Source organism: Amyelois transitella, chromosome 26 (assembly GCF_032362555.1).
Source record: "Amyelois transitella isolate CPQ chromosome 26, ilAmyTran1.1, whole genome shotgun sequence".
Classification (NCBI taxonomy): Eukaryota; Metazoa; Arthropoda; class Insecta; order Lepidoptera; family Pyralidae; genus Amyelois; species Amyelois transitella.
Genome location: NC_083529.1, coordinates 2058722 through 2125763, shown reverse-complemented (window position 1 = coordinate 2125763; position 67042 = coordinate 2058722). Strand labels below are relative to the sequence as shown.

General features: G+C 35.7%; 2 protein-coding genes across 2 annotated transcripts in view; both read right to left on the bottom strand.

Moving 5' to 3' along the window:
* The window catches only part of LOC106138470 (trichohyalin-like), an 11322-nt gene extending 1059 nt beyond the window's left edge, over window positions 1-10263 (bottom strand). Inside the window, exons 1-8 of the mRNA XM_060951719.1 lie at window positions 10255-10263; window positions 6334-6414; window positions 4928-5115; window positions 4050-4200; window positions 3110-3293; window positions 2585-2763; window positions 1198-1374; window positions 1-213 (exon numbers count right to left, since the gene is read on the bottom strand). Of these exons, the coding sequence (XP_060807702.1) occupies window positions 1-213; window positions 1198-1374; window positions 2585-2763; window positions 3110-3293; window positions 4050-4200; window positions 4928-5115; window positions 6334-6414; window positions 10255-10263 (1182 nt within the window). The remainder of the gene's footprint in view (window positions 214-1197; window positions 1375-2584; window positions 2764-3109; window positions 3294-4049; window positions 4201-4927; window positions 5116-6333; window positions 6415-10254) is intronic.
* A 46959-nt stretch (window positions 10264-57222) lies between these two features.
* On the bottom strand, window positions 57223-65575 carry LOC106138484 (alpha-N-acetylgalactosaminidase). Its single transcript, XM_013339642.2, has 9 exons — window positions 65243-65575; window positions 64924-65098; window positions 64182-64359; window positions 63643-63740; window positions 62716-62877; window positions 61374-61568; window positions 60058-60222; window positions 59262-59334; window positions 57223-57911 (listed from the first exon to the last, which is right to left on the bottom strand). Exons 1-9 carry the CDS (start codon window positions 65407-65409, stop codon window positions 57880-57882), a joined length of 1245 nt encoding a protein of 414 aa, XP_013195096.2. The 5' UTR covers window positions 65410-65575; the 3' UTR covers window positions 57223-57879.
* Between the last annotated feature and the right edge of the window lie 1467 nt (window positions 65576-67042).

Below are 67042 nucleotides of genomic sequence, written 5' to 3'. Positions count from 1 at the left end.
CATAAACCTCTGATTCTCCATAATTTGACTTTTCAGCACATTTCTGAACTCAATCTGTTTTCTTATCGCTTCGTTCGCGTTTTCCAATTTCCTCTGCAGCTCTGTAAACGCTTGTCTTCTCACGATGTCCATCTTCTCTTTTCGTTCTTGTCTCTCTCGCTCTATTTTGTTATTCCTCTCTTCTATAAGTTGCCTGTATTCTTTATTTGCAATCTAAAATAGAAAAAGGTTGTGCAGGTTTTTGCTATTAGATTTTGAAAAAGAAATAACTTTAACTTTGTCAAGAAATAGGTCAATCAGATGAAAACAAAATTGAGTGCATGTTATGATATGAACACACATTAATTAAGCACTTTTGAAATCGAATTAAGTCTATTATTCCACATTCTATTATTTATACGGAGGTGCAGAGTACTTATTGAATCAGTTACTCGGTGTTTCCAAAGCGTTGTCTCAACGAGCCTTTACTAAAGGTATATTTCCAGTGTTATAGGTACTTCTAGGCTGTCTTGGTAGCAAAACTTATTTTTTGTGCCACCTTTTTTCTTCTCGTGCAGATTGTAAAAGTCATTGAGATTATTATTTTAGGCGATGGGCTAATAATTGTCACTATATGAATCTTAATTCTATCAATAAACCAAACAACAGCTGAACGTGGCCTATCTCATGTCCCAGTCTTTTCAAGACTGTTGGTTAGTAAGGGATATAGACGTGTATAGCGGGCAACATTGTAGGCCCTTCCGGGGAGACATCGCGTCACCCTGCGCCCCCCTCGTCCATACCACGCCGTTCCCAGCGCCCGCGTCGAGGACCGCCCGTGCGCCTCATTGAACAAGGCAGTCTTTAAACAACGCGCGGACCGGTGCGGTATGCACTTCTTATTAGCGAGCGAGTTTTGTTATTTCTTTTTATAAGTTACCGAAGTAAAGTTGTTATCCCGTAGTTGGCTTTTACTTCTCGATCTCGCCCCGCTATACGTGATTATTGTATGTATGTTGTACAAGTCAATCAAAGGACAGGCTACACACTGTTTTATAGATGATAGGCTAGCAACATGTCATTATTTAAATCTTAATTCCATCATTAAACTATACAGGTGAACGTGGCCTTGCAGTCTTGTCAAGACTGTTGGCTCTGTCTACCCCGTAAGGGATGAAGACGTGATCATATGTATATGTACTTTCCTTTGGTACCTACCTCTTTAGTCATCCTCCTATCTCTCTCCATATTTCTCATCCTCTCGTCCACTCTTTCTTCTTCCATCCGTTGCCATTCTTCTGATATTTTTTCAGCTGCTAAGTCCAGTTCGTTCAGTTGTTCTCTCTCAATGTTGACATTTTCCGTGAAAATTCGCTTTTCTATTTGTAAATTTCTCTGAAAAAGATATTTGAGTAAGATAATAATAATGTACTCGTGTAGGTAGGCGGGTAATGTATTTTGTAAAGGTCGGATACATTACTAAATCGGTAATAAAAATAAAGCTTAATTCAGTTTTTTAACAACTTTAGAAGATTTACAAATTCTGGACAACCACCAACATGCAATAATTGATCAATTAAGTATAAGTAGGTTTTTAGCTACATTTTACTCTCATATGCCGTGTGGTTCCCGGCACCAATACAAAAAAGAATGGGACCACTCCATCTCTTTCCCATGGATCTCGAAAAAGGCGACTAAGGGATAGGCTTACAACCGTGGGATTCTTTTTTAGGCGATGGGCTAGCAACCTGTCACTATTTGAATCTCAATTCTATCATTAAGCCAAATAGCTGAATGTGGCCATTCAGTCTTTTCATGACTGTTGGCTCTGTCTACCCCGGAAGGGATATAGACGTAGTATAGACTTAGACGGCCTCTTTGGCTCAGCGGCAGTACGCTAGTCTGTGACACCGGAGGTCCCGGGTTCGAATCCCGGTCAGGGCATGATGAAAAAAGAACTTTTTCTGATTGGCCTGGGTCTTGGATGTTTATCTATATAAGTATTTATTATAAAATATAGTATCGTTGAGTTAGTATCTCGTAACACAAGTTTCGAACTTACTTCGAGGCTAACTCAATCAGTGTAATTTGTCCCGTATATATTTATATTTAGACGTGACCATATGTATGTATGTATGTTTACTCTCATATCACAGTGCATTTCAAATTGCTGTAGTTTTGGGAATTTTGTATGGTGTAGGTTTTAATGGTTCCTAGGCATTTTAGTCCTCTTATATATCATTCAGAGGAACTACCAAAGTGACCGGCCTGTAGAAGAAAAGTACTTAAGTTACAACATTTTTTTTTCAAAAAAAAAATGTTTTTTTTTTTTCTACGCCAAAATTTTAGTTTAATTAGACGATTCTTTCATAGTTTAAAGTCGTTTGAAGCTGATGAGTCATAATACATATATAATAAAAAATTAAGTATTGTTATTCAGGGTTTTCATATTTACAAAATATTTTGGTTTGATCAATTCGATATTTTTATACTCTGCAGCTGCGTGTGAGTGTACGGAGGGAATGTCAGCCTCGTCAGCCCTAGACGTGGTTATTATTTTTCAAATAGGTAAACCATACATTGATAGGTATTAATGCATTTTTACCATTTCCATAATCTTCTTCTGTTTCTCCGTCCTCAACTCTTCCATAGCGTTTTGAATCGTGTTGTTGTCTATCTCCCTCTCTCTTTGTTTCTGCTGTCTCAGTCTAGTCAATTTCTCTTCGTGACCTTCTATGAAGTTCTTCTTGTTTAACATCTGCTGCTCTTTTTTCCGTTTTATTGCTAAATTAAATTTGAAATTTACTTTACCACTCATTTCATACATAGAGAAATCACGCCTCTCTGATAATGGTGCAGAGAATTTTAAAATAAAAACTTTATTATTAAAATTAATCTTAATAATAAAAGGTCATTTATGTTTGATAGTAGTTGTATTTAATCTAAGGAGAATGTAATAAATTTTGAACTTGAATCACAAGTTAAAATAAATTTTGAACTTGAATCACAAGTTAAAATAAATTTTGAACTTGAAACTTACTTACCAATGCTACTTTTAGGTAAATATCCTATTCAATCTTATTTTTTAACTACTAAACAATAAGTATATAAAAAAATCTTATGTCGTAACCATTATAATGATCCTGCTCCATCTTCTTCTTCATCATCTCCAATCTCCTGTTCTCCTTCTCTCTCTCCTCCAGCAGTATCTCCTGTCTCTTTCTATTAGCGATGGCTATCTGTTCGTCGTATGCGTGACGGCGTTCCATCATCTCCTTTTGTCTTCTTTCCGCTTCCCTTTTCTCTAGTCGCTCCTGTAAATGTTATTTTTATGTTTAGCTAACTAAATGCGCGAATTTAGTGTCCTTACAAAATAATACAGGTTTTTTGCAAATTCTACAGGATAGTTTTTACCCGGATAAAAAGTACCCTATGTCCTTCTGCAGATTCTCAATGTTCTTTTGGATTGGTTACGTAGATAACGCGTGAAGAGACAATTACAAACAAACTTGCTTTTATATTTATAATAATACAATGGAAAGTTTGTTTCAAAGGTTCGTCTGCCAGAGAATACCGTAGGAGATCAGTTCACTTGGTTTTAATTTCTTTTTAGACAATAAAGTTTGAATATGTGCTTAGGTACCTACCTAAAAAATAAAATCATTGAGTGCGTCGATGATAGAATCGTTAACTAGTACCTGATGGAGACACATGTTCAAATCGCGTCTTGGTCATTAAAATAAAAATGTCTCTTATTTGATTTATGCCCATCAGTTGGGGTGCTAATCGATGCTATATTTGTGAGCTAAAACATCATGAAGGAACCTGCCCATTTAGGCAACTGCAACCATAATCCAAATATAAGATTTGGGTTCCCCTGAGGTTGCAGAATTTAGAAGGAAGTTGCTTCCTGTAAAAATCTGACTTACCCAGTCCAGGATCTTAGTCAAAATACGCACCCCGGGTTCCGACACAGGTGAAGATGTAACCGGGATTAGCTTACGACAGAAGTAAGAAGAAGGAGAACAAAATCTGGGCCCAAATGCAAAGAAATTGAAATTGCTAACTACCTTCTTCCGTACATCGTCCAACAACACACGGTGCCACATCACTTCCAGGTCTTGTTCTTCCTGCTCCATGTATCTCTTCTCCAGCATCTGCATCTTCTGGACTTCTCTCAGGTGACGCTCGTCTTCTTTAGTGCAACGCATGCCTTTTGCTCTGGAAAGTATTTTATTGTCAAAATCAGATTTCAAAATATATGTATATATGTAGAAAAGGGAATGCTTAGATGGATTGGTCATGTGGCGCGGATTGATAAAAGATGAGAATAAGAATGCGAATAGGAACAATGGAGTAGAAGGGCCTAGATTAATACATACATACATACATATAGTCACGTCCACATCCCTTGAGGGGTAGACAGAGCAAACCGTCCTGAAAAGACTGAATGGCTCAAATAGTGACAGGTTGCTAGCCCATCGCCTAAAAAAGAATCCCAAGTTTGTCTTACTATCCCTTAGTCGCCTTTTACGACATCCATGGGAAGAGATGGAGTGATCCTATTATTTTTTGTATTGGTGCCGGGAAACCATACGGCCTAGATTACCTACCTACCTAGATACCTTTATACTCGTAAAATTATAAAACTTCGGGGGTTTTCAAGGCAAGAGTGAATAGGCACTATTTTAGCCTGCGTGCATCACCCTGAAGATTGACGTCAAGCGCACTCAAAACTATTACAAATGAAAAAAAAGTGCTTGCCATAGGTCGGATCAAGAGTACCCGAAACTGCTGCTGCTATCATATAGAGGAGAATGTGGATGAAGTGAAAGAAGAATGTAGGGTTCATGACATTTGTAAAAATGTAGTCTCGTCTTTGGCTTTGTTTACCCAGCACGGGATATGGACGTTTTTACAAACTTATGTATGTACCTTACTTACTTACATTTTCTCCCTTTCCAAGGCCTTCTGACATTCAACAACCTTCTGCTTTTCAATTTCCTCTTCCATCTTCTGCGCTTTTTCTTCTCTTAGTTTGTTACAAATGGAATCTTCTAAAGCCTGTTTAGTAGCAATTTCCTGAATAAATTCTTCTTCTTCTTGTTCCAGCAATGCTTTGAGCCTGTTTCTTCGCTGTCAGAGATCTAATTCTTCTTGCTTGAATATTTGACGTAACTTCTCTTCAGTTCTGTTTATTATTAATCTGTTGAAAAGAAAAAAAAAATTAATTAAGGAGAATGGGAAGGCCTAGACGAATGTACCCTGATCACATCACAGATGTCCTGGCCTGTCAGGTCTAGGGTACCTGAAACCATCGAGATTGCATGAAGAGAGTCATGAATGTGGATGAAGCGAAAGAAGTATGCAGGGATACTGACCAGTAAAAAGATGTCCTCTCTGCCTACCCCTCCCGAAAAGAGGCGTGTTTATGCAATGTAACAAACTTAGTACTAAATAATTTCAATGCACCATTCAAACGAATGCAAAGTTCTCACAAATTAAACCGGTCATAACATTTGCGTACAAAGCGAAGACATATTTTACTTTTATGTTTAATTAAAATGAGTTAGTTAAAGTTGCAAACTGCAGAGTTAACTCTCTACGGATGCATCCATATCACAGAGGTAGTATTAAAAATCCTTTATTTTAACAAGAGCGTGCATTGAAGCAACAACCAGACATTTTTACCGATAAAAGTTAAACAGATAAAAGCAATTTGTAGCATTATATTAGTTTTTGTCTGATTACTAGAATTGCTCACAGAAACTTCTAGAAATCGTTTCTCATTAGACGATGTCAACTCATTAGGTAGGTATTAAATACATGTGTCACCTTTTATATGTAGATGTTAGTGTTGTTTAGTCACTTTAGACCTATGTATTTAGATATGTAAATAAAGAAACTCCCGTTTTTATCTAGTTAATAGACAATCGGCCAATCGTTAAAGCATGCCAGAGCTTTAAACAGCAATAAAATATCATTTCCAAAAACGTATTTTTAGAAAATCCAAATTATTGAAGCTGACAGCTAAGAAGAGATCACTGGACTTCATTACTAAATGCTCATGCTTAAAGACGTAGAACCCAATGCGCACTCTATGTCAAATATAATTAACTCTGCGATGCGCTGTGGTGATCCATATATCTATTCGCTGAATGCATTAGTGGAACAAGATCTAATGAAATGGAAAGTGAAGAATGTATTTGTAGAGCTTTGAACCTAAACACATATTATGTTCCATATAATTAAACAACAGGTACGTAATTAACTACATAAGCCATTTTAACGTGGGGTGCACTTGGAGAGTAGACGAGGGGCTTAGAACAAGACATTTTACTTATGCAAATGAACTGCGTCGTAGTCCACAACGTCTGCAAGTTTCTGCATCTCTGCCACGTCCACCACAGCCTCCATTTCTTTCCTTTGGCGTTCCTGGAATAAAAAAAAAACAAAAATTAAATTTCAGAAACTATGTAGTAGTTTGCTTTCATATTTATTTCATAAATCATTAAGACTTTTTTTATTGGCATAAAGAATCTATGAAATTTCATATAATATATATTATGGTGACGTTTCGTTTTACGCGGACTTCCTCGAGTATTGTGTAAATGTGTAACTGGTAACATTTTAAAAATAGTTTTTCGATGTCCCTTTAAGTTTAGGATGTCCCCGATATGATTAATGTACGTACGTATAGGTCTTCCCATTCCAACGGTCACATTCACACTCTTCTTGTAAGTTAAAAAAATAAAACAAAATACTTACTTTCCAAAACTGGACTGGATGTCCAAAATAAACGCCTTTTTTAAGTTTTAATTTGCTTATTCCCATGTTTTCTACCCTGATGTCGAGTTTGCACTGTTACCATGAAGGAACTGAGTGTAATTTGAAACGCAATCGATCAAACAGCTTGTCGGAAATATTGTTTGCACATGAGTGAATATACGAGTAAAAGTAGAATGTACTATAAAGAATATTTTTTTAAAATTATTCTTGAAATAATCATACTTTTCAATCGGTTACGAATTAAGTAAGTAGTTTAACTTATAATTTAGTTTATTTTTAATTTTAACCATTCATACACGTGAACTTAGTCATTGGCATTACTTAATAAAATTATAATTTTAATAAGCTACTCTATCGCATTGGGTAACACTGTAATGATAGGGTTGGTTATTGTTAATAAATAAATAACTAGTCAAAAATAATATCTTTAATCTTGCACGTCATAGCATCCATTGCATAAACTTAATTTAAGAAACTACACCTCTAATAATTGCTATTCCAAATACCCAATATTATTATGGCTTCAGTTTTATTTGCAATTCCACCTACTTAATTAAATTAAAAACCAAAGGGAGCGTACGAGTCATAAAGGCTTGTTCACACGTAATCACATGAGGTCACTCACCCTCGTTCTGAAAGTGCATTGACAGATTTATAGGGCAGTATTAGTGGTTAATTTACTAAATAGGCGTGGCGGAGAGTTATAAGGGCAGGGCTAATAAACTTGGGACTATACTTGTAGGCGATGAGCTAGCAACCTGTCACTATTTGAGTCTATTTGAGTCTAGCACATCGCCCAAAAAAGAAACCCAAGTTTGTAAGCCTTTCCCTTAAGCGCATTTTACGACATCCATGGGAAAGAGATGGAGTGGTGCTATTCTTTTTTGTATTGGTGCCGGGAACCACACGGCACCAATTTTGACTTGTACAATCTAGGGAAGAAAAGCTGCTAACGCTCCAGATTTCAGATATTTGTATTGATCCGCGATATCTGAAAGCTCTTGTAAATAGCTTAAAATGAATAAGAATAATTTCTTCGTCTGAAGTTGTTCAGAATTATTGTTTTTCCCCATCAAGGGGCCGCCCTTCCGCCCACAGCATTTCCGAGTGGCAATGTTTCCAACATAGTTATTTGTTTCAGTGTCCCCTAAATGCTGCAAAGATGATTGATTGTCTGTGGGGTACTTTATTACCGAAAGAATGGACACTCAAATCCTTCCATTGGATTTCGATGCTTCATCGTTCTTTTGCTGATTAGAATTCTTATATACAAATACATACGTAAGCGTTTGACAATATTTTAGTTTTAAGTCATCAAAATCAGAAAATAATAATATTTAAGGTTGAATGTACAATAGAGAATGTATATATTTTTGTAATCAATATCCCGAGGTCCCTCGGAGTGCTTTTATCTATTTAAATTATCTGGAAACCTAAGCAAGCATTAATGTTTAAAATAAATAAATATCTCGTAACACGTATATATGTATTTATTTATCAAGGGAAAGGCTAGTAGGCGGTGAGCTAACTATGTATGACATCATGCGACTTAAAACACCTACCATGCAATTTCAATACAAATAATGCAATAAATAATAGAATTTTCATATAGAATGTATGGTGATGCCAGGGCCGGACCAAATTCCGTAAGGGCGGTCTGCGGGCCGTATCGGCTTGGCAGATATTGAAATATCCATGGTCCCAGAGGAATTCGTCCAGGCATCACTTAGTTGCCGCACCCATTCTTCTGGAGGCTTCATACTTATAATCACGCCTGTAATCCTTGCGGGAAAAACGGAGTCAATAGTCTTGAAGCAATATGGCTTATTTATGTAATTAGATTCAAATAGTGATAGGTTGCTAGCCCATCGCCTAAAAGAAGAATCCCAAGTATATAAGCCTATCCCTAAGTCGCCTTTTGCGACATCCACGGGAACGAGATGGAGTGGTCCTATCCAGTTTTTTAATTGGTGCCGGGAACTACAAGGCAGTAAGTTACCTATTGCGTATTTTCGTTTTCCATTTTCGCCTCAATTTTACTTAGGAATTGTGCAACAAGTAAATGCTCGTCGAAGTAATGTCCATATCATAATCTTTCAGTCTTTTCAAGACTGTTGGCTCTGTCTCCTTCGCAAGGGATATAGACGGGACCATATGACAATGTATGTATGTATGTATGTATGTATAATCTTATTTTTAGTTGACTGGGTGCGGGTTTGCTTATGGCGCCCGAAGGAACTATTTCAGCGATTGTAGCAAAGTGGCCAATTCCCAGTGGGACCCGATAGTTATTTGACTATTGAAACGTAGCAGATATACATTCTATTACTTTTAAACAAGCTCAGTCATAATACAATGGGGGTATGTTATAATTCTACTAAATTATGTATTTGAAACCAATATGGGAAAGTGATATCAATTAGTTGTTCTTCGCTTTGCTTACATCATTCTTTAAATATTATAAGTGTATACTTATAATCTCATGTCTTTATCCCTTTAGACAGAGCCAACAGTCTCATAAAGACTGAAAGGCAGGCGGTTTTGCTTAAAGATGGAATTGAGATTTAAATAGTGCTCGCTCGTAAAAAGTTTAACAAAAAATATACTTCAGACTTTGAGTATTTAATTTTTTTTCTGACTTCAATGTCCGCTTATTAATAGGTATGTATAATACATCCAATCTTTGTCATTCATCATATTTCTAGCATCAGTCCCGGATGTATACTCTCTTATCGGCAGAGGAGCCCGGGGTCTGCCTTCGACCACCAGTAATTAGTAAAACAATAGTTAATTATAAACGGGCATCCGCCTGAATATGACCATCTACGTACTGCTTATAAGCCTTGAACAATCGCAGGTATACCTTATACCTGTACTTGGTAATCATCTATGCCCAGTGCAAAGAGGTTTAATCTGACCACCTAGCAAATTACAAACACTATAATGAGCCTTAAATCAGAGGATTAAAGTTCAAAATAAGATAAAAATATGAGGCAGGGACGTGCTAGGGCGATCATAAGGCTGTATGTATAAGAAAACGATTTTTATTAAGAATTTTTCCACGTAGGGCAACGATTTATGATTAAGCGTTGTGATGTTGAGATTATTATTAAAATTCTATCATGGTATTTAATTTTAGTGAAGATTAATAATGTAAAAATGAATTTTCCTTAAAAATGGAAATAACGACTAAAGCTATAATAAACATATAAAATATGAATATGAATAGAATTACCATAATCATACATAATCTTATAAATACATAATATGGCAAATAAAACATGACAGAAAAGTTCATTTTCAAAATATTCTGAGGTTACTAAACTATTTGTTCTTTTGCCTCGTTTTTTTTCAAAAAGCAACGTAAAATAACTGTTTTCTAATGTCATAACTACCTTAATTTTAAAATACCTATATCCAGAATGGCCAGTTCTGTAAAGTTGCGGAGGTTAGACGGGAGTCGTTTATTGAAAAAGCCTGTCTTACCCAATCCATGATCATGGGCTTAGGCGCATTCCGGGCTCCTCAACACAGAGCAAAAGCAACCGGAACTCACGTCAGAAGGATGATAATGAGAATGGACAATTTTTATCAACAAAAAGCCTTTTTAAACAGGGACTACACACCCTTATTTTAGATGAATGATGAAACATTAAATTACGTATTAATAAATTATTTCCCCTCTTTAAGCAGTATTGACACAAAGCCCATTATGAAATCAACTCATAATTCTACTCATAAGGTTTACAATCCGATTTCCCATAATTACATCTGCATCAATCCATTTTGTATAAACCGTTTGAAGGATTTGGCGATTTAAAAGGTTTCTTCACTCCCAATTTGGGTTGATATTCCTACCCTCATAACGGAGGAACAATGGGGAATGACCTTAAGGTTGTTAGGGCGCATGCGTACGGCGCCCCAGCCAAAAGTGTCATGGCCGTTCAGTCCGCGTATTGACGCCGCCGTGTCGCGCGTATCAAATATCTTTCCCTAATTAAATACGACCTTTACATATCTAAATATCTGCCGTGTGTGTGCTTGTGACAGTTTGTGTTGTAACGTGACTGTTTGCCAAGTGTTTGAGCCAGAAAGGAGCGGATCAAACCGGATTTTTCTGCTTCGAACTGGTTCACACCAGCCGTAAGTAGATTTTTTGTTGGAGCGATCATCGGTTGTGATAACGCCTTTATGCGTGTTGATTTCAGGCCTTTACGTGTGTACAGTCATATAGAGTAATGTCTGTTTTGTAATGTTCATCGATTTGGGAATGTTTTCGTGTCAGCCCGTTCGGTATTTTCCCCTTGGGTTTTATTAATTAATTCAAGTGAATCGCATTAATTTTTTCCCGCCCACACTTTGTTTTAAATGGGTCCACTTCGCTAGTGACTTTCCTTACCTGAAAATAATTAATTTTAACGTCTAATGAAAACATAAGCATACGAAAGAGATTAGATGCGTAGTGATGTGGTGCGTGCTTTATAAAATTGAAAGGAAATCATTAAAAGTATAGGGAAAAATTCTCCTCAATCAAGAAAATGCCAAGTAAACTTTGGAAATAATTCGTTGATTTGTAAAGGGAAAATGTAGCGTTACAATTGCATAAGGCAGTGTATTCAATCTGTAACCAAGTTAAAAAAATTCAGTTCACATCATTTTTGTAATAATAAAATATCTTCAGCAATCATACATAACATACAAATATTCACGTCTTTATCCCTGACGGGGTAGATAGAGCCAATAATCTCGTCAAGACTGAAAGGCCACGTTCAGTTGGACTGTATCGCTTAAGATGTATTTGAGATTCAAATAGTGACAGTTTTCTTGCATGATTGCGTACATGTACTTACTTATCATAAAATTTTTTCCTTTATAACAAAACTTACCATATCATTTTTTTCTACAATTATTTAAAGACACTTAACTTTCATTCCAATTGCAAGGGCCAATTATTTCCACCAAAATCAAAAACGATAATTATTCGATACAAAGGTTTCGAATCAAATTTTCCGAATGATATATTATTATATCACGTTTTTTCCCTGTAAGAGTAGATAAAACCAAAATCCCAATACCAAGTTCATGTGAATATAGCTAAATCCATAATTAAATAATTATATGATATAGCCATTGATCTGAGTAGGTTGAATGCTAACAAATTCTCTTAAAGAGAGAAAAAGTACGATTTTGAAACGTGCACATACAGGCAACGGTTTTGCCTTACCGTAAGAGCACTGGTTAACAATCAAACTAATGTACGTAACTCAAAAAGACCGTACGTAAGAGAGTGCATGACCGTATTTCTCACGTTTCAGATACCTTAACCATTCATCCATAGGCCTCAACGAATTCCAATAGAACTGGTACATAAATTCCAACAGGAAATGTAATATAGTGCGATTTGGGGTAGGAGTTAGGGGAACGAAACGTTCCCCTTCTACTTGAAACACTTTACTCGGCTTGTACCGATGCCTGCGCCTTTTCTAACGAAGACATAGATTTTTATCAACCGACAGGTATACCGACGTCAGAAAAGGAGGTTCGTATAAAAAACAATACACAAGATTGTTCATGATTATGTCGAAATATACTAGCTCGATTTGGATGGGAGTTCTGTTATCGAATTAAACATTTCTTAAATACGTAATGATTATGTCTATATCGCTTAAAACAGTCCAAGACTGAGAGGGCAAGTTCAGCTGAATGACTTGTTGATGGAATTGACATTCAAAAAGTGACAGGACCCTTCACCTAAAAGAAGGGTCTTAAATTTGGTTAATTCCACTTTGATAATCCAGGTGATATCACTTGGGTAATCCTTTCCCTCTTCGACTTTTACAATTTGCACGGGAAAAGAAGCAGCTGTCACACATTATGTATTTTCTTTGCTACCAGACCAGCGTGGTCGTTATATAAGTTATCATTTCTTAGAAAAAGACGAGTCTCGTGACTATTATCTTTCGCTCAACCCTTAAGGTATTGATACTTGGTAAATCTGTGTATGTATGTGCATAATAAAAATAGTACAAAGGCTGAATTATCGTAAAAAGGACAACTACGATCTGCTATTTATGTTGGCCAAGAATTAAATAAATTAATATTAGCTTTCGCCTGCGGATTCTCCCGTAAAAAGTACCATAAGTACGTACGTTTCCGTACTCCACCCACACTGTATGTATGTAAAATTTCATAGAGATCGGTCAGTGGTTTTGACGGACAAACAAACACATAACCACACATTATCATTTGTAATATTAAGAATTGATTCAGGGACAGATATGTACACAAATTGAGCCAGCCTTTAAATAAGTACCTACATATCTACACAGCAGGTACGGTTTTGAAAAAAAGCTGTAAATATTTGGGGTCGGAAGGGGGATTTTGTGAAATGCGGTCCCTCGACGCACTATAATCAAACTAAAGGGTACCCTAATATAGAACTTGCTGAGGAAATAGATCCTTATGTAAAATAGTTAGGGTATAAAATTGAATTCTTTCTTTCTTTGTAAATGCATTTCAAGATGTTACCTTTCGTTTTTCTTTATTGATTTTGTTTGAAATTGCATTTTTTTTCTGCAATTTAAGGCTTATAACGAAAAGACAAAGTTTTAATTTGAAATTATTTTAAAAAATCAAAAGAAATATTTTGTGCGTCTGTCTTTTCATAACTTACTATAAAGATAATTATAAATTTCATATTATTTTAGTGGTTTATTTGTGAAATTAATAAATTTCCATGACACCATGGTGACACCAGTCACCTTTGGATCCGGCTAAATCACTCATCATGAAATCAGTAACGGAGAACAATACGGTATAAGCCTAGCCTTGTATTTCAACTGTAATTTATTCATAGCTCGGTCCATTCTGCGGATATTGTGTAGATTGCTTTCATTCATTTGTTTACTGTTGAGTCTTATTGTCGAATATTGGCAAGGTAAATAAATATATACGTAGTAAATTATATAGATGGCCCTATAGTTGAAAACTTACGTTAAGAGATAAACTAACTCAACGTCAATTTTTTACTACTATCAATATCTGGTGCCGTGTGGTTCCCGGCACAAATATAAAAAAGAATATTATCACTCCATCTCTTTCCCATACATATTGTCACGTCTATATCCCTTGCGGGGTAGACAGAGCCAACAGTCTTGAAAAGACTGAATGGCCACGTTCAGCTATTTGGCTTAATGATAGATTTGAGATTCAAATAGTGACAGGTTGCTAGCCCATCGCCTAAAAAAAAGGAATCCCAATTTTGTAAGCCTATCCCTTAGTCGCCTTTTACGACATCCATGGGAAATAGATGGAGTGGTCCTATTCTTTTTTAATTGGTGCCGGGAACCACACGGCACTCGGCATCTCTTTCTCTTCTGTCACCATTTAAATATTTTCAATCTTTATCAACTTATCATTAAGCCAAACAGCTGAACGTGGCCTTTCAGTTTTTCAAGACTGTTGGCTCTGTCTACCCCGCAAGGGATGTAGACGTGACCATATGTTTGTATCTATAAAAACTTTTCCGTAACTGACTGACTGACAAAAAGGCCCTAACTGTTGTGTCAAGAGACTTGAAATTTCGTATGTAGGTACCTTATATAGTAATAAGAATTTCCCGAAATTCTCACAGGAAAGGATATTAGCGGGATTATTCGTTTATTAAAATTAGTGAAAAAAAAACAATCTTAAATGATACCTAATATTTTTACTGTCGCATAATTGGTATTTAGTTTGTGAAAAGCAAATGACACGTGAAAAATATTTAGTCACAAAGAATTAGCAAGGTGAAGCCTAACCTGTTGTGATGTTTAAGAAAGAACTTAGAAAACACACAGCTTTAAGTGCAATGTTAAAGAAACAAAGAATTTCTAAGCGTTTCATCCTATTTCTTCTTCTAGGAAGTATTAAGTGAGACTTGAATACTCGACCATTTTAAAATACTAACCGCATAAGCTCAATTTTCTAAGCTTTCGCCGTTCTAAGCCCAATGCGATTTACCACATTTACCGGAGCTGGTACATCTATTTCAAATCGATTCAAATGCTTTTAGAGGCACAAATGCATTGGATTCCTTGGATCTTACGATAGCCGTGGAAAATTCAGTTGCGACGTTACTCGGATTGACTGTAGTACGATCGGATTTGTTCTCTATAAGTTGAAATCGGATTTGGGAATTTCGACGTTATTTACTTGATAAAAACATACATACACATACATTTAGTCACGTCTGTATCCCTTGTGGGGTAGTCAGAGCCAACAGTCTTGAAAAGACTTATAGGCCACGTTCAGCTTTTTAGCTTGGTGATAGAATTGGGATTCAAATAGTGACAGGTTGCTAGCCTATCGCATAAAAGCAGAATCACAAGTTTATAAGCCTATCCCTTAGTCGCCTTTTACGACATCCATGGGAACGAGATGGAGTTGTCCTATTCTTTTTTTATTGGAGCCGGGAACCACACGGCACAATGAAAACTAGAGATAACACTTAATAAAAACACAAAGAAAAGTTACAAAATATTATAAAATCCACTTATTTCTTGGTTATTGCTATGGCTATGGCTGTTTCGTCCTATATTATATGGTTTGAACTCATATTAAGGAATTTGGACTACACTATGTAATGAGAAAATAATTTTATAGAAAAGTGTACGACAATTCATTTCTTTTTTTGTTAAATAAAAATCAGAATCTTACAATGGCCGTAGAAAATTCAGTTACGACGTTTCTCGGATTGACTGTAGCACGACAGGATTCGGGAAATATGCTCAAATCTGATTTGGGAATTTGGACTTTATTTACAAAACTAGCTGTTGCCTGCGACTTCGTCCGCGTAAAGTTTGAGTTGAATCTTAATCATACAGTCAGATACAGACAGACAGACAAAAAATTAAAAAAAAAATCTCTATCCGTTTCTGTCAAAATATTAAATGTACAGACAAAATATTTTTACCGTTTTATTATAAGTAGTATGTTGATTTTCAGTTTTTTTAAATAAAATACTCAAACAACACAAAAAAATATATACATACATACATATTGTCACGTCTATATCCCCTGCGGGGTAGACAGAGCCAACAGTCTTGAAAAGACTGAATGGCCACGTTCAGCTATTTGGCTTTATGATAGAATTGAGATTCAAATAGTGACAGGTTGCTAGCCCATCGCCTAAAAAAGAATGTCAAGTTTGTAAGCCTATCCCTTAGTCGCCTTTCACTTATATTTATATGTTATAGGTATAATGCTGTCGTAAAATGATAAATGACTTGAATTTTAAATTTCGTAACTTATTTGCAGGCAAACTCATGTCTTGAGTTCATTCAAATGTCGATAACTTTTTTTTTAGTAAACCGATTTTGATGAAACAAACTTTAAATGTTCTTCTGAGTTAAAACAAAGCAAATGGTGAAAGTTTGAGTAGTATAGTAGTTTTGAAGTAAATCGGTTCAGTATTTTCGGAGATAATCGTGATCATACCTACATACAGACAGACAGAGAAGAAATTCAAAAAAATTTTTGCTTTCTATTATTCATTCCAAGTGTCCCTCTATCCATTTCAGTCACTATTTTATTATATGTATGTATAGATAAAGAAAAGAATAGTGAAGTGTAAGAAATATACCTACTAAGTGTTCTAAAGTAACTATTTGCACTCAACATACTACATAGAAGTAGCTATAAGTAACTATTTGCACTTTGATGTGAGAAATTGGACTTAAATCATTTTTTTTTTGAATAATAAGTAGTAAGTTATATTTTTTCTTCTTATACTATTTATACTGCAATAAAGAGTTTACATACATACATACATAAAATCACGCCTCTTTCCCGGAGGGGTAGGCAGAGACTACCTCTTTCCACTTGCCACGATCTCTGCATACTTCCTTCGCTTCATCCACATTGATAACAAAGAGTTTACATTCAAACAAAATGGTATTTCTATTATCATCATTATTTGTTTCCAATTTCTACGTTGGCCCCTTTTTGTCACGACTGTTAACGAACTGCATAATAATAACTTATACCTACCCCATGGCCTCAAGTTAGGCTCGACTTATAAATCCGCGAAGTCTGACTTGCGTGTGAATTACCGAGAACCAGCCGCCGCTGTAACGAACAAGATATAAATTGTAGGAACGTAGGAAATGCTACATACTAGCTGTACGGAATAAATATGAATTGCATTGAATCCCAACTAAAATTATACATACATATAATCACGTCTATATCCCTCGCGTGGTAGACAGAGCCAACAGTCTTGTAAAGACTGATAGGCCACGTTTAGCTATTTGGCTATAAGATATAATTGAGATTCAAATAGTGACGGGTTGCTAACCCAAAACCTAAAAGAAGAATCTCAAATTTATAAGCCTACCCCTTAGTCGCCTTTTACGACATCCATGGGAGAGAGATGGAGTGAATGAAATTTGTTACTATTTTAGATAGTGGTCAACTCTATCGCTGTATCAAGAGATAATTTTTAATGACAAAAAAAGAAACTACGACGCGGAAGAAGTCGCGGGTAAAAGAGTATCCTAAATCGACGATAATTAATGTGGACAAAGCAAAAGAAAGGGATCATGATAAGTAAAAAGAGGTCATCACTGCCTTAACCTCTGGAAAAGAGGCGTAATCATAATCACCAATTATTTATTAATTTACCAAACATAATATTCATATGGAACATATACCTATTTATTGTCAAGAAATTTACATTAAACAATGATACCTTGTCATCATAACCTTTATGTAGATTTTTTTCTCATATTTTTTTATTTAAATAAGACTTTATCATGTAACATTACCTTCTCATAAAGGCATATGATATCATTTTTCCCACATTTTCCTCAATTTTAATACTCGTCAGGAAAACATTTTCTCACCTTTTTTTACATAAGTAATATTGTTTGTGGCAACCCCTTGCCATTAACGTTATCTAATGCCCGTTTATTTATTTTTAACATGGAGTCTTGACGATGAAATATAAAAATAACGGTTAATAAATAAATAAATAAATTTCATTTATTTCAGACAACAAAGATCCATATACAATTTTCAATAAAATCAAATAGATAAAATTAAATCAATATTAAATTAAAAATCGAATCGCAATCATAATTTAAAAATAAAAATCAATCTATACTTAAATTAATTAATTAACCTTAATATAAAAATACAAATAAAATAAGTTAAAATAAAATAATAATAAATTCAAATGTCAGCTTAAAATAAAATAAATAAATAATTAAATGCAAGGATGTCCATTAATATCGCCTCAGCGGCATAGACACCGCGACATGTCTTTCACAGCAACGCTGGGTGTATGGACAATATACTACACACATCACTTCAGGCCTCTTTCCCGGAGGGGTAGGCAAAGACTACTCTTTCTGGTCCTTGCATATAAATTTTCCTTCCTGCATATTTATCAATTTTTCATTTATTAATTTATCAATCATGGTTCAGGGTGATATAAAACGGATAAGTGCAGTGTGGTTCCCGGCACAAATATGAAAAAGAATAGGATCACTCTATTTCCCGTGGATATCGTAAAAAGCGACTAAGGGATAAGCTTATAAACTTGGGATCCTTCATTTAGGCGATGGGCTAACAACACATTTAGTGGTAAAAAAAAGATTGATGAATCCTGAATCAAAAATGTTTTCCACGCCTAGGATCAATATCGATATGATTTCGATTTCGATTTAAGCATACAAGGTAATTTGTATGTTTAATAAGGAACTGACTTTTGAGTATTTTTTTACCTTCAGGAGTAACAAAAGGTACTTTTGTTTTCGGAAAACACGGGAAAAAACTGTAGTCTTAAAGAATGTAAACATATATTTTTAGAGAGATTACTGGAAATATGTAGGCGTTGATAAAAGGCGCGTGTAATTTGACTTCATATCGGACCAATTATTGTAAAAAAAAAATAGGGAAAATGCGTTGTTTTCAGTGTTATGATAATTTTATGCTCGAAAGAATTTCATCTCGTGCTTATGACTTTCACGAAAATATATTGTAGGTAACCGACTAAAATGAAATAGTTTATCTTTGGCAATTCTAATAAAATTTTGTTCATTTTTCTAGTATGAGTTTTAAGTTAGTTTCGAGTTATGATTGTGTATGAAGCGAAGGAAGTATGCAGAGATCATTGGAAGTGGAAAGAGGTAGTCTCTGCCTACCCCTCCGGGAAAGAGGCGTGATTTTATGTATGTATGTATTTTTCTAGTAAAGTTTTTTGAATGTGCATACGTATATGTCTACATATAACCACGTCCTTATCCCTCACGGGGTAGACAGAACCAACAGTCTCGCAAATACTGATAGGTCACGATCTGCTGTACAACTTGATGATGGAATTGAGAACAAATAAGTGACAGGTTGCTAGCCAATCGCCTACAAGAAGAATCCTAAGTTTCATTTGGGTTTACTTTACTAAGAAATCATCGAATACATTGTGCGTCAGACTGGCAGATGTAATGTTGCGATTCAAAATGAAACCAAAATAGTTCGAATCTACCTTGAATACAACGTAGCATGTTCAAACGGATCATTTTCATATATACCCGGATAAAATCACGCCTCTTTTCCAGATGTGTAGGCAGCGATTACATTTTTTCCCACGATCCCTGCATACTTCTTTCTATTCATCTACATTACAGTACACTTGACCTGAATTTTCACCAGGACGTCACCGATTTTATCAAGGTACGATCGGTTTTTATTCTGATCATCTATTTTCGTTCATGATCAAAACATATTTATTTATTTATTTATGTACACAAAATTATATATAGGAGCAGGACATAGGTACGTCTTTAATATAATTTCACAAGCGTCTCACCCGAGCAGGTTCCATCAAAATGGAACAATACCCGGTACGACTCAGTATGGCTGTAGAGAAGACACTGAGACAAGAGAGTCCAAGCTTTATTATTTAGCTCTGTAAAAAGTACCGGTTTGATACGAGTACATTTCATTTAGGGGTCTCCTTAAGTATTACTGCTAGATCGTGGTCAAAATATATTCGTTTCTCGAATTAAAAAAAAATATATTCGTCTTTACTCATTAACCCTTACTATGTGTTTCCTAAATTTCAAGATAAACCGTAAATAGGTAAAAATTCTAACTTTTCCTTTTTAAAAATAGCCATGGATTTTTTTCCCAAGTACCGAAGAAGTACCTGCCAAATTTTATTACAAAAGACATCGGCTTGAGAGTTATCGCGAAGGAAAGATACATACTAGAACACATACAATAATATGTATTTTTTTCTCAACTGGAATTAGTTTAGTCGTTTCGTTACCCTAGTTAATGATGCCTTTTTTATGTCATCACGCCTGTTCCCCATTGGGGTAGGTAGAGATTATAGATTTCCACTTGCAACTATCCTTACAGACAACTTCCGCTTCCTCCACACTCATTACTCTTTTCATGCATATTCAAGGACCTTTTAAGGAACTAATTTCGAATGTGTTCAAAATGGAAATGTTAAGAGTACTCGTAACCCTCTAATATGCCTATTTAACATCACCAGATATAGCTGGATCATGTTAGTTTACGCCACTTAGGACCAATCTATCTCTTTCTGTTGTAAAAGGCGACTAGGGAATTTATATAGTGCCGCTTTTACCATGATCCAAAATGGTAAGGTTCGCCTGCAAAGGCCGCCAACGTCAAACGAGAGTTGCTTCGTTCAAAACCTGACTTACCAAAAATGAATAAAGTTCTTTGTCTCTGCATTCTACTCTGTGTGACGTAGAGACGATGTCCCGAATTACTCATCTCTTACATTACGCCCAGTAACGCAATTTGTGTTAAGTGAAATGACTCGCATAATAATAAGAAGGTGTTATGTGTGATGTTTGAGTATTTTATTATTATTGAGCTAATTGTAAACTATAAATACATAAATAAATATGATCAGGTATTTACCTTTTACGGGGTTGACAAAGCCAACAGTCTCGTAAAGACTAAAAGGCCACGTTGAATCTTAAATTTGTGAGTATGTATATATGGATGTTTGTTACTTTTTCACGCAAATGCTATTGAACCGATTACGATGAATTTCGGTACGTCGGTAGTTGAAGACCTAGAATGACACTAGGCTACTTTTTATCCCAGAGTTCCCGCGGGATTGATTCTAAGCGGACGAAGTCGCGGGCGGCTTCTAGTTTTATTATAATTTTATGTTTATAGGTATAATATATGTATATTTAGGTTTAAGTGTAAATTATTTCCTTAATATGGTATAATTTCATTAAAAATCAATACACCCCTTTGAAACGAAAGCGATAATGCGTTGTATGAAAATTGACACTTTGCTTATTCTTCAGTGCTCTGTTCCCAATTGAGCACAGAGCATCGAGCAAAAGCTTTCCGTTCGGATCCTGGACAATGCCTCAAAAGACATCATTAAATGCGCCGTTTTAAACTGAAGCTGAATAAAATGTATCTCTGAAAATCAATTGTAGTAAAGCAATCTTAAAAATAGATATACCTTGTATATAAATAATGCATACTAGCTGAACTTCATATCTTTCCCATGAATGTCGTAAAAGGCGACTGTGGGATAGATTTATAAATTTATAGACTTCTCTTGTAGACGATGGCCTATATTTGAATCTCAACTCATAATACTAGCAATATGTGGCCATGTGACTATTTGTTCTATCTACCCCCGTTAAGAATAAAGACGTTACGTTTGTATATGGCCGCTCTCCATTTGATATTCATATTCAGTAAATCACTTAGTATCTGCTACGAACTAAGCTACGGCGTAGCTAATACTGCTTTGAGAGCTACGCCGTAGAGGGTGCTACGATGGTAGCTACGCCGTAGCGGGTGCTACGATAATAGTGTAAAGTACAAAAATAAATTTAAAAAAAGTATGCTGGGATCAGTAAAAGATGTAGTCTCTGCCGACCTGTCCAAGAAAGAGACGTTAGGTTTGTTTTTAAGATTTTCCTATTTAGGTCATTTAGGGAAAATATATTATTATCAAATGTATAATTTGAAAATTTAAGCAAAAAGATTTTTTTATTTAAAACTTCTCTGTAGCGAAAATTCCTCTATTTTCTTATGTAGGTTGCGTAAAATCCGCGAGTGAAGGTGGCGCTAAATCGTCGCTTTTTAATAGGTAGTGCTCAATTCGCGTGGGCGAAGCGGCTGGTAAAAGCTAATTCTGTAATATTTTGACTTTATCTGTTGGTATAATCCGATTCACGCTTGACCTCTGAAACTCTGCAAAACATCAGAAGCTTCCTCAACAAATTCCCTGATCATAAATATTGATGTTTACCAGTTTTTATTCGTCTTCCCCGCGGCCTAGTTACGGCTTTTACGTTAACCCTTTCTTATGAAGAATACATATGAGGTTAAGTATATTTGTTTGTATGTATGTCTATACTCATTACATACTGATATTAAAGAGAAAAAAATGATTTTGTATTTTTGTTTGTCACAAATGAACACAAAAACTGCTATACCGATTTTGACGAAATTTGGTACAAAGATAGCAAAGACCATTAGAAAGAAAATAGATGATTTTTGTCTGGAATTTCTGACGGCAACAAGAAAAAGTGAATATAGGTTCAGAGATTAGGGTGGACATACAAACAGACATAAAGACAAACTTTTGTTTCAAATTCTTACTTTAAACTGATTATTTGTCGCCTAGTTTGGTTTTTAAAAGCTTTTATTATGTTAACATATTTAAAAATATATATTTTTTTTTTTCTTTTATTTTTTTTTTAACATTAAGTTCTCTGTCAGAGCCAATGGTTGACTAGTAGATAATGCTTCTAGCATTAAGTCCGCCAATTGTGCTATACGTTTGTATTTTGTGCAATCAAATTTAAATAAATAAATATAGGTACCTATATAATAAATCTTTTTACCAAAAGTTAATATACTAAAAAGCTAGTAAGTATACGAAAATTTTAATCCAACACTTTTGTAATGGTATTCAGATTTCACATTGCGCTTCCAAAGCGCTGGTAAGAATTCATCAAGTAGTCTCAAACTAATACGGTGCACTTTGTAATAGTTTTAACTAGTTAGAAATTGTGAACATATTTCAAACATCAAAGAGTATTAGTGCATGCATGCACAATACATGCTATAATTAATATATAACGCATAGTTGGATACTCGTACCCAATATACCCCAGTACGGAGTGAACGCCGCTGACATAAACGCACATGCCTATGTAAAGCGAACTATGCAATGAAAATAATGGCGTGCTCTTTATATAATATGAAATCTTATAAAATATCTTGTCTACGACAGCGGAGGTCCCGGGTTCGAATCCCGGTCATGATGAGAAACGAACTTTCTCTGATTGGCATGGGTGTTGAATGTTTATCTATATAGTATCGTTGGGTTAGTATCTCGTAACACAAGTTTCGAACTTACATCGAGGCTAACTCAATCTGTGTAATATGTTCCATATATATTTCTATTTATTTTATATATTTATAATTAATTATATACGGTGATTTTTAAGCGTTGGTTTTTACATACTTACATAAAATCACGCCTTTTTCCCGGAGGAGTAGGCAGAGACTAAATTTTTTCACTTACCACGATCTCTGCATAATTTTTTTCGTTTCTTCCACATAATTAAAGTTATACATAGTTATAGTATTCTTTAAAATGAATTGGTGTTTTACCAAAATTTGCTTCATTTATTAATTTTTTTTGTTTGTATCGATAAATTGGGCTAAGGAGAGCCCAATTTATCGACTTTTTTACTTTTTTAAGATAATTTCATTCAAACGGTTCAAATGATCCATTCGCTGTGGAATTTGGCGATTACACGAATTGGTAATTCACCAGCTCTATATTCACGAACCTTGAAAGGCAATATGTCTTATCTTATGTCTCTTTCTGGCACTTCAGTTAACTGCAAAGCTGAAAAGGGAGAGGAAATACATATTGCCTATCAACGTTCGTGTCTAAGTCGATTATTACGACCATTAAATGGTCTTAACAAACGATGCATATATTTCGCAGAGAAGTAATTTTGACAGTACATACATACTCTTAAAAAGACTGAAAAGCCTCGTTCAGCTGTATGGCTTTATGATGGCATTGAGATTCAAATAGTGACAGGTTGGTAGCTCATCGCTTTAAAGAAGAATCCCAATTTTGATAGTAAGAAAGAATTCCAATTGTTGCTCGTTTGCAAGTCTTTTTATTACGAAATGGCAGCGTATACAGTCGTAAGAGGTGACTAAGGACAAGTATTTAACAATAAGTATAAGGATAAGATAAACAAGAACAATTTCAAGCATTCTTTTGTAGAAGGCGCTAAATACGCGTGGGCGCCTAAAAGCTAGTAGGCTTATACATTACAACAAGGCAATATTTCCTCCCGCTGTTATGATTCAGCTTGGCATTCCTCCAAATAACGAAAATTCACAATCTTTTTATCGTCATACAATGGCACATACGAGAAAATGAGCGGACCAAAGTGATTTGAAACAACTGTGGCCTTTGCTGCCAAGGACATTAACCCCGGGGAGATAGTAAGTCTATTTGGAGATACCACAAAGCAAGGCAGATAGTGAACGAACGGACTTTGCTCTGTAGGATACTGTTACATTACTGCTTCGTCGTGATAATTCTTCCAAAGCTTTATTTATGGATTGCCTGAAATTTTACTTTATATACATATAATCACGTCTCTATACCCAACGGGGTTAATAGAGCCAACATTCTCGAAAATAATGAACATGTTCAGTTGCATCGCTATGAAAGGATTGAGATTCAAATAGTGACAGGTTGCAAGGCCATCGCTTACAAAAAGGATTACAACTTTATAAGCTATCCCTTAGTCACTTTTACGACATTAACGGGAAAGATATTCTATACTATATGGCAATTAAAAAGATTTATACATACGTAGGTACATACATATAGTCACGTCTATGGCGAAGCTTCCAGTAAAAAGTATAACAAAATATTATTTCATCCTTTTGCCAGAAAACTAACGAACATAATTGCGGCTGCAACCCTGCCTGTAAAACTATACACACATACAAACATACAATTTCCCCTACGAGGTGTCAAAATACCGTCAGTTTATTGTGACGAGCCCGTTCAGACCGTGTTGTTCATTTTTTTCACGTTGCGGGGGAAACACAAAGGATTTGCATTTTTGCAGACTTTCATAGTGGCGTATTTGTCTGAAGCTTTTTTTATAGGAAGAAGATACCTACCTATAAAAATGCTTTACCTACCTACAATTACATCCTACTAATATTATAAATGCGAAAGTTTGTATGTCAGGATGTCAGTATGGATGTTTGTTACTGTTTCACGCAAAAACTATTGAACCGATTACGATGAAACGTGTGGTTCCCGGCACCAACAAAAAAAAAGAATAGGACCACTCCATCTCGTTCCCATGGATGTTGTAAAAGGCGACTAAGGGATAGGTTTATACACTTGGGATTCTGCTTTTAGGCGACGGGCTAGCAACCTATATGAATCTCAATGCTATCATTAAGCCAAATAGCTCAATGCTCAAAATTTTCACATCAAAAATGTCAACTAGTTTCGTTAATATAATAGCATATGAATTGGAATCTAATACCGCTTCCAAAGCGTAACTGTAAAAAAGTGGCGGAACAAACTACACTGAAGCATTTACATCAAAAATATGAATTGTAATAGACATTTATGGTGACGTCAATTATCATAGATTGGATCTAACTTAACGACCTTCAAATCATGAAGAAAACATATAACTTAACTGGCAGGGCAGTAAATTTGGGTAACTTTAGAACATATTGTCTGTACCAATAATCCTAAACTTGATGATTACGTTACAAATTACTACAACCCTTGAATCGCTTGCAAATTGCTACACATAACTATTACAGAATACGGGGTTTGAAGTCGACATGTAAAGCGGGGTATTCATTAGACAAGAAAATGTAGTTGGTCGGTGTAAAAGCTGATTTTCTTTTGACAATGAATGAATAAACGGCCTCTGTGGCTCAGCGGTAGTACGCTTGTCTGTGACACCGGAGGTCCCGGGTTCGAATCCCGGTCAAGGCATGATGAGAAAAGAACTTTTTCTGATTGTCCTGGGTCTTGGATGTTTATCTATATAAGTATTTATTATAAAATATAGTATCGTTGAGTTAGTATCTCGTAACACAAGTTTCGAACTTACTTCGAGGCAAACTCAATCAGTGTAATTTGTCCCGTATATATTTATTTATATTTATTTATTTAAATAAAGCTTAGGTAAAATTTAAAGCTCCTTTTTTTATATTTTGAACGATAATAAGATTCTCAGTATCACCTTAAATAAGCAACGCAATTTACCAGACACTCTGTATAAATAATACATATTGACACAATAATCTCAATTATATCATTAAGCCAAACCGCTGAACGTGGCCTTTCAGTTTTTCAAGACTGCTGGCTCTGTCTACCCCGCAAGGGATATAGACGTGACTATGTGTATGTATGACACATTAACACGTTATTTTAAATGTATCATGTCATTTTTATGTTTTTATATGACTGTGTAGATTATCATGTGGCTTAGAAGTGCACTAAGAGAAGATTCCCAGAGTTCAATCGTGAACAGAATTTAACGGGATTTTATCTTTAAAAGGGGGGGGGGGGGGGGGGTTGTTGTGCGTAATTTAGTTTCTTAAAATGTAACACGTATATCTCTACAAAATGATAATGATATTCGAAGAGAGAGCAAAGATCCCTATTTGCAAAACAAAAAGAAAATTACGTCACAATAAAATACATACATACATAAAATCTTCTACGTCACAAGATGTTCAAATATAATAAAAAAGATGGCGCCACTATATTCGTTGCGTGGCCTTAATGAATGTCCCGCTTTACATAGGCATGTGGGTTTGGTATGTTCGGCGTTCGCTCCGTAATGAGGTATATTGGGTTTCCTACCTACAAATGCGTTGATATAAAATAGGAAACTGATTGATTGACTGACTGACTAGTATCCCAATGCTTTGCCAACCATTGCGGCTAGTGTTTTAACATTTAGTATGTAAGATCCTAAAGTGATCTTGGGGTCCACTTAGAAAGGATTCCCCAAATTCTCGCGGGTAAGAAAACAAACAGAAATTTTCACTTAATATTCATTGAGCCAAAGGCGTACAAGTTCCAATATTCATTTTTGGATTTTTTTTATTTAATTGGTGCCGTGTGGTTCCCGGCACCAACACAAAGTGCCGTGTGGTTCCCGGCACCAACACTAAAAAGAATAGGACCACTCCATCTCTTTCCCATGGATGTCGTAAAAGGCGACTAAGGGATAGGCTTACAAACTTGGGATTCTTTTTTAGGCGTTGGGTTAGCAACCTGTCACTATTTGAATCTCAATTCTATCATTAAGCCAAATAGCTGAACGTGGCCATTCAGCCTTTTCAAGACTGTTGGCTCTGTCTACCTCGCAAGGGATATAGACGTGACCATGTGTATTTGGCATGTGTTTATTTAATTGTATTAAAAAAAATCGTAAAACAAAACACACACAGACAGACAGGTTACTGGCATCGCCTAAAGTAAGAATCTCAAGTTTACCAGCCTTTCCTTTGACAGAAAAGCAGTTATTCTTTCGCACGCATAATGTTCTTTCTTTGCTACCAGGCTGGCATAAATAATTAACAATGCAAATACGAGAACTTCTACTGTAAACCCAAGAATAATGAGCTTGACTACATTTTGGTCCTATTCCAGCTTGTGTGACCTAAATATCGTTCGTAGTTATTTTGGTATCATGACAGAATAAACACGTATGTACGAGCATGTTATTTTTGGAATAATGCCAATCATAGAATAAAGCTTTATCATTCATGTAATCATGTCTATATCCCTGGCGGGTTAGACAGAGCCAACAGTCTTGGAAAGGCTGAAGGGTCACGTTCATCTTACTTAATTATATAGTTTAGATACAAATTGTGGCAGGTTGCTGGCCCATCGCCTAAAAGAAGAAACCCAAGTGATTTAGCCTGCCGCCTTTGACGACATCCCCGCAAACGAGATGGAGTGGTCTTATTCTTTTTTTATTACTGCCGGGAACCACACGGCACTTATTTATAATTAAGATGACACTTTTATATAACCATCAAAAGATTAAAGATGTAAAACTCAATGTCAAAACTAACTGTGTATGAAAAACGAGCCCCACGAACTCATAGGCAAAAACAATTGATTTATGATTATGACTTATCATTAGCATTGCCTTGCCGCTTCGGACGGCGAAGGAAACTTAATTGAGTCATTAGCACAGAATTATTAATCGCTATTACGCCGCGTCTTAGAATTTGATGTCGGTTTTGTTTAGCCAACGGCAGAGATAGGCTTATAAACTTAGGATTCTTGATTTAGGCGATGGGCTTGCAACCTGTCATAATTTGAATCTCAATTCCATCATATGCAGGTGATCGTGGCCTTGTCTATTTCGGACGTTTGACTCTGTTTACCCCGTAAGGGATAAAGACGTGATTATATGTATGGATGTCTGTAACAGCAGAGAAACATTATATGTTCACACAAATCAAACCTACAGGAGTCAAGTTTTACTTTAGCTAAAGCTAGCTTTTTCTAGCTTCTCCGTTCCCAGTAGTGTTTCGATACGATTTTATTATATGTCCATGTTCATATAAGTACTATAATTTATTTATTTACCAACAAATGTACCCATAAAACATATAGTAATAATGAAAAGAAACCGTTACTACGAGTATACATTGATGCTGATTTTTAAGGTTAAAACGTTATTAAGAAACGCATATTTGGTTGATACTATTCAAATTGGACAGATCATTTGCGCTGTTCCTAAAATAAATTATACATACATACATACATAAAATCACGCCTTCCGGAGGGGTAGGCAGAGACTACATCTTTCCACTTGCCACGATCTCTGCATAATAAAACAAATTAATTTTACTTAATTCTAATTTAAGAAAAATCTATCAAAAATAGTGTCATTTGAATCACAATAGTTACATAACATTTTCATTCGGCTACCGTCAAGCATGATGCAATATTCGCATTCACACGATGTAAGATCGATCGAAAAAGTCGAGAGGACCAATATTGCAGTTTTTCCTCTCCTCGTACGCACCCTCCGAGGCCGAGGGCGACCCTCTTTTGTTTGCTTGAGACTGTATTGTAACGCGGGAAAGTGGTGTGCCATAGTGTTGCCATGATTAAAAAAAAATCTTTTGTATCTGTTGTGAATTTATTTTTCCTCTAGTACCTTTTATTAATTGGTGTATAAGTTTAGGAAAAAACAAATTTGATGGTCATGTTTTATGTTAAAGAAAATTATTTCTTTTAAATTAAATCTCAAAATCAATTATTGAGAAGAAGCTGCTTTTTAGTACTTCCATGTGGAGATTACAGAATATAAAAAGTTTGGAACAAATCAAATTAACGTTTATTTGAAGAAAAAAAAATTGACGATTTATTTTTGGCCTTAAATTGATATTTTCATTATTTGTATGTCCAGTCCAATTGTGCTAAATCCTATTCCGTTTTCAATTTCAACCAAAATCCCTAGTTAATGACAGGATTATAAAGGACACACTCCAATCGTATGTATATATGCATCACTCCAATGTTTTATTTTAACCTACGTTATATAAAACTCACAAATATTATGTATGTGATATTTTGATCATCTAATAAAAAAATTAAGAGTTCTTTTTTTTCTCTATTCGAAGAACTCCAATAGAAATATATGAAAAGACTATTTTCACGCATATAATAAAAAATAGAAAAATTATCACTTCTCAAATACCACGGATAAAATATTGAAATTACTGGGGAATATAAAATAGTTGGTGAAGGAAAACAGCAGCCGTCAGCAAGATATTTAATTTCATACCGCGTCGCTGCGGGCTACCAATATTCCGGTTTAAATTTAAAAAGCGGGAAACGCCATGTTGTTTTTGTTTTATCTGCGGGGCGCGTCATATACTTTTTTAGTGTGGATTTTCTGCAAGGAAAGGCAAAGGGATGTACGCATACAGCCATCGTTTGCAGTTTATTTGGATGAAATGTTTTTTATAAATCAAGCACCGATGTGTGTACTTTACGTATCTTTACAAAATACATATCGTAATTTTTTTTTATATACTTCAGATTTATGTTTATTTTCGGTACCATAAATCCTTGGTATGCTCTGTCAATTTTATTTACGTTGAAGCATAAATATATTAAAACAGCAATATAAAAAAAAATAGTAGCATTGTGTGTGTATTATTTTCACCAACAATGAAAATGATCTTAAATTATGGATCTGATAAGGGATCGTATTCTAAATCCGCAGTTACTTCGCAAAGTAAACTTGGGGTAATGAACGCCCGATGACTGGCTGATTCAGTATTGCCAGTACATTCACTCACGCTTAGTGTTACCATGTATTCGAATTTGTTAGGATTTCTGATCGTTCAATAGAAGTTACTGGCTTAAAAAATATTTCCCATCTGAATCGTCAAAAGATTCTATTAATTGAAGCAAATCATTACATTATAAGTCTGTAATATCACTAAAACATTCTTATTGTAAATATTATTTATTTCAAGATGTAATACCGTTTTCCAATAGCCGTTTATCACTCAATCGCATCGGTTAGCACTAAAAATTTGTCAAAATAGACTACTCCATACTCTCCTGAAATTTTTTCTAGTTATTTTTTCCCGGGCCAATGCTGGATTTTTTAAATCTTCATTATTAAATTAAGCATTGTCACCCTACTAACACTAAAACTAGCAAGTCATAGTATATAAACTGGCTTAGGTTTACTCCATTAGATTTTGACCCGATTTCTGAGTAACGGATATGAAGAGCCTTAATTGGTCGATAAATTGAAATTAAGTTTGCTGCAGAGAATCAACTGAAAAACGGATATAGGTTGGCACATTTTTCCATCAGACAGTATCTTGATCAAATTAGGAACGTCCTGGCAAGGGGTCAGGTCAAGAGTACCCGAAACCGCCGAGCTTGTATGAAAAGAGTTATGAATGGGGATGAAGCGAAGGAAGTATGCAGAGATCGTGGCAAGTGGAAAGATGTAGTCTCTGCCTTCCGAGAAAAAGGCGTGATTTTATGTATGATGCGTGGTTTAGGGTGAATGTCTATCGATCCTAAAACATATTTTTTTTTGTTTTAGTAACTATTACCTTTTTGACTAGGGTATTTTATAGGGTATTGGATATGTTTTCTTCTTCAATTTCAGCAGCTTTTTGTCGATGGAGCTAAGTGGAGCGTTCATTCATCACTTATCACTGGATTTTTTTTTTTTGGTAATAATAAGGGTAGGCTTACAAACTTTGGATTCTTTTTTAGGCGATGGGCTAGCAACCTGTCACTACTTGAATCTCAATTCTATCATTAAGCCAAACAGCTGAACGTGGCCATTCAGTCTTTTTAAGACTGTTGGCTCTGTCTACCCCGCAAGGGATATAGACGTGACCATATGTATGTATGTTGTTGGTAGTTGTTGTATTTATCATCTTAATCGGCCCTATCCCAGCAAATCTCTTTTTCACACATCTTTTTCAATGAGTCCGTAGTTTAAAAAATGTCAGCTCAACGATTTTCCATGAGAGATAATTTGAAAATAGAACATTGTATATAAAACCGAATCTCGAACAGTCAAACTCGAACAGTTTCAACCAATAGAATCACACGTATTTATAGCCAATCAGGGCTTAATCTCAATGGCGCGCAATTAGCTATGTCAACTGCCGGATTACAATTTAGCGGGAAATGTTCTAGTCCCTTTAATCAATACAGGCATTTTACGAGTAGTTCTTACATTTTTAGATTCTAATTGAAAAAAAAATCCTTTTAATAGTTGATGCCTAATTACATGCCATTTTGGGCTATAGTTTTATTAGTCAGTTAATCATTCATTCAGTGCCTATTTTTTAAGTATATTAAGATTTATGTTAATTTCATAAAAACATTTTAGTGCCAATTGAGGAAAATAAGCTTTTTACAATTCATAATAAATCGTATTCCCGATTAGGTAATCACAGTTTTGGATGAGCAGATTGCAGCAATTTAAGATCTATATTGAAATTAAATGTCAGCGATTAGGGGCACGCATTACCTCCCTACGATACTAATATATAGACTATTTGAAGCATTACATACAGCGTAAAAAGAAAAAAAAATATCTGCATTCGTATTTTGAAAGACCAGGTGCATTTACACTACCACCGGTTTCAGTTAGCGAAAACGAAACCAATTCTGTTTTTTCGAAACTCGTGAAAGCATCGACCGTAAACGGCCTGCCGCTATCAAAGTGTCCGATTGAAATTTATCGCACCACCGGGGTCACGATCGATGACTGTACGATGAATCGATAGGACTGTAGTTGGGGTAACCGCTAATAAATAAGAACCTAGTGATGTGACTGTACTTGAGAGTAATTTCACAGGAAAAGTCAGTCAAGGGAATGGCTTATAAAAAAATTGGGATTCTACTTTTAGGCTAGAAACTTGTCATATTACTATCTGTATGTATATATGTTCCGGCTCGGCGGATGTAGTATATAGTTTTAATATTTATAGTTTAGTGCCTTGTCATTCCCGACACCAAAAATAATAGGTCTACTATAATTCTATCATTAGGCCAAAGAGCTGAACGTGGTCTTTCAGTCTTTAGAAGACTGTTGGCTCTGTCTACCCCACAAGGGATATAGACGTGATTATACGTATCATATTTGACAATCCCCTTAAAAACTTTTATAAAACCGTTTGTATGTACATATTTATTAGAAAAAAAGGTCTGTTAAATATATGTATTATTTGTTGTCGTCAAAACACAAGTAATGTCTTGTTATGTCTTAAACGTTAAATCTGGCGTAAAAATAACGTTAAAAAAGGGAAATAAAAACAAAACACTAATCCTTTTGTAAACAAACATCTTTTTCTGGAAACTTATTCTACCGGCATAATTTGATGAAATCTTGGAAAGCTCACTTGACCTTAATCGATTCCGCATTTTTTTAACAACAGCGATTCTGTTAAATAAACAGGCGCACTTTGTAAATAAAGCTGTGGGAAATAAAAATATCTAAGAGATATTTATTTGAGGGTTTTGAAAAAGAATGTACAGTTTGCATAAGAAAATAAATGATATTGCCAAACTAATCCGTCCTGTTTGGGAGTGGAGGGAGTGACTGTGTGACTCTGAACTACTCTTCTCAGGTTCATTTACTTCTTAATAGCAACCTGTCAATATCTGAATCTTTAAGCGATCCAGCTGAGCATGATTAGAATTAGAATAGTATGTCCATTCTATATTTCTGAGATTGTTCTTTCTGTTAACTCCGTTAGGAATAAAGAAATTATATATTTTTATTATTATTATTATATTCTTTGTTCATGTCTTTAAAAATACACATCGCTGAAAGAATTCGTGAAATCGTTAAACTAACTACGTAGTTCTGAAAATTATACAAACATTTAAACACGCTCTCTTCATAATATTGGTGTAAATAGAGGAGCAATAATTTTCCCACAATTCCGTTGCCACCAGTACCATCCAGGATCCAGACTTATGAAAGCTGGGGCACCCTAATTTGTATTTATTGCAGGCGAGCTTAGCCTGAGGACGCCCGCTCAAACTTGCAGCGTCCGTGTAAATAGAACACCCTGTATAACATTAGCGGGTGTAGTTTGCTTTCTTTTAAATTTTGATAAACATATACTACAGCGTTACATAACTAAATAAAAAAAATTAGGTAGTAAGTGACATATTTCCTATTAGTTTATATGAGCTAGCCCCAAAGTTAGTTGAAGACTTGTGTTATGGGTGATTACTCAAGGATACCATATTTATTAACAAGAAGATACCAATGTTATTAAACATTTATTACTCCTGGTCAATTTGAAAATGTTCCTTTCTCATTATGACCTAAGCGAGGTTCGAACTAACAATATAGTTAAACAGAGATCTGGGTACGTATAATATACTAGCCTTTATAAATACGCTATGTCCGTACTTCACACTATACTTATATATTCAATATTTCATGAAGATCGGTTCAAGAGTTGTGACGTGAAAGACAAACAAAAGAACCACACACGCACTTTCATATCTATACTAATATTACAAAGCTAAAGAGTTGGTTTGTTTGAACGCGCTAATCTCAGGAGCTACTGGTTAGAATTGAAAAATTCTTTTTGCGTTGAAAAGACCATTTATCGAGGAAGGCTTTAGGCTATATAACATCACGCTGCAACTATAAGGAGCAAAGAAATAATGGAAAATGTGAAAAAAAAAAAAACAAGAGAAATTATTCATCCCTGAGGGCTTCAATGATGCTCATAATAACTCTCATCATTCCACGCGGACGAAGTTACGGGCACAGTTAGTTTATAATATTAGTCAGAGTGAACGATTATGCATATGACTGTACCTCTTACACTTAGACTAACTAAGGTATTCTAACTTAAGGCAGGTGGGGCTTACCAAGTGGATTATAGTTCAAACTGAGTTCGCACCTATTTTGCTACTAAGTGTCTGTAAGATAATGTAGGCTTATGCCAAGTATCTTAAAGCCAAATAGCTGAACGTGGCCTATCAGTCTTTACGAGACTGTTGGCTCTGTCTGCCCCGCAGGGGATAGACGTGATTATATGTATGTATAATGCTAAGTAGGTAGTATATCTTAACACCATAGGCAATACGCGCATAATATTAACAGACTAATTTCGCATAAACTCAAAAAGTGGAAGTCATAGGCAGAGCCCGGGCTCGTCTTGTCAAAAGTGAGGGCACAATTGAATCTAAAGCTAGGAGGGTGATGACTTGTGGACTAAATCTATACTAATATTATAAAGCTGAAGAGTTTGTTTGTTTGAACGCGTTAATCTCAGGAACTACTGGTTCGAATTGAAAAATTCTTTTTGTGTTGAATACACTATTTATCGAGGAAGGCTTAAGGCTATATTACATCACGCTGCAACTATTAGGAGCGAAGAAATAATGGAAATTGTGAAAAAAAAACGGGGAAAATTATTCACCCTTGAGGGCTTCAATGATGCCTGAAATAACTATTCCATGCGGACGGAGTCGCGGGCACAGCTAGTTTTATTATAAACTTTTCCGTATGAAAATTACATGGAGATACAAAGAATATCTCGGACAAACAAACACACTTTCACATTTATTATATTAGTATGGATAGATTCTGAAGGGGCAAAACTTTCAGAAATACCTAAGTGACATTAACTTCTTTTATTTCTAGGAATTCCGAGCTTAAAACTTCGATCAAAAGTTTGTTATAAAACGAAACGAAATATTCTATATCCTATTAAACGAAATAAATATGTATGTATATAAAAAATGCCTTTTCAGTCTGTAAATGTCACGGAACCCTATAAATCTCATCCGCGATAAAACAGCCCAGAAATTAAAACATTTGGCACGTTTGCCAACGGAAATGGGATATTTACAATTGTTTTTTTTTGTGTGAAAACAAGAAAGGAAATTCATAACGTTATTTGTATTTTTTTAAATGAAAACGAGCATGTTACTTTTATGAACGAACGAGTGCTAAAAATGTTTAATGGATGTTTTTGTTTCTCGTGCCGTGTGGTTCCCGGCAACAGTAAACAAAAATAATAGGATCACTCCATCTCTTTCTCATGGATGTCGTAAAAGGCGACTAAGGGATAGACTTATAAAGTTGGGATTCTTCTTTTAGGCGACATTAAGTCTTTTCAAGACTGCTACCCCTACAGGCTCTGTCTACCCCGCAAGGGATATAGATGGGATCATATGTATGTATGTATGAATAAGAAATTATATAAGCAAACTTACACAGGTTCGAACTCGGTATTCATCAGATAAGTAGCCAGTTAATTCATAAAGTAATAATACCTGGTAATAAAGTAACCATTGTCCAGGGCTGAACTCACACTGTTATGCAAATTATCCGGGCGAAGTTCTGTTTAGTTGCAAACACCGGATATCCGGTTATGTCGAGTGACCATGTTATGTAAAGTTTAACTCGTACTGTGCTTGCAGACTTTACGTATGTATAAGATTTGTTTTATATGCTGTTTGTTTGTTTTGTAAACTTTTTATTGCACATTGAAAGAATTAGTAAAAAAATAACATATTGTGTTAGTTTATTTAAATTTTCCTTCTAAAGGCAACAAATTAATTTGTAAATGTACACACATACATATAAACCGCCTATATCCTTTATAAATTAAATAGTAAAAGACGGAATGGCTAGACAATTTATACATGTATTTATCAACATAGGTACCTATCAAGATTGTAATTACGTCTATATCCCTCGCGGGGTAGACAGAGCCAATGGTCTTGAAAAGACTGAAAGCTGCGTTCAGCTATTTGTCTCAACGACAGTATTAAGATTCAAATCGATTGCTAGCCCATCGCCATGTTTATAAATATAAGAAACAGACTATGTATAAGCAAGTTAATAAAAGAAAAGTGCCGTGTGGTTCCCAGCACCAATAAAAAAAGAATAGAACCACTCCATTTCTTTCCAATGGATGTCGTAAAAAGCGACTATGGGATAGGCTTATGAAGTTGCGATCCTTTTTTTTAAAGCGATGGGCTAGCAACCTGTCACTATTTGGATCTCAATTCCATCATGCAGCCGAGCAGCTGAACGTGACCATTCAGTCTTATCGGGACTATTGGCTCTGTCTACCCCGTAAAGGATATAGACGTGACTATATGTATGTATGTAAGCAAGTTAATTCATCGTCCACGGCCGCACTCACGTTCCTCTAGTATGCAAATTGTTCTCAACGGGAACGGACCGAGTTGTTTGCGAGTTTCAAACAAATTACCAACATTGTTATTTCATATGCACATTTGATTATTTGTCTAGGTTCGGTGGCCGTAAAGGTAAAGGTAAATACATATAATAAATAAGGTAAAGGTATGGTAAAGGCTATATCCGATCTGACATACATTGTAAAATCATACCTTTCCTTATGTTCCTTTCGTTTTGTTATTGCTTATTTTGTTTTATTTCATAATTCTTAAATTTTTTACTTCTTTTATGTTTTTCTCCACACCTAAACTAGTGTAAGGTTTACCTGCATTGTATACACTTAGAGAGGAAGAAGAGTAGGAGAGACTGGTAATCTGTTATATAGGTTTTCCTAGTGCAGACACCAGTCTCTCACATAGATCATTATTTTGTAACTGCATGGTTCATCTTACTTCTTATTTTTTAACTGAGTAATTCTATGTGAGAGCGAAAAAAATAAAGATTTTTATTATTTATTATTATACCTGTTGCCCAAAGTATTTAATTTTTTATCTGTGCCTGTCAACATTGCCTCTTCTTTATGTGCATTAGTTTGTATGCTAAGCAATGCTCTAACGGTGAGGGAAATCATCAGCAAAGGTATTCAGGCAATGAAGGTATAATATTGTGTAACCATGATCCGATATAGTGCAGTGTGGCAGTCTGGTTCCCGGCATCAATAAAAAAAATAGGACCACTCCATATCGTTTCCATGAATGCCTTAAAAGGCGATTAAGGGATAGGCTGAACGTGGCCTATCAATCTTTTTAAGACTGTTAGCTCTGTCTACCCCGGATAGGATATATGTGATTATATGTATGTTTGTATGAATGATCCAATATGGATACGGTTGAACTCAATCCAATCCAGGATCATGTTCATAGGCGCACCCCGGGCTCTGTCAGAGAGGTGCAGGCGCAGACCATTTATTTATTTAAACTTTATTGCACAAAAACAAAAATGTACAAAAGGCGGACTTAATGCCGTTTGGCATTCTCTACCAGTCAACCAGCTGAACAAACAGAAAAAACTTTAAGTTGGTGGTGCGATAAAGTGCACATGCATACTGACAAAATACATACATTACAAAAAAAATGCGTAAATACATACAAGATAAATAATAAACACTATAAATACATATACATACATAAAATATTAAAATTAGGACCATGACTTACATCAGGAAGATTGAGATGGACTTCAAAAAAGTCGAAAATATCAACTTAAATTGTGAATCGTATCACAAAACATACAAAAGAGTAACGTAGTAATAGGTGTCGACGTCTTAACTTATCCCTGCACAGCTATTGTCACATCACAACATTTGCCAACTGCATTCAAAGCGTACGAGACTTCACAGCAAAGAGTACTTTATAACCACGGCTTAAAGCTGCAAATGGGTTACCGTTACATCCGGATATTAACTGTCAGTATGACGTCATATCCGGGTTGTGACTACTACCGGCCCGGTCTGATTTATAGAGTTCAGCGGCTGCATGTTTTCTGAATGGAAACATCATAGTTTGTAGAAATATTTATGACGCTCGGTTGAATGGTGGAAAGCCTAACCAAAATTGATAACTCACATATATTATTATCTTACTGTACTTAGGTGTTTTTTTATACGGTACTAAGTAATTACACTGATTGAGTTAGCCTCGAAGTAAGTTCGAGCCTTGTGTTACGAGATACTAACTCAACGATACCATATTTTATAATAAATACTTATGTAGATAAACATCCAAGACCCAGGCCTATCAGTAGAAGTTCTTTTCTCATCATGCCCTGGCCGGGATTCGAACCCGGGACCTCCGGTGTCACAGACAAGCTTTCTTGAAAATTTGTTCAATAGTTTCATCGTAAGACTAACAAACACATACGAATACTTACACGAAAATTTGTAAGGATGTTGTGGCGACATGTCTACACCACAAGTCACAACAGCCAATCACGCGACGCTATCAGCCAATAACAGCGAAGATTCTAAATCGCGCAGGCAAAATTTCACGGGTTGGACAATAAACACAACATCGACTCATCATTGTCGGATCGGAGCTACGGCTTCCCAGGCATAACACCTCGCCTGGCGGAAGGTCTTCCCTGTGTGGCGTTCGAGACCGAATTATCGCTCCCGATACGATGAGTTTGTTCCTCTAATCACATTTATAAAAGTAAAATATATACATACATACATATGATCACGTCTATATCCTTGCAGGGTTGACAAAGCGAACAGTCTTGAGAAGACTATAAGGCCACGCTCTGCTGTTTCGTTTGTATTGTTGTATTTTTCAGAAATTTCGAAAGTTAATAAAACTTTAATGCAGTCAACGGCATCAGGCAAAAATACAATAAATTAATTCCTTTGGACAGGTGTCTCCTAAAATGGATTTATAATTGACAACGTTTGCTTTTTAAATATTAATAACAGAGCTTTTGTTCGAAACGTTTGGTGCTTTATTAGTGGAAATAAAAAAATGCAAATAAGCTTCGTTTGTCGAGGCATTTTGGGGTAAATGTTTACTTAAAATTACTCTCAGGAAACGAAACGCAAGTGCTCTAGAAAATTCTTTGGACGTCGGTAAAAATCCATTAAGTCGCTGAAGTGTTCAATTAACACGGTCTTTTTTAATTAACAAACAGGAGAGCAATATGCCAATAAAATGCTCGAAACATGAAAATAAAATCCTTAAAGGAATTGGCTAAGTGAACTTTTTTCAAAACCTATCGCTGTTAATATTTTTTCAACTCTGTTTAAACCGGTTCTATATTTGTTTTTAATGATCTGATGATGATGTTTTCATCTCTACTTATGAAGCGAGCGCGTAGGCACAAAAGCAGGAAGCGAGATGCAATGCTGGTCATGAAAAATAAAAAAAGAATCTAAATGACAAGTCAATCTTTAAAACAAAGTTTTTGTTGATTAATTGAAGAGTAGTTAATGACGAGAATATGAGGTCACGTTGCGAAAACCAAAATTAATATAAATACTTAAATGAAAAAAATCATAAATAACTGAAAAAATAAATAAAACGTCATGTTTAAATTCAGATTTTCTTTCTTAGAAAACTATGTAACGGGAGGTAGGAAAACATAACTTAGCCAATTACTATATTTTGTTTTACTGTTTTGAATGGTGCTCTGTATTTGACAGTTTCAGGGTATGGTTAACTGAAACTAAGGCCCGGTAGATGAGGGTTAGGCTTTATTTTCATAATGATTTTGCATTCATACATACATACAATCTCGAACAGACTCGAAAACAACAGCAGATCATGTTCAGCTAAACTTATTTCATAAAATAATAAGCTGAAATTATCAAAAAAAACTATCTATTTCCTCTAACTTTTGATCTGAATATACATACAGTGAATATAATATCAATATTAGGGTAATAAGCTTCAAAAATAACTTCCAACGGAAATTGGTTTAAAAACAAAATCTATTTGGTAATTTATGAGATACTAGCGACCCGCCCCGGCTTCGCGCGGGTGCAAAATTATAAATGTTATTATACATTAAAATCTTCCTCTTGAATCACTCTACCTGTTACAAAAAACCGCATCAAAATCCGTTGCGTAATTTTAAAGATTTAGGCATACAGACAAACAGACTAAAATAGCGACTTTGTTTTATACTATGTAGTGATGATGGCATAATTTCGATCTAACCATTACGTTGCGGCTGCAGTGTAGTTTGTTGCGCCGCTTCTTACGCTTAGGAAGCGGTAGTGGATACAATTAGTTTTAAGTTATGTGACGTGAATTAGTGATACCTGTCAGTAAAAAAAAAATACCAGTGTCAATAAAATTGGATACATATTTTGTACTTTACTGTCGGTTTCGGGTACTTACTCTTGACCTGACCATTCCCCGGGACGGCCACGATTTGTTCAACGCACGCACTTGCGTTCGTAAAAGCCGTCCCACTTCAACGTTCCCTTAATTATAAGTTCGTGTTATTTAAATATTTGAAGGTGCAAACCTATTTTTAGGCTCCCAAAATTGCTTTAATTAATCTGGACAAGGAGTATCTTGTTTGTTTGTTTGTTATATCTTTATTGCATAGAAATTTACACAGTAACAAGAAAATAGTACATAGTTATAAAATAAATAAAACTAAATAAAAAATAGCGGACTTATCCCATGAGTATCCTTGTATACCTACAGGGATCTATTTTAAACTTGGCATGGCCTAATATTCAAATATTGTTAATTATGTTCACATTCACGTCACGTGCTACCCCAACATTATTAAATTATATTCTGAAACAATTACTATATACGCAGAAATGGATGTTATAAAAATAAGAAGCCCAAGTTTATAAGCCTATCCCTTAGTCGCCGTTTACGACATCTATGGGAGAGTGATGGATTGGTTCTATTCTTTTTTGTATTGGTGCCGGGAACCACTAGGCACATTTTATCCTACTATCCTACTACTATTATAAAGGCGAAAGTTTGTATGGATGTATGGATGTTTGTTACTCTTTCACGCAAAAACTACTGAACCGATTACCATGAAATTTGGTACGTAGGTAGCTACCTAGTAAAGACCCAGAATAACACATAGGCTACTTTTTATCCCAGTTCCCGCGGGATTGATAGGGTTTCCATGCGGACGAAGTCGCGGGCGGCCTCTAGTATTTAATATAGGTATGTAATTTTCCAATTACTTAGTGTACTGCGTGTATTTAAAAACATGTTCATGACTGTGGCCAGTCGGTCGTTTATTAAAGCCAGGTAAGGGCTATTGAACGGATTCGTGTAGCATATTGACTGTTAAGTAGGTACTAACTGTTTATTGCTGTAAATGCGTTTTAATGATGTATGCATTAAACGTTATATTTAACGCATTATCAAGAGTATTGTTTAATGCACAGAATACAGACAAACAAAACATATAAACATTAACCTACCTAAAAATAATTTAAGCGCGTTCAAGCTATATGTAATTATAGTATAAACGCCTAAAAAAAATATTTATTGTGTTCGTAAGTTTTTCTATTGCTTTAATAGATGTACCTATGATTGATATATATATAATTATATTATTGATTGTAAACTAAACCTATTCAACTTATGATATTCAGTATCATAAGTTTTATAAGTTTGGTTTGCAATACCTACATCTCTCAGACTTTAGTAGCAATGTTCTAAATTCCCTTTGTAAACGTTCAGCTACATTCTGTGAAAGTAGTTCATCATACATCCAATATGTCGTATCATTTATAACGTCTACGCGTAAGCTCTAATATATCAAAGCTAGCTAGCAAGAACGGGCAAGTACCCAGCAAGAGGTAACTAACGTAAGGGTTGTCACTGCCATTATAATTTTAAGTGTATCAATTTTGTATATGAGCATCTGTAGCATGACACGCTAGACGCTATTGTTATCGCGCGAAAAACTTTATATTGCATACATTTAAGTTTGAATTTGAATTACATACATACATAAAATCACGCCTCTTTCCCGGAGGGGTTGGCAGAGACTACCTCTTTCCACTTGCCACGATCTCCGCATACTTCCTTCGCTTCATCCACATTCATAACTCTCTTCATGCAAGCTCGGCGGTTTCGGGTACTTTTGCCCTGACCCTTTACCAGGACGTCCTTAATTTGATCAAGATACGTTCGTCTAGGTCTTCCCACTCCGACCTTTCCCTCCACACTCTCCTTGTATATCTGCTTAGTCAACCTGCTTTCATTCATCCTCTCCACATGACCGAACCAACTTTATATTGGGTTCTATAAATTATAGTTCGCGTAACGTTTCTTAAAAAACTTAGTTCTGTGTTCGCATAATAGTTTATCCTAAGTATTAAAAAGTCATCCTGAATCCTGTTGTTCAACCTTAACATATTTTCAACTAGAAATTACTTAAAAATCATTTAAATTGCAAAACAACGTTTGCCGGGACAGCTAATAAATATATACGAACTATCCTTTAGTGGCAACCCTAACACCTCGACAAACGAGTGAAACTCAAAGCGGGGCCGAGTGCCCTCGACAGTCAAATGCAGGCGAAAACTTCAATTTTACAACCATGCAGACGGCTCATTCAATGAACGTGGGGATTATAACGCGGTAATTATTCACATTGTCTATTCTTAGAGTAGATTTAAGCACGCGTTTGAATTTTTATCCGAAACATAGAAATTGTAATAGTATACATACATATAATCACGTCCATATCCCTTGCGGGGTTGACAGAACCAATAGTATTGAAAAGACTGAAAGGCCACGCTCAGCTTATAGATATTCAAATGGTGCCAGGTTATAATAAAAGATGATCAATAGTCTTATATTTTGCAAGCCTGCAAGCTTCTGCCGAGCCGTGTGGTTCCCGGTACCAATAAAAAAAGAATAGGATCACTCCATCTCGTTCCCATGGATGTTGTAAAAGGCGACTAAGGGATGGGCTTATAAACGAAGAATCCCAAAATCTTCTTTTAGGCGACGGGCTAGTAACGTGTCACTATTTGAATATCAATTCTATCATTAAACCAAATAGCTCAATGTGGCTTATCAGTCTTTTCAAGACTGTTGGCTTTGTCTACCCCGCAAGGGATATAGACGTGATTATATGTACGTATGTGTATGTCTACAAGGTTCTGGTATAAGTGGCCTTACCCCACCTCTAAACACATTTAGGTATATTATAAAAGCATTTATAAACAAAAAATATCCTCCGAATCAAAGGGATTTTAGAACTGAAGTTTTCGCCATTCTCTCAAGCTGAATTTTCCGCTCGAACTATTCTAAAGAACTCTGAATTATATCGTCGGATTACTCGAGTTTACTGTCGGCCATATTGTTTAGTAAGATCATTTCGGCAAACCTTCAATACAGCTGCTTCTTTGCTCGCGCAAATTGTAAAAGTATATCATGGAATGGGTGTGATAGAGTGTCGGTCGAGATGCTTAAAGCAGGAAAAGGCGTAGTAGCTAGTCAGTTGTACTGCCTTTTCAATTTGTGTTGGAGAAGCGGCCGAGTACCAAAAGATTGGTGTAAGGCTGTTATCGTGCCACTTTACAAAGGAAAAGGGTCACAGCTGGACTGCAAAAATTATCGTGGTATAAGCCTGCTTAGCGTCGTCGGCAAATTGTATGCTAAGGTATTGATTAATAGAGTCAGGAATGAAACTGATGACAAAATATGGGATGCTCAAGCGGGATTTCGAAAGGGAATGGGATGTACTGATCAGGTCTTTTCCTTGCGGTGCATAGCCGAAAAGTTTTTGGCCAAGAGTCAAAAAGTCTATTGCACATTCGTAGATCTGGAAAAGGCCTATGACAGAGTTGAGAGGAATGAATTGTGGTCAGCACTTTCTATGCATGGGGTGAGCAGTCTCTTAATACGAGCACTGAAATCCTTATATGAGGATTCGAGTGCTTGTGTCAGGATAAACGGAGCGCACACTGAGTGGTTTAAGATTGAGAAAGGCGTTAGGCAAGGATGTGTTGCGTCACCGTGGCTGTTCAACCTATTTATGGATAGCTGCTTGACAGATTTGAAAGAGTCTAAAAGTGGATTAAGGATGAATGAGTTACTCGTCAAATGTCTGCTCTATGCCGACGATCAGGTTATACTGGCGTCATCAGCGGAGGAGTTACAGGAGATGGTAAACTGTATGCATGAAGCTTTAAAAGAGAAAGGAATGAAAGTGAACGTAAGTAAAACTAAAACACTGGTTTTTGAAATGGAGAAAGAAATGACAGCATGTAATATTTTGATTGGAGGAGAAAAAGTGGAGCAAGTGAAAGAGTTTGTATATCTAGGATCAAAGTTTACATCAGATGGCAAGTATGATAGTGATATTGAAAGGAGAGTGAACGCGGGGAACATGGTGAATGGAGCTTTGCATGCCTTTATGAGCAGTCAGAAACTATCCAAAAAGGCTCGACTGGCTGTGCACAGGGGCGTGTTGGTCCCGACATTAATGTATGGGAGTGAAAGTTGGGTATGGCAAAAGAAGCATGAAAGCAGAATAAATGCAGTGGAAATGAGAGCGTTAAGGAGTATGATGGGTGTGAAATTGAGTGACAGGATAAGGAACAGCGTGATAAGGGAATGTTGTGATGTGAAAGAAGATGTAGTTACAGGAATAGAAAAGGGTATGTTAAGATGGTTCGGTCATGTGGAGAGGATGAATGAAAGCAGGTTGACTAAGCAGATATACAAGGAGAGTGTGGAGGGAAAGGTCGGAGTGGGAAGACCTAGACGAACGTATCTTGATCAAATTAAGGACGTCCTGGTAAAGGGTCAGGTCAAAAGTACCCGAAACCGCCGAGCTTGTATGAAGAGAGTTATGAATGTGGACGAAGCGAAAGAAGTATGCAGAGATCGTGGCAAGTGGAAAGAGGTAGTCTCTGCCTACCCCTCCGGGAAAGAGGCGTGATTTTATGTATGTATGTATGTATGTATGTATCATGGAATTAGTGTCTGACTACTCCTCCGGGAAAGAGGAATGAATTATGTATGTATTATAAACCTTACAGCTGAACGTGGCATGTCAGTCTTCCAAGACTGCTGGCTCTGTCTAGCCCGCAAGGAATATAGACGCGGTTATATGAATGAATGAATATTAGTATTGAAACCATTGTATTCCTGTGACTATTTTATTTTTTACTCTATCTACGCCGTGATGGATAAAGCCGTGAAGTGAAATATGTATGTTTCTTCATCTTTGTAGATTCGTCATAGACGTCTACAGCAAATATCAAAGCTTGTTTCATCCATATCATTAGAGATCCTTTGACAAAACTCTCAAGCGAATGAAGCAACTTTTCATTACATTTGCATGGAGTTTAGACGCGGGAAACTATATGCCGAGTTGTAGAAACTCATCTTTACTTAACTGATAACTAGTGATGTTCCTGGTTGATACGGGTGCTCGTGTTTTTGAGTTCATTAACAAACTATTGACTCCGAATTTGTAAGCGCATAATTTCTTAATTTCAGTAGGAATTTTCACAATACTCCATTGAAAATTATCTTTATACTGGGTTTACGGTCAGGGCGTGTTACAATATAGTTTATTGCAAATTCCAAAATACCGAGAACCACACGGCACCTCTGGCGTGCTGTTTGACCTCTGTGATATAGTATTAATAGAATTTCCTCTCGAGCTTGACACAACATACAAAATCAAAACGAATTTCCCACGACTCATAATGGTATCGTTTCTGTGATCCTACAACTCGATGTATGTAACATATTAAATTAATGGATACGCGTGGAGCAGGGCAACCGCCTTTGCGATACCAAACGAACGCAGGGTTGTCAGTTAGTTAGTTATTTTTTTAGCACCACATATTTCCATAAGTCTCAATAACATCTAATGTTAATAGTTGAATCAATTAAAAAGATACCAAAAAAAATTCTTTACACGACTTTATTTCTGAAAATTAATATTGCAAAATAAAATGAATAATTTAGGCAACATTGTTTACAAAACTCTAACTCTTTACTCCAAAAAAAATGGGTAAGGTTCTCTTACAAGGTTGCGTAGGTCAAATGGGAGACGTTTCGTGTAAAACCTGATTTACCCGATCAGGGGTAAAGGTAAACGTTTCTAAGTTTATGTGCCGTTTATGGTTTCCAGCACTTTAGAATAGAACGGCTCCATAGCTTTCCCAAGAATGCTTTAAAGGACGACTAAGAGGTACAATTATAAACTTGGGATTCCTCTTGTAGGCGATGGGCTAGCAACCTGTCACTATTTGAATCTTAATCCCATCATAAAGCCGCGCGCATCAAAAGCGGATCGTGGCCTTTCAGTCTTTTCCAGCCTGTTGGGTCTGTCTACCCCGCAAGGGTTATAGACGTGACTATATGTTTGAATATAAGTTTATACAAAAGTATACAAATGTTTTAATACAATATACAATACAATAAACAATACAATAAACAATACAATAAACATTACAATATACTATACAATATACAATACAATATACAATATAATATATAAACTCTTTCAAAAACCTGAAACAATAAATGATCGTTATAGATCTTATCACCGAATGACATAATAACGAAATCACGTCAAAACTTTTGCAATAAAGCGGTATTACTGTCGGCAATTAATATCATCGGTTCAAACTTTCAGGGTTTACTGTTTAACCCAATGGTTACTGTGCAAAGTTGACCAGAAATTATATATTTTTTATAGGTATTTTATTCCGGTTATATACCAGGGGAAGCATTGATATTGCACTTATCCAAATGGATACTAATACTTCTTCCTCTTGGCTTTAGTCCCGGTTGCTTCCTCATCACTCTGGAGAAGAGCCCGGGGTATGCCTTTGACCATGGATCCTGGATTGGGTGAGTCAGGTTTTTATACGAAGTGACTCTCGTCTGACCTACGCAACCTTTGCAGGGGAACCTAACCCATTTTGGATCGATCATGGTTACACATCCAGTTGCCTGAATGTGCAGGTTTCCTCACGATTCCTTACTGAAAGAGCATCGATTAGCAATATGTTAACTAAGAAAAAATATATCTACTTATATATAATCACGTCTATGTCCCTTGCAGTGTAGACAGACTTCAACAAAATGGAAGTTTGACTGATGCAAATTGTGACAGATTTTTTGCCAACTTTATTAGTCTTTCCCTTAGTCGCTGTTTACATTATCCATGGGAAAAACGTTGATGATGAGTGCTTGGAAATACACGGCATAGAAACATTGATATACTTATATCACTTTTTACTATAATACGTTGTTATGTGGTTGTACTGAGGAATTAAGGTATATTTAAACATGATCACATAGAAAATCCATGTTTCTTCGCTTAAATAATACATACAGTACCGATCATCGATCTCTGCTATACGGACGTGCTACGGTTATATCTAAATTCCATTGTTCATCAACATTTTCTCTTTTAGAATTTTATTAGTTATTTATTAAAAAAAAATTCAAAGATGATGAAGTGTTCCGTTTGTGACGCGTCATTTAGTGATGGCGTGCAGTGTATGCATTGCAAGAGACACCTGGACTTCAGTTGTGCAAATATCACTGAGGCTGGATACAGGAAGCTGGGCACGGATAGAAGAGCTGCCTGGAAGTGTCCTATGTGCAGAAGGCTGTCGCCTACACCACCCACTATACCCACTAGTAACACAGTTACGCTTGATACTATTCTTGCCGAACTACGCGATGTTAAGAGTCAGCTATCAGGTCTCCCAGCTTTGCAAAAGGATATCAAATGCATCAGGGAAGAATTGGGTGATCTTAAGCATTCGCTTGAATACAATAGTGCTGCTATTACTGAGCATGCTCAAAGGATTGAAGCTCTCGAAGGCAAGTTATTGGTGATTGAGGATGTTCAGACTGGCATAAATAAGGTCCACCATGAATTAAATTTGGTAAATGGAAAATTGGCTGCATTCGAGCAAAGGGCAAGACTAAGCAATGTGGAAATAAAGGGAATCCCCCTGAAAAAAGATGAAAATTTATTTTCAATTATGGAATCCATTTGTCGATCTATTAACTTTAACTTCTCGAAGGAGTCTATCGGTTACATAACCAGAGTTCCAGTTTTTGGTGCTAAGGAAAAGTCAATTATTGCCACTTTCACCAATAGATATACTAAAGAAAATTTTATTGCTGCGGCACGTGCAAATAAAATCCTTCTAGCTAGGGACCTTGGATTCTCAAATACAGATGGCCGGGTATTTGTTAATGACCATCTTACGAGTCAGTCTAAAAATCTTCTCACTTTGTGCAAGACAACCTTAAAAGCTAAGGACTATAAGTATATTTGGGTTAAATTTGGAAAAATACATGTTCGCAAATCTGACACTTCGCGAGTTATTATTATTAATAGTGAATCCGATTTAAATGGTTTAAAATAATCTGTTTTTTGAAAAGTCTAGGGATTTTTGTTGATTTAAAAATATCTCTGTTTATATACATGTTTTTGTTTTCTTCTCATATACAATATTATTTCGTCGGCCAAAAATTGCATCGTTTGTTTAAAAATTATAAAATGTTTATTAACGCTGGCGTCGTTACCGGCCTATTGATTGTCTTTTGTTCTCTGCGTCGACGCATCCCTACCCGCTTTCTATACACTGTTTGCGCTCGGATCGTAGCATTTGTCACTTTATGTATCCTTTTTTCGCAAATGACCATTTGCTTTTGTTGTTTCTTTCTATTTTTGTTACCTGTCGCGGGCGAACATGTTTACATCAATGACCTGCATAACAACATAATAATATTTTATTTTGATTGCACGTTTCGTATTCCATGCACATACGTAGGTTTTATTTATATTTTGTTATTTACTTTAATGCTACATAATTTAAAGTACGATTATGGCTAATTTGACTCATTGTAACAGTACTGAGAAATTATGCATTTATTATCAGAATGTGCGTGGTCTACGAACGAAAACTGAAACATTTTATCGTAACATTTGTTCAATCAATATGTACCATGTTGTAGTCTTGACGGAAACATGGTTATTAGATAGTATTCAGGACGGTGAGTTATTTGACGGCAGGTATGTAGTGTGGCGGCGGGATCGTGATTATGTGTTGACGGGTCAGACGTTGGGTGGCGGTGTTCTTATTGCCGTTCGTAAGGACTTAGTTGCACAACAAGAAACTTCTCTGAATTCTTGTGCGGAGGATCTATGGATTAGCCTAAAAATACCGCAAAGTAAATTCAAATTGTATTTGTGCGTACTTTATCTTTGCGTACAGAATCAGGGCTATACATTTTCGCAACAATTGCATAATTTTTTTCAAGGGCTAAATGATAATATGTCTTCTTTCTGTGAATCGAATAAGTATTTAATTATTGGGGATTTCAACATGAGCGATATCAAGTGGACCCTGTCTACGGATACTACAGCACATCTTTTACCTACTAATTTTTCTAGACCTGACGAAACATTCCTGGTTGACGAGATAGCATTCCACAACTTGCACCAGTACAATGGAATTCAGAATGATTATCATAGAATACTTGATTTAGTGCTTTGTAATGACAGTGTGTCTGTCGCTGAATGTCCCGCTCCGTTAGTACCTATGGATAAAAATCATCCTGCTTTAGATATATTTGTGGAGTTTATTGAAGTTAAGCCACTAAAACCTGCCCCTTTACTCAAATATTTATTTAACAAGGGTGATTACGATAATATTACTCGGGAATTATTGTTGGTTGATTGGGAATTTGAATTGTCTAGTGGATCGCTTGAGGAGGCGACTAATTATTTTTACGACTTCTTTCACAGATTGCGGGATAAATACATACCTACTAAATTAATATCATCTGAAAATTTCCCTATTTGGTATTCATCTGCCTTAAAAAAAGCTATTAAAGAAAAGCATAAGTTTTATCGTAAATATAAGGTCTATGGTAATTTTGCTGATTTGCAGTCTTTTCAGATTCTTAGGGACAGAGTGAAGCGATTGGAGCGTTCCTGTTTTGAGTCGTATATCGCGTTGGTTGAAGATTCAATAGGTCGATCTCCAAAACAATTTTGGGCCTACTTTAAATCTAAATCTAACTTGAATGCCATGCCTAGCTGTGTCAAGTATGAGGATGTTGAAGCTAATACAGGTGAAGCGATTTGTGAGTTGTTCTCTCAGTACTTCAATTCCAACTTCTCTGCTCCAGATCCATTTGATTCGCAGAATGCCTTAGTCGACTCGAATGCTACAGTTAGTGACATTCACTCAATCGTAACTGATGTGGTTGAGGTGTATGATCTGATTACTCAGCTTGATGTGTCTAAATCGGCCGGGCCAGATAAATTGCCGGCTCGGTTTCTTATTGGCTGCGCTGGTGCGATTGCTATACCTATCTCAATTCTATTCAACAAATCATTTAGAGAGCATTGTGTTCCGGTAATTTGGAAATCGGCCTATATTACACCAGTTCCGAAAAAAGGCTCTAAGACTGATGTTAAGAATTTTAGACCGATCTCTAAACTATGTATTATCGTAAAATTGTTGGAAAGGCTAACTTATAAACGTATATATTCTGTTCTCAAGGAGTCAATAAGTATTGAACAACATGGATTTCTGAGAGGACGCTCAACTACATCTAACCTAATCCTGCTTAATGACTTTATTACCGAATCTATGGATAATGGATCTCAAGTTGACGTCATTTATACCGATTATAGCAAAGCTTTTGATCGAATAAGTCATAATTTGCTTATTAGAAAGTTGTTTGCTTCAGGCATCCGTGGTGACCTTCTCAGGTGGTTTATCTCATACCTGGAGAATAGATCACAAGCTGTGGTGGTTAGTAACTATATTTCTAGTTGGATTCCTGTCCCAAGCGGCGTTCCTCAGGGTTCACTGCTTGGTCCTTTGCTTTTTACTGTCTTTGTCAATGACATTACTAGCTGCTTTAATTCATCACAACTTTTGTGTTATGCAGATGACATGAAAGTTTTTCGTTCTATTTCTTCCGGTGTTGACGTTGAGCTACTTCAACAGGACTTAGATCGGTTATCTGACTATTGTCTACGTAATAAGTTGGATTTAAACGCTGATAAATGTGCGTTTGCCACGTTCACTCGAAAACGTAAACCAGTAAATTCACGATATTTTCTTAAAGGTACCGAATTGAAAAAACAGTCTGGCATTCGTGATTTAGGCGTATTTCATGACTCTAAATTATTATTTGATACTCACATTGCCAATATAATTAATAAAGCCTCCAAATCCTTAGGATTTGTGATGCGCAATTCCAAAAGTTTTAAAAAAGCCAAAACCTTAAAAATTTTATACTGTACTTATGTAAGGAGCCATCTGGAGTACGCTTGTCAGATTTGGAACCCAATTTATGATATTTATATTTCCAGAATTGAGGCAATTCAAAAAAGATTTTTACGTTATTTATGTTTTCAGTTACATATTTCTTATAGTTCTGATCAATATGACGAGTTGTGTGCGAAGCAACATCTCGTTCCTCTAGTCACTAGAAGGAATGTGGCAGATTTAATATTTTTCTCCAAAATAATCAATAGTATTGTTGATTGTCCTGATATTCTTGCAAAAATAGGCTTTAAAGTCCCACCTAGAACTATGCGTAGTAATCCATTGTTTAATACCCCCTTCGTCAACACTAATTATAGACAAAATTCTTATTTATGGAGAACCGCTCATCTGTACAATCGAATTTCAGTAGACGCTGATATTGATATCTTTGATTTTAGCATTCCTAAATTGAGGCGGACTCTTATACAATTCTTCTTTCCAAGCGATGTGGTTGATGGCTGACCGGAGATGATATCACAATAATTTATATATATTTAACTGTCGATAGAATTAAGTTCTTTTAAATTTAGTAACTAGACGTTAACTCATAGATTGTTATTGTTGATTGTTTAGAGATTGATGTTCCTTTTTTTTTTTGTATTAGTGTTTTGTATCTGTGAGGACCTATAATTGACCATTTGTTTTACATATGTGACGCTATTTTTTGTAAACGGTTGTTGGTCTTCCAAATAAATAAATAAATAAATACGTTCACAACCCTAACTGTACCTACTTTGAGGGTGTAACATAATACCTATGAAGAAACAATGACGTTCCCCTTCAAAATTACAAAAGATGTCACCCTTTTGAGTTGAAAATGACATGAATTAATACCGAAACCTTATAATTTTAGGAGTCATACGAAACCAATGCAGGTAAATTTAGAAGCACCAAAATTTATCAGAACCGTCATAGAAATACACTGTGTCACATACAAACGTCGTCTTTATCTAGCAAAATAAAATTATTTTATTCAGAATATAGGCGCGCAGGCACATTTTCGTTTTAAATTTCAATAAATAAAATTAAAGTTATCTTATATTAGCATTTCAAGCTACAAACTACCAAGAACTTAACCCACTTGAGGCTAACGTCCCTTTCAAATAGGGTAGACAGAGTCAATAGTCTCGAAATTATTCAATTACCACCTTCGACTGAATTGAGATCGTTGTTTCCTTTTGGTCATACTAGTTTGTCATTATCATTTCAGATAGTGAAAGTTTCCAAAAAAAGGATCTCAAGTTTAAAAGTCACTCCCTTGATTGACCTACACGATCATCAGGGAATGAAGTATCTGGCACGGACTAGTATGTCCCTTTTAATTTCAGTAGTTCGATCATGCGATCCCGTAATTTCCCGCGAGAATTCTGGGAAATCCTCTCTGACTCCTAGACAATATAAAGAAGCTACCTAAGCTATAATATGCCAAATTTCAAATCTCTAGACTCAGTCAGTCAGTGCTCTCTTATATTTATTTAAATAGATGTGTAGAACGTGACATTTCAATGCTTTCGAGGCTGTTGGTTCTGTCTATCCTGTAAGGAATAAAAACGTGACACATATAGAGAGGTACTATTAATAATTCTGCAATATAATACAGATCAAATACCCTAAACTAATAGAATAATTGAATACACAGACAGATGTTGGGACCCAATATCCAGTTTCCTGGAAACTTCATAAGTTCCCGCCATGATTGATGGCATGTCGGACATCGGTAATCGACTGTGGGGTAATCGAATGCTCGAATTTCTGGGTATGTAGTGTAATCGATTGTTAATCAATCGGTTTTGGCAGTAGATTGAATGGGATGAAAAATCTCGGTTATTTTTTTTGTTGAAGCTTGCACAGCCGATTCGGCCTGTGTGGATATAAACTACTTTTTTAACTACCAGACCAGCCTACGCAGAATGGCACGCGCGACGCAGTTTTTATCGCGCGAAAAACTATCGCTATCCCGTTTCACGTCATAATAAAAAGCGATAGATATTCGAGCGGGCGCACCCGTTGCATGGCACAATGGATACCTACTTATTCTACCCTGTATCGATATAAAACTATTTCGAATTGTATACCGTGTTAAAATACATTTTTCTTTAAGCTGGCTTTCACAATATCTGCAGGAAGATATGATGAGCTCAGAATTCTACACTAAGTACTGACTACGCGGCTACTTCGCTGGTTATAGTTATAAAATATCGGGCTTAACTTTAACTTCAGTTAATCCTCTTTCTACATCGACTGAAGTCTTGTAAAGACCTTTGCACATTGTGCGAAAATTGAGGCACCGATAGGAACAAAATGATTTTAATGTCTTAAGCCTTATGGTAGAATTTCCAACAATAAGTTCTATTATAAACCTAAATTGCTTTTTTGTTCTTTTAATCTAACATTTGCGTGTTCCCATAAAGAACCGTGTCTTGTGACAATATTTCGTTTTCAAACACCTATCAATAACTCTATATCAATTACTCATCGAATTCAGAGAGCCACTTACTAATTTATCAAACTGTGGCGCTATCTCTAACGTCACATGCCATCAGCCAATCACAGTGAAGAATACAACGCGCTCAGCCAATAGCAGCGAAGTCTTAAAATCGCGCTATCAGTTTCGCGGCTCCCCAGGCATAACACCCAGCCTGGCGGAAGATCTTGCCTTTGGTTGCGGTCCAGCCGCTATTAGGTACATAGATAGGTATTTTTTCGATCAAGAGATTTCACACTAATATAAAAAATGATAGATTAAAAAGGCCCGATTTTCAACCCCAACATCTTTTGAAGGGCTAAAGATTGGTGTAATGAGGGAAAGCCCCCCATCACAAAGCTAACTCCTGGCACTGAGTGACGTCGCTAATCCAACGGACATCCCTTGGCTTCATTTAAACTTATTTTTATAAAGTCCGCAAGAATTTTCCTGTTACATTGAAGTCAAAAAAAGAATAGAATAGACTTGTGGGTCCAGAAATTCAGGCAGGTAAATCTATTATATATTCTAGTGGTCATTAAATAAATTAAACATACAGGTGAACGTGGCCTTTCGGCCTTTTCAAGGCAGTCGGCTCTGTCTACCCCGCAAGGGTAAAAGACGTGTTAATATTTATGTATGTATGTCTAAATATATCGCTGAAGTGGTCTTGATGATTTCAAAATCTCCTCTTCTTCACAGTGCCGGTTTTAGCACTACTAGCGCCCTTGGGCGAGTTTTCTATACCAAAAAAAGCAATGGGTACAATAAAATAACTATCTATTAAAAAAATCGTTTAATAAACTAATAAAATTTCACTTTTCTAGACTTTCTATCGGCAAACTCTTTTATTAGACCTTCAAAGTCGATGTTTTCTGCAATTTCATTTTCGATTGACAAAGTTGCCAAGTTTATTAATCCAAATTGAGAGATTGCCGATCGCAGATATGTTTTAATCAGCTTCAGCTTGGAATAACTCCTTTCCCCACTGGCAACCGTTACAGGTTACTGTTTAATAAACATGCTCAAACAAAAATGTCCGCGAATGTATGTACGTCATCTTACCTAATAAAATACATATCTTCATATTAATAAGTGGTATGTTGTTCTGTTTTACCATAATATTTTTCATGTTGAGTTTCCTTTCAATAGGCTATTTGACAAAGTTCTAAAAACTATCTTAGGGTATTTATTTGTTTATAAGGAGCCCTACAAAAATACTTTTCTGCCTTTATTACAGCTATTTTATTAAAAATTCGAAAAAGAAAATGAAATATTCAAATATGCCAAAACGCGACTTTTAGCAATATGGCGGCCATGGCATGCAGTGACGTAAATTTCGTGTAAATATCATACAAAGCTTGTTGGTGTTTCGAAAAGTTTTGATTTTCCCTTGTTTTATTTAACTTGTGCCACGTCATATGTGTGAAAATTATTAAAATGAGTTCCTATAAATGTTGTGCAGTGCCTCAATGCACTAATACAACAATAAAATCTCCTACTAAACTGTTTTTTTCTATGCCGATGGATTTGAATATTCGCATGAAGTGGTTTCAGATCATGATCTAAGATCAGTGGTTACCAAGATATACTTACATTGATGTTTTCACATTCCTCAGTTCGGCAGCATAGAAATCTGGATTGTCTTTGACGAAGACGCCAACCATTGTTGCGTCCACTTTTGGTAGGTTTCGACTGTCAGCTTTCGCGGAATTGGTTTCCATTATTAAATACCTATGTTATCTGAGTAATCCTGAGCGATCAAACACTTATAAAATCTTGAATAATAATAGCGAACACTAAGGAACGGTACAATCCACAGTCTGTTTATGGATAATTGACGTCATAATAGAAATAGCCAATCACGTTCGTTTTTAGTCACGTGACAGCTGCATAAAAAAACTAATTTTCTGAGACGGATTTTGTTAAAATAATGCAATATTTTTATCTCGTGTTATTACAAATCGCTCCAAAAAAATAATATTAAGACTGATGACATAAAAGAAATGTATATTTTTAATACAGTCAAATAGCCTATTCATAGTGACAGTGAGGCAACTTGAAACCAAAAAATATCCCTTACGGTTCTTGTCTTTTTTTCGCCGACCCAGTAGGCCTTGCTCAATGAGCGAGGGAACTATAAGGAGCGCCTGTGGTAAATTATAGAGAATCAGACAGAGGCGCCGGATGAAAAACGGACGAAACGGGGCGCCGCGGCCAGCGCCTTGCGGCGCCCCGTTTCGTCCGGCGCCCCTGGGCGGTCGCCCACCCGCGCCCTACCCTAACGCCGCCACTGCTTCTTCATATAAAAAAAATAACATTTTTAAGCAATATTTTCTGTTATTGCTAGTCATCAGGAATGTTCTAGGTGTAATAATTTTTAAGATCATGATCACAGTGTTCAAGAAGGTTATGATTCGCATTCTGTAACCTTCGTCCATTTATTTATTTAATTATTTTTTTAAACCTTTATTTGATTATTTATTTATATCTTATTTTAAAAAATCCAGAAATGTACGAAACCGAAAGAAATTCGGTCATAACCAGAAAGATAAAAAAAACGCAAAATAGCACAGACGATATAATAACACGTAAGAAGCGTTGCTAGAAAAAAATACACTACTTTTCATGTCGTGTTCTGCCTTGAAGCTACCTTTTTAAAAACATATCAATTACACTTTAATAATATGGCGTTCGTCATACGTACATAATGTACATGATCAGAAAAAAATTATAAAAAAAAATTACTTACTCCAATGTTAAGAAAAATATTGTCTACTCTGTGTAATTAACTCCTAAACTCGACGTTTCAAAGTTCCGCGATTGCCCGAGGGGAAAGTCAGAAAATGGCGCAGTCGAGATAGCAAGACGCGGTACCTACCGAATGTTCGATTTTAAAATGGCTGGTCGTTTGATAGGAAAAATTAATATTTGTATTAGTAATGTTACTAAAATTAACTTGCTAAGTTCAATATACTTAGCGAGTGAGGTCTACCAATCAATTTTGGGTATAAATATTTTTTGTAGATATGTATATCTTTAACCCGATTGCTTTGGAACCGTTGCGTTGTTGGTCTGATTCACACGAAATTCCAAATTATTCTAGAATCTGCCACATTTACAAAAAAAAATATTAAAAAGCGAGTACCCACTTTCAATAATAATAATTTCATCAGCAACTATTTTGGACAAACAAAAAAAGGAAAATTATTAAGTAACTAACTATTTTACACTTTTGACACAAAATTATCCTTATATTTTTGTTCCCATAATGTGAAAATAGAGACATAAACAGAAAATAATACATTTTGTAAAACTTGCTCAAGTTTCTTTATATAAAAAAACTAATAAGAAAAATAAAACAACCATTGAAATGTATGTGTTTTATTTTTAATTATTAGAGTTAAGGTGTATCCATGCAAAGTATAATAGCTCTTATAAATTCAGGAAGTATGTTCCAGTAAGTACTGAGAGTTGTATTAATACTTATGCTGTACATAAAATATAGTATGTTACTACTAGCAAATAACAAACATTTCTTACAGAAAAATAAATTAAAAATAAATACATAAGTACCTACTTAATGTTATTATCACACAAAATTGAGCAAAACATATCGTACTTATTTTAATAACAATATTGACTGGGTAACTTCTTAATCTTTTTTAATTTAATGCAAAATTAATGCAATGCAACAAACAACTAAACAAACTTACAAGAAAAAATTATAAAAAAAAATAATTTCTTTTTTATTTCTATTACACGGCCCTAAATAGTAGTGATAAAAGTTTCTTAATTTATATAACCTATTAAAATTAAAAAAATGTTTTGCACGTATGTATAAGAAGAAAAAAAATATTTTTTAATTAAAATAAATTAAAGAAGACAGCCTCGAGATTCCAAAAAAGGTTTCACATGCGAAAATGTTTATAGAAATTTTCCACCTATTTACTAATACATTTGTAACTACCTATTAATCTTACTATTACTTACTCGTAGTATTAATCTAATTTAAATAAGTATTTTCAAAGCGGGAATAATGTGTACAACACCACATCTGAAAAAAAAATGTAAAATTTTAGTAACTATCATTAACATGTAACTTTAGCACTTTGAAAATATATTCTTTGGTCAAATTGGTCAGTACCTACTTTTCGAAGAAAATGCCCAGTCACTATTTGAATATAAATTCCATCATTATGCCATACAGCTTAACATGGCATTCCAGTCTCCCAAGTCAGTACCAGTCAAGATTGTTGGCTCTGTCTTACCCCGTAAGGGATAAAGACGTGATTATATGTTTGTATGTATGTACCACAAATAGCCAATTAACAGCCAGGGTCATAAAGAAGGTAATTTATAAAATAAAAGACGTTTTATAACGTCTAGACGAGCTTGATTAGAATCGATTCGGGCGGTCACGCGAAATACTAAATTCAAAATGGCGCACGTAAAATTATTTACGCAAAACATTTAGAGTTTAAAAAGTTAGGGTTCTTTTTTTAAATGTCGCTGAAAAATTAAGGATTTTTAAGTAAATGTGTGAAACAAAAATGTAATACCAATCACAGACTCGAACGAAATTTGTTGACAATAACAATTTGTTATTAATATTTCATAGTTGGTAATATACTTTTGTATGAAAACCTGTAGGTAGTACCTAGTATAAGAACGAAAATATATTTTTAAGCTTATCTTAACTTTTAAAGAGCAGATGAATTACTGAAAAGACCCGACAATAAATATTTACAGTGAAATCTGACTTAAAAGTTGGAATGGGGGAAGTGGGACGATTCGGTAATCTTCAAAGAGAGTTCCGAATTTTATGTTTTTGCCAAATATTCTTAATATTCTGAATCGAAAAATACGTCAATTCTATCATCAAGCCAAACAGGTGACCGTCGCCTATCAGTCTTTTTCAGACTGTTGGCTCTGTCTACCCCGCAAGGGATATGTATGTATGTGTATGCAAAACTACAATACGTATTTTTTCATACCACTTCTACATATTAACCCTTGCTAAGCAGCTTAATGAATAAAAAAAATACTGTTCTAAAATCCTAAATATTTTACATTAAGAAAATCACTCATCTTTCCCGAAAGGGGTAGGCAGAGATTACATCGTTCCCCAATCCTGGTTAATTTTAATTTACTTATAATAAAGTTATTATTTATTTCTGGTAAAGGGTCAGGTCAAAAGTACCCGAAACCGCCGAGCTTGCATGAAGAGATTTATGAATGTGGATGAAACGAAGGAAGTATGCAGAGATCGTGGCAAGTGGAAAGAGGTAGTCTCTGCCTACCCCTCCGGGAAAGAGGCGTGATTTTATGTATGTATGTATAAAGTTATTATTTTATTGAGTTTTAACTAAACGTGGTAGGAAATTTAAAATTAAATAATGCTTACCGTCAGGAGGCACATCAGCCACAATGAGATCAGACACCGTCACATTTCTGAAGTAAACTTTCGAGAAAACATCCTGAAATATTAGGCATTATATATACATACATAGTTATATAGCCACGTCCTTAGGGGTAGACAGAGCCAACAGTCTCGAAAAGGCTGAAAGGCCACGTTCAGCTGCATGGTTTCATGACGGAATTGAGATTCAAATAGTGACAGGTTGCTAGCCCAGGGGAATGCCAAGTTTATAATCCTTTCCCTTAGTCGCCTTTTACAACCTCCACGTGAAAGATATAGAGTGGTTCTATTCTAAAAGTGCCTGAAATTACACGGCACGGAAAATCTAGGCACATGTATTTTTATTTTTTTTATATAATGGTTTTTACAAAACGAATTGCATAATGTTTTTTGGCATAATAATTAAATTTTCCATGAACCGGTGTGGTTCCCGAAAAATTTAGAATATGACCACTCCATCTCTTTCCAGTGGATGTCGTTAAAGGCGACTAAGGGAAACAATCACCTAGTGCAAGCTTCCACGCTAGTTCTGCAGCGAAGAGAAAACATAGATTGTCTCTCCTCTCTCTTCCCGTGCAAATTTTAAAAGTCAATTAAGGTTAGCACGTACTATGTGTTTATTATAACCGCCACTATTTCAATCTTAATTCCATTACAAAATCATACAGCTGAACGTTGCTTCATAGTATTTTCAAGATTTACGCTCTATCCACTCCTTAAGGGATAAAGAAGTGATATGTGTATGTTTTGATATCTTAAAAAATAAACAAACAATTCTCACCATAACAGTGTAACCGTCAACGGAATTAAGACCATAGTCCTCTGCTTTAAAGCTCATTCTACGTTTGAACTTATCCAAGTTCACTAAAGCGAATGAGTATGAGTGTATCTTATCTCCTTTCATTGGTAAATGTTTCTTCACGTACATAATAACCAAGTCTGTTATCTGTTAAAAGAAAGACAAATTTTCATGAACATGCATATAGTAAGGGTCAGGTCAAAAGTACCCGAAACCGCCGAGCTTGCATGAAGAGAATTATGCATGTGGATGAAGCGAAGGAAGTATGCAAAGATCGCGGCAAGTGGAAAGAGGTAGTCTCTGCCTACCCCTCCGGGAGAGAGGCGTGATTTTATGTATGTATGTATGTATGCATATAGTCACGTCTATATCCCTCGCGGGGTAGACAGTGCCAACAGTCGTGAAAAGACTGAAAGGACACGTTCAGTTGTATGGCTATGTGATGGAATTTTAACAAATAAAAATTTGTGAAAGATTTACTTCCATGTTGATCTGGTAGCAATGAAAAAACCATACCTAGTGCGTGCCGTCTACTTCACTTTCAATTTGTAAATAACAATCAAGAGAACGATTTATAAACTTTTGATTCTTCTTTTTGAACGATACGCTAGCAACCTGTCACTATTTGAATCACATACCTACATAAATAAAATCACGTCTATATCCCTTACGGGGTAGACATAGCCAACAGTCTTGAAAAGACTGATGGGCCACGTTAAGCTATTTGAATCACATTTCTATGAAACAACTCAAAGTCTTGAAAACTGTCAGCTCTGTCTACTCCGTAAGAGATAGTGATGTGATTGTATGTATGCATGATATTGAATCAGTCGAGGTCACTCATAGATAATAAGAAAAACATATAGAGTAAGTCATAGTTAGTAGAAATATTCAAATCCCTACTAATGTTATAAATGTGAAAGTAACTGTATCTGTCTGTTACGCTTACACGCCTGAACCACTAGCCCGATTTTAAGGAAATTTGGTATAGAGATGGAATTGACCCTAAGAAAGAACATAAGCTAATTACATACCTTTTATAGGCGGACGTAGTCGCGGGAAAAATATAATTTTGAATAGATGTTATATATGAATCCATAGTATCTAATATTATCAAGAGAAAAGGTATTTTTTTTATGTAACGAATTCACTCAAAAACTACAAGGCCGATTTTGACGAATTTCCAGAAATTATCACTGGAACTATCACTAACTTATCACTGGACCGAGAAAAACGGGGAATCAAGATTACCGCAGGCGAACCAGCGTTTAATAACTAATCATAAACAAACACATTACCGCAACCGGTGTCGCCATAATGCCCAATGGATCTTGAGCGATCGCAATAAGGTCCAAATTCAACAACAACTCCTTCTCATAAGGCGTGATGTGTTTTATATCGCAGCTCAGCAGGAGTGGGGCGGACATCATAGCGTACACAGCCAATTGAACGCGGGTCTGACTCTGCGTGAGTTCACCAGTGCCTAGTATTAACTGAAATCACAAGTACATACATACATACATATGGTCACGTCTATATCCCTTGCGGGGTAGACAGAGCCAACAGTCTTGAAAAGACTGCATGGCCACGTTCAGCTATTTGGCTTAACGATAGAATTGAGATTCAAATAGTGACAGGTTGCTAGCCCATCGACTAGAAAAGAATATCAAGTTTGTAAGCCTTAATCGCCTTTTACAACATCCATGGGAAAGAGATGGGAGTGGTCCTATTCTTTTTTGTATTGGTGCCGGGAACCACACGGCACCGAAATCACAAGTCATCATCATCATTTGAATCTCAATATCATCTTTATGGGCATACAGCTGAATGTGGCCTTTCACATGCAAGATCATCAGTTTAGGGTGCTCTCGACCAGACCTCTCGCCAGGACGTCGCCGATTTGATCAAATTCTTCTTCAATTCTTCAAAGATCAATGAGGGATGATGACGTTATATACATGAGCGGAGTCGCGTCAAAAGCTTGTATAAACATAAATCATATGTACAAACATCGTATGAAAATACAAAACAGTGAAAACATGAAACAGATATGTATAAATTCAGACAACGCCATTTTTCCAGGCACCGGGTATTCAAATATTGGCTCATGTCTCATATGTCTTAATGCAAAACGCCGCATGAACTAACATAGCCAATGTTTTCATTGGAAACATACATACATACAATCCATACAGAATTGAAATTCAAATAGTGATAGGTTGCTAGCCCACCGCCTATGAGGACTCCCAAATTTCTTAGCCTATCCCCTAGTCGCTTTTTACAAATAGAGCTCATAAAAGGTGCCGCGTGGTATAATGTGGAACTACTCCATATCTTTCTAATTGATATCGTAAAAGGCGAATATGGGATATGCTTGCAACCTGTCACCGTTTCAATCTCAATTCCATCATGAAGCCAAACATCGGAACGAGGCCTTTCGCAGTCTTTTCTAGACCATTGTCTCTGTATACCCCGCAAGGGACATAGATGTGACTATATGGGCGCAGCTCATTAAATACAATTTGGACGTTATATGGACGCATGTATGCAGCTCATTAAATACAATTTGGACGTTATATGGACGCATGTATGCAGCTCATTAAATACAATTGGGATGTGTTCACATATGCTAAAACTTACCATATCTGGGTCGTTCCAATGCCCAGGGCCGTGGTGACTGACCAATTTCGGGTACTGATCAGCGTAATGCTTTATGATGTTGACTACAGCCGGCCACTCGAGGGAGACGTCGTGAAAGTTGCGCCACAAGTTGCAGTGTTTCGCTATAGGGGAGTAGTTTACCTGGAAATTACCATTAAAGACAGAGGTCCTAATATATTAAGTCTTTATCATTTACGCGGTAGTCAGAGCCAACAGTCTAAAAAAGGCTTACAAGTTGAGGAGTCCATTTAAAATGAAATAGCCTAATCAATGTATTTGCGTCAGATTTTTTGGCATAATCATCATTTCTCATAATGATTGAAATTGATGCGAGACAAACATTATGCCAAAGAATGTAATGCAAAACAATGATTATGCTGTCAAAATATATATAATATTAATAATAAGGTGTCAAGTGTTAAAAATAAATGTACCAATCAATACTTAGTGTGTTGATATGGATGCGAAAAATGTATGCAAGGATAGGAAGGATGTAGTCTCTGCCTACCGCGCTGGAAGTGGGGCGGGATTCTATGTATGGTTAAAAAACTTGACCCGATCCAGGGTCGTGGTCATAGGCGCACCTCGGGCTTCTCTCCAGAGAGACGAAGCGTCAAAACTGGACTTACCCCGGAATGATAAATAAATTAATATATACGGGACAAATACAAAGATTGAGTTAGCTTCGAAGTAAGTTCGAAACTCGTGTAACGAGATTCGAACCCGGGACCTTCGGTGTCACAGACAAGCGCACCGCTACGCTACAGAGGCAAGTCATGAATGAAATGATGAATGTGCCAATATATCAATGAATAGTTCTGATAATTTTGTGTTCAATTAAAATGGACTGCAGACTAATAAATGAAAAATGTTATAAAGTTGTTAGAAACAAATAGACAAACTTACATGTTTATTATGTATATATTTCAAATAATATGGCCAGCTGCATGAATATACTATTGGTCTTCCAGTTTTATTTAAATATCTGCCCAATTCTATATAGGCTGCAAAATTAAATTGAACCTCATTTTAAAACTTGATAGTTACATGCATAAAAAATAATTACATATATTTATTTAATTTCTTATTACTACTTGAAAATGAAGTGGTAAGTTTACTAGAGTTGATAGGTCCATCATGGGTCATATAAAATTTAAAGGTTTAATCATTATTTTGTGCAAGATTTTTTTGGCATAATTATCATTTCACATAATGTTTTACATATGAAAATTATAGTAAAAAATGTTATGAGAAATAATGATTATGCCATACAAAATTAAAGGAACCAATCAAAACTTGGTTCTTCCACAATCTCAAACTCAACTCTAGTGATAAAAGAGTGTGTGTGAGTTTCAGACTTTTCAGGACCATTGGCTTTGTCTACTCGCAAGGGATATAGAAATTATAATTCTCTATGTTTGATTTTTAAAAAAGCATGAGTGTACCAGTATTTAAAAAGCTTTCCTCTTTTATAAAACATCCATCAACCTTCAAATAATCAACGCCCCAGTCCGCAAACGTCTGAGCATCAAGTTTGAAGAAATTCTTCGAGCCAGGGTAGTGCATGCAGGTGACCTCGGCTATGTTCGTGTACATGCCAAATTTCATGCCACGAGCATGTATCTATAAAAATTGATAAATAAAAAAACTATGACAGCTCTTTGAGATAAAAGCAAAATTCTGCTTTTAACAAAAATAAAGGTGATTAAAACAATTTACCTATTAAAGTTCAAAACTCGAATTTTTTGTGTTTTCATTTGATCACACAGCATTCAGTTTAAATTTAACTGAACTGGTACATCAGCCCCTGTAGCAGGACACTATCGCAATGAACAATAGAGAGTAGGGAAAATAGGTACATGCTAGTTTAATTCCATCATTAAGCCTTACTTTCAATTCTATCAGTAAGCCAAACGGCTAACATTCTTTTATTTTTCTCTGTCTTTTGTATATCTAAAGGATAAAGTTGTGATTCTATGATGATGATAACGCTTGATTTAATGACTCTGTGGAGGCAATTAAAATCTGATATTGAACTAAACAATAGCAAAACCATTGAACTTTAAATTAAGTCCACCTTTGTTTGTCATGTTATAGCCTATTTTTTTAATATCCTGATTTACTTCTTACTTTTCATGCAATAAAGGGTTTATCAATCTATCTATATTTCAAAAGAATCCCCCTTACATAATCAGCTAAAAACTTCATTCCCCTCGGAAACCTCTCCTTATTGGCTACTAGGCGGCCGTTCGCATCTCTTCTCTTTTCCGACCAACAGTCATCTATGATTATGTACTCGAATCCTGCTTCTTGGTAGCCTTCATTGTAGAATGTGTCGGCCACCGAGAGAATCAGATTTTCACTAGAAAGATTAAGTTTTAATTGGATTTGATTAAATTTTGACGTAATCATATTCAAATAAAATTTTTAATTTGAACTAAAACTTCAAAAACTGTTTTACAATTATAAACATTTGCAGCTTACTGAAAGATAATTTTGCACTTACTTTAGACACCTTCCCGGGTTTGTATCACACGTATCTCCACACATGTAGTATCCCCATGACATCCAACCCATTGGTGGAGTTCTAGCGAGACCATTTTCCAGTGAAGCCACTTTTGCCGGGAATAGAATAAAAAACATCAGAAAACATGGGCCACGTATATTATGCATTTTCACGGTACTTATCCATTAAATCATCACAATAATTTTGTAGTAGTCCGTGTTTTCTTTTCTTTATTTTATTAAATTCAAAACAACATAACCGAACAGACTACGGGTTGAGCCGGGATCAAAACATCAAAACAAAACAAAACAAAACAAATAGGTACAAATACAAATAAACAAACAATATGCAGTTCTGGTTTTAACTTGACTTTGACACTATTGACATCATTATGACGTTGACATAACTTATATTCCTTTTTTTTTTCATTCAAAATACGTTTGAAAAGAATTCTATAGTTTATTTACGATTTGCGCTTTTCAAGAACTATAATAAGATCGGACATCAAATGCAAGGCGTCACGTACAACAGGCAATCGGCGAACAAAATAAAAAGTAACTGTAGGTCGATCCAAGCGATTTAAGCAAAGGGTCGGTCTCTGCGTGATATAGCGTACAGTCCTACATTTTCATGGGATACTGAAGGAAAGGTTAAAGTCGTAAAACTATTGAGGATCGTAACGTTTTTGTTCGCATCTTTAAATGGATGAGAGAAAAGATTTATTGCAAAATCCCAAGTTCATTGAAATAATAGAGTTATATATATATAAATGAAAATGTTAAGCGTGATGGATATGAAAAGGTGCTTGGTGCGTTTGGTGACGAAAAGGTGAATGATAATGGAAGAAGTGTATTAGAAATTTGTCTAGAGTGGGATCTTTTTGTGTCGAACTCAATGTTTCAACATAAAGAGATCCACACCTATACAAGAGTGGAAGGTATTTTAAAAAGTATGATAGACTTTGTGATTGTGGATGAAAGATTGAAGAACAAAGTGCTGGATACCCGTGCATATCGCGGTGCTGGCATTGACTCGGACCATTTACTGGTGATATCCCGGATAAGGGGTATCTTCAATTGCTGGCGGCACAGGGTAAGGGAGCAAACCAGCGCTTTGGAAAGAGTGAAAGTAGAAAATTTGCAAGATATAAGACTGAAGGATGAAATTGAAGATTTAGATGAGAGGAGCAATATTGATGTACTGATCAGGTCTTTTCTTTGCGGTGCATAGCCGAAAAGTTTTTGGCCAAGAGTCAAAAAGTCTATTGCACTTTCGTGGATTTGGAAAAGGCCTATGACAGAGTTGAGAGGAATGAATTGTGGTCAGCACTTTCTATGCATGGGGTGAGCAGTCTCTTGATACGAGCACTGAAATCCTTATATGAGGATTCGAGTGCTTGTGTCAGGATAAACGGAGCGCACACTGAGTGGTTTAAGATTGAGAAAGGTGTTAGGCAGGGATGTGTTGCGTCACCGTGGCTGTTCAACCTATTTATGGATAGTTGTTTGACAGATTTGAAAGAGTCTGAAAGTGGATTAAGGATGAATGAATTACTCGTCAAATGTCTGCTCTATGCCGACGATCAGGTTATACTGGCGTCATCAGCGGAGGAGTTACAGGAGATGGTAAACTGTATGCATGAAGCTTTAAAAGAGAAAGGAATGAAAGTGAACGTAAGTAAAACTAAAACACTGGTTTTTGAAATGGAGAAAGAAATGACAGCATGTAATATTTTGATTGGAGGAGAAAAAGTTGAGCAAGTGAAAGAGTTTGTATATCTAGGATCAAAGTTTACATCAG

Bases quoted from the DNA above. Each gene is read 5' to 3' on its own strand.
- LOC106138484 (XM_013339642.2), bottom strand. From the start codon at position 65,409: ATGCATAATATACGTGGCCCATGTTTTCTGATGTTTTTTATTCTATTC. The intron at 65,099-65,242 runs GTAAGTGCAAAA...TAATCTTTCTAG, and splicing joins AACCCGGGAAGGTGTCTAAA to TGAAAATCTGATTCTCTCGG. The intron at 61,569-62,715 runs GTAAGTTTTAGC...TTGTGATTTCAG, and splicing joins ATTGGAACGACCCAGATATG to TTAATACTAGGCACTGGTGA.